Source organism: Epinephelus lanceolatus, chromosome 19 (assembly GCF_041903045.1).
Source record: "Epinephelus lanceolatus isolate andai-2023 chromosome 19, ASM4190304v1, whole genome shotgun sequence".
Classification (NCBI taxonomy): domain Eukaryota; kingdom Metazoa; phylum Chordata; class Actinopteri; order Perciformes; family Serranidae; genus Epinephelus; species Epinephelus lanceolatus.
Genome location: NC_135752.1, coordinates 8,442,413 through 8,503,360, shown reverse-complemented (window position 1 = coordinate 8,503,360; position 60,948 = coordinate 8,442,413). Strand labels below are relative to the sequence as shown.

Sequence of the window (60,948 nt, the reverse complement as noted above, 5' to 3'; positions counted from 1 at the left end):
CAGGTGAATGTGTTAAAGCCCAAGTGGTATAGACTTTTTCTGCTTTGTTGCTTCTGCTCTGTCTATTGATGGCCCACTAGCAGAGGTGGCACCAAGCCATTGTTTTGCAAGTCACAAGTAAATCTCAAGTCTTTGCACTTAAGTCCCAAGTCAAGACAGCGAGTCCGGAGTCAAGTCCCTGGTCAAGACTAACAAGCCCCAACTCCCAAGTCCTAAATTTTGAGTTAAACAAGTCATAATGTGTTCTTCACTGAATGTAATACTGTTTTAGCAACAGAGTAATAATATACTGAATTTAAAAATGTTGCATTTATTTGTTAAGGTAAGTTTGTTGGACATTGTTGTGTCTCCGTCTGTAACTTTTGATCTGCACATTTTACGTGAAAAGCATTAACATCAGACAATAAATAACATATCTTTTAATCTTTGGGCCCTGGAGGAAGGTATCAAGTATTTTCAAGTTAAAAGGCAAGAGTCATTAAAGTCCAAGTCGAGTTGCAAGTCTTTTTTGATTTTGTCAAGTCCAATTTAAAGTTGTCAAATTTGTAACTAGAGTCTTACTCAAGTCCAAGTCATGTGACTTGAGCCCACACCTCTGCCAACAATTATAATGAAATCACTTTACAGTTAGTGTTAAGCTTACAGTGATTCTAAATAACAATCAAGGAATACTCTCATGATGCCAAGATATTAGGTTAAAGTTTACTACAGAGTCTCCATTGATAAGCATATCATCATCTTCTAAAGATACATTAGTATTTTTAAGGCTACAGTGCAGTGAGACTTTTTTTACCCAAAGGGGGGCTCAGGGGGAAACTGTTTTAACCACAATGTCAGTTCCCTGTCAACACCTTTAATTATGTGGTTATTTATAGTCGGTTGTGTGTGTCTCTTGTGGTCTAACTAAGCCTATGGCCTGAACCACAGTCCTACATCACACCTGCAGAGGTCTGTAATAAGCACAGCAGAGTTTTACTGTCTGTGATAGTGCTGCTCAGGGATCCAGAGTCTCTGAGGTTGTCTGGTTATGTTAATAGTCTTATTAACCAGAATGGGCTTATATGTGAAGACGTTAGGGAACCAATCTGTTTAGTTAATGGGCAGGAATAAAAAAAAGCACAAGTTAAAGTGGCTGTGTTATTTGCTTCAACTGCTAACAGCTAAGGTGACTCTACAACATTAAGATGTGGTGGGGCTTGAAACAGCATCCAAACACATTAGCCTGTATCAGTTCATTTAGCTGTAAAAGGGTGGAGGCTGCTAAAATTTCTATTTCATTTGACATGTTGGAGCTCAGTCAGTGAAGACAAAAGAAAACTCAGATTGTAATGATTACCACATGCAGGCATATGTGTCAGACCCTGCACTCTGTGATTCCAGCAAAAATGTTTAGAGTGTGACCTCTGGTGGACAAACTGCTAACATGCAAGGCTGAATACAGAACCAGACATATGAAATACAAAATCTATGACAGCTTTTTGATTCATTTATTTATCGTTATATTTTATGCATGATATTGTAGTGTCCCAAGGGGTTGGCATGTAGGGACATGGTTTACAGGGTGATAGAGTCATAGACCTAAATCTCATGCTGATATGTTCCTGTGATGTTAATGAAGTTGTGTGTGAGTGTGTTCTGCAGTGTGTTCTGCTTTGTTCCCATAGTTTCACATGCATTTATTACTTGCAGAGGTGTTGGACCATAAGTTTGTCCAGGTGCACTGTCAAAGTAATAATAATAATAATAATAATAATAATAATAAGCTTTATTTTGGACACCCCTGATCAAAATTCCGTTTACTGTAAGTACTTAAGTAAGCAGAAGATCAACTGATTTCCAAAAAGCATGAAATTAAAGATGACACATTTCTTCAATATTTTGAGCAAGACTGTTTTTTAATTTCAACCTTTTCCATTTTCAAAATAACAAAAAAGGAAAAGGGCCTGAAGCAAAAGACTGGGCACCCTGCATGGTTAGTACTTAGTAGTGTCCCCTTTGGCAAGTATCACAGCTTCTAAATGGTTTTTGTATCCAGCTAAGAGTTTCAGTTCTTCTTGAAATGTTCCCAGTGTCACTGGCTGCAACACAAGCCCAAAGCATGATCGATGCACGCCGTGTTTAACAGTTGGACAGGTATTCTTTTCATGAAATTCTGCACCCTTTTTCTGTGTAGGTGTTGCTACACAGCAGAACAGTGCACCACCACTCCAGAATTTGCTGAATCTTCCTGCAGGTCTTTTGTAGTCAAACAGGGGTTTTGTTTACCTTTCTAGCAATCCTACAAGCAACTCTCTTGGAAAGTTTACCGGTTGTCAAGTCTTCCACTTGACCTCCACAGTTCCTGTTAACTGCCATTTCTTAATATGAACTACTACTATGAACAGAGGAAAGAGCTACCTGAAAACACTTTGCTATCTTCTTATAGTTTTCTTCTGCTTTTTTTGGCCATCAGTTATTTTAGTTTTCAGAGTGCTAGGCAGAGGAGCCCATGGCTGCTGATTGTTGGGACAAGGTTTCAGAATATTTAGAGACTCCGAAATTTGTATCACCTGGCCTTTCATAACAATTATTGTGAACAAGCTAGAGCCCTAACAAGCTAATTAAGGTCTGAGACCCTGGTAAAAGTTGTCTGAAAGCTCAAATATCTTTGGGTGCCCAAACTTTTGCATGGTGCTCCTTTCCTTTTTTCCTCACTCTAAAATTGTACAAAACAAAAATAATACTGTAATTTTGCTTAAAATGTTGAAAACCATGTTTCATCTTTAATTCCATGCATTTTGTAGATCAGCTCATCTTCTACTCACTTAACTATTAAAAGTAAACAAAATTTTGACCCGGGGTGCCCAAACTTTTGCATGCCACCATATATAGCACCTTCAAAACACAGTTACAAAGTGCTTCACAATAAAACCAGAACACATTTAAAAATATAAAGAGAAAAGGTACATAGTAAACAGGGTAGGATGCATTTAAGTGTCATAAAACACAAGTAAAATGACCAAAAAGCAGTTATAAGTAGCTTAAATGATGATACTTTGCGGCCCTGATCTTTATTAATTTGGACTTGAGAACAACAAGGAATGACACATGTGAGTAGGATTGCCGCAATATACCAGTTTCAAGGTATACCATGATATAAAAGTTGACAGTTATCATACCGTGTACATTTGCTTATCTACGATATTGAAAATAAATGCAATTGGATGTTGAATCACCCCTTTAGTTTAGTTATTTTCTAAGGGGAGACTTTTTACACATGCTTCCATTAACAAAATGGTTTGAAGTTTCAATTATAGTAATAAAACATTTGTTCAACCAACAATAAGCTCTCAGTTTTTATTCCTTTAAGGGTCATTCTTACTGATAATATAAATTCTGTAATACTGTGATACTGTGAAACCGCAATATTTTCTAAGACGATTATCATATTGTGAAAATCTCACACAGTTGCAACCATACATGTGAGTATCGCAGGGTGCAACAAGGGACATAGGGCAATAACAGATCAGATAAGTAACTTGGAGCAAAGTGTCTCAGGGCTTACTAAGTCAATAATAACACCTTAGAATCTATTCTAAAAGCAACAGGTAGCCAGTGTAAGGAAGCCAGGATCAGTGAAATGCGGTCATGTTTCTTCGTCCAAGTCAGCATCTTTAATTTATTTCCCTTTGAAATGAAAATGCAACAACTTACAATATTTTACTTTAAATTGAGGAGAGTCGTACAGAAAATGTCTTACAAATTTAAGAAGAGAAAGTTCTAGAATTTTTTATTAGTATGAGATGAGTAAATTACAACAAGACAGGACAAAAACATACAAAGTTCATTCTGTTGTGGTACTGGTTAATAGTACTATGTGCTATGAACGTACAGTATCAGCACTATTTTTTTAACCTGTGACTTGCAAAACAATGACTTGGTCCCACCTCTGCTCTGAGGTCATGATACTACACACTCCGTCCTGCAGAGGGCGGTGTGCATCATATAGCTAACGCTAGTTGCAATCTGCTATTAACTAAAAGAAGAAGATGAGCCGCAGTTGTTGTGATTTTGATAGGCAACCTTCGTATGGGGAGGAGATATCAGCTGGACAGGGCTCATATCGGAAACGTTTCTGTATACATCGTATCTTAAGGAACTAGGGAAATAAATGTTAATGTTCAACGCTACCAAACACCGAAACTCCTCGTTTAACGTTACTTTCCCCAGCTACTCAGAAGAGTAAGGGGTAGTGAATCAGCCTCCACACAGCCTGTGAGTATGAAATCTTCCGTTAGTTTAACTTCGTCATGTTGTTCCAGTTTGTGGGTTGTTGTTAACGTGCTAGCTTTGTTAGCTTGTGTTTGCTAAATTTGCTAGAGTGGCAGGTTGCCATGGGAAGCTAACGTTACCTGCCTTGACATTAACGTTAAGCTTTTATTGGTGTGAAGCAGGCTAACTAACTACACACAGCGAGCTAATACTTATATGGTTGCTTAGTTGGCATGGGTATCTTTACAGGGATTGTTAGCCTATAACGTATAGTACAAAATGTAGCTTGGTTGATAACCTTTTGGCTGTATTTGTGCTAGTTACGCTCTTCACGTCAGCTACGTAATTTACGATAATCCTCCCTCTCCTTGCCCACATCCGCACCCACTGGGCCCGTATTACTTAAACAGATACGTACAAATAGATAACGTTATCTATACATCTAAACTAATGAAGTGAATACTAAATGGTTTGGTATGGAATAACGTTACTAAATTTGTTGTGAATGTCACTGAATATGATAACACCAGCGATAAACTCCCCTAGCTCAGTTAACTGAACCCTCTCTTAGCTAAAGTGCCTGATGATGCGATAGGAGGGCCTACTTTGCGTTTATCTATAAATGGCAGAATACATTTAATTACGATGAGCAAATTACCTAAATTTTTATATCTTTTCTAGTCGATTCCCCTGTCACCACCACCCTTTTCTCCCAAAAATCAGAAAGCTGCTTTCAAATTTTATTTGTAATAATAGGATGCCAAGGATGCCATATGCATATATCCTCACATTTCTGTATCTACCTAACGACAGGAGTGGGTTACAAATACCAAATTTTCTGTGGTACTAAAGGACGGCCCTGTTACGTTTGGCAATGTCTTGGTTTTCCAAAGAGGTTGATTTTCCTTAGTTAGAAACTGAATTGTTATCTGCAGAAGGTTTAGCTCTGGGTAGCCTTTTATACTCAGCTCCCCTTAAGAAATAACAGAAAATTACAGTTAATCCTTTCGTCAAAACAAACAAACAAACAAACATAAAAAACATTATTGTTTGGCTTGAAGTACAGAAATATTTGTGTTACTCCCCCTCACTTCCATGTTTTTCATCAATATGGGGCAATGAACCCTGGCTAAAAAATGACATGGGCTTTAAAATATGGTCAGGTAAGGGCTTATGGAATGACAGGATCTTCATAAGGACAACAATTAATTGTCATTTGATGAGTTTAGGTTGAAATATGACTTGCCACAGGACCATTTTTCAAGTGTTCACAACTTAGAAGCTATGTTTTATCATGCTTAAGGAATTCTTTGCAAAAACCATCAGTGTCCACATTAGAAGCATTTTCTACACAGAATTGCTTTTGAAAAGGTCAGGCTACTAATTTATACAGTCTGTTGGTTGATTTCCATAAGGACAACACTAAAAGTAAGAGAATGAAATGGATTCAAGACTTACAAGAGGACATGTTAGAGAGTTAATGGGATACAATATATATATATATAGCTCAAACTCAAACTATCAATACTTGACTGAGATTACTACAATATAATTGGGTAATGAGACCATACATCACACAGCTGAAACTGAACAAATTTGATCAGAATATTGCTGACCAATGCTATAAGTACAATATACATCAAAGGACCTTGATTCACTGCTTATGGGAGTGTGTTCAGATAAAAAAATTCCTGGATGCCGGTGTGGCAGTTTGTGTCTCGGATGACCTCATCCCCAAAACCTTTAAGTCCTAGGCTGCTTGTTAGGCATCTTTCCAGACAGTTTTATCCTGCCTAGGAAAGAGAAAACAATGATTGAATTATGTTTGCTACAGGCAAGGCGCTCAGTTGCACTCTGTTGGAAGAACGTGAGTTGCCCCTGTCTTTTCCATTGGTTGAAAGATTTAACAGCTAGTTGGGCTCTTGAAAAACTCACCTATATAATGAGAAATAGGGCTTCTGAGTTTATTGATATTTGGGAAATGTTTTTAGAATTTGTAAAAAAAAAAAAAAAAAAAGGTGACATTGAAGATGCTTTGGAAATGTAAGGCTTAGATAAAGGATGCAAACCAATGTGAGGATAGCGTGCTGTACCCAGTCCAGTGCATTATTCATAATAATAATAATAATAATGATAATAATAATGTTATTTATTTCTTTTTATGTATGTAGTTTTTTATGATTATTAACTGAAAATTATTATTACTTCATATAGGCTATAATACCAAATGTGGGGCAGGGGGGTTCTTATGTATTTGTGTAACTTGTTAAATGTTTAAAATCAATAAATATTAATTTACCAAAAAATAAATAAATGTCACATTCTGATAAATCTAAAGTAAAAATTAAAAGATGAACGAGTAACTGAAATAGGTTGAATAATCATAGTTTATTTAAGATTAAAATATTCAATATAACCTTTCCGTTTGTGTCATTTATTTAATCCCATTTTACAATTGCTCATTTTCACATGTCCTGGTCCTGGGTGTGTTATTATCTATTTCCAATTTCCTCACACATTCTTCTCACTTTTTTCTTATCATTACTAAGATAAGGGGAGTTAAGTGTCTAAAGTACCTGGGCGATAACAGCTCCTGCACATAGGGTCACCCTTGAAATGTGACATCACTGAAAGATTTCTAAATCAACAAGGACTGGTTGTGTGCTGCTTGCTGCAATCTATTGTAGTTGAATAAGTAGCTCATGTGCGTGGAAAGCTGACTGCAGTCAGTCTTGGCAAACATCACATTTTTAAATCTTGTAGATCTCCTCAAACATATATTAGGAGAGGTGACATTACAAGGGTGGGCTGAAAAGTTTGTAAGTTGACCATGATGCAATGGTTGAATTTGGCCAAATGTGGTTTATTTTTCAACATAGTCTCCCATGCGGTCTACACACTTCTTCCGTCTGTGTTGCGGTGCTTGGTTCCCCTTGGTATAGAAGCTCTCACCCTGATGGTCAAAAAAGTCCTCAACAACAAATTTGTCCTCATCATCAGAAACAGAAAATATCATGGGTCAAAAACTGTGGCACCCACCAAGTGGAAAACTTTGACATGCCAAGTTCGTTGTACAGAATGTTCTCTACTCTTTCATGGGAGATGCTTACAGCATAAGCTATCTGATTAACAGTCAAACATCTGTCATCCATAACCTTGTGGTGAACACAATCAGTGTTTTCTTTGGTGGTGGCTGTGGCAGGACGTCTGGACATTGGGTCATCTTCAAGGCTCTCCCTACCCCTCTTGAATTCAGCAGCCCACTTTTGCTCAGTTGATAAAGCTGGAGCATCATCCCCTTATGTAGCAACCATGTCAGCATGAATGTCCTTGGGGGCTAACTCCTTTTTCTGCAGATATTTGACAACACCATAGTTCCAAATTTTGTCTGTGTTCATGAAATGTCTCTAGTACTGATATTCAAAGTCCTCAATTAGCTGTCAAATGTGGGTTTATCTAGAAGGAAACAATGCAGTTAGTATCAGGAAAGGTTGAATTCAATGCATGCCATTTCATTGCTCATTGTTTAGCCCATGAACTTTTCAGCCCACCCTCATAGCTTCTGGAGCTTTAACATGATTTGGAAAACATATAAGGACTGTGACTTTCCAGCGAAGTACGGGGTTTCTCTATTGACTTTCATGTAGTAGTAGAGTTGTCTTAGAGCCAGCATGTTGTCAGAGAAATTGCATCTCTAATCACATCTTTGTTGGCTTCAGCATTCAGCTGTGATGGTTGCTTATTACATGGTAGCTTTAGTGGATGCATATTTCTGCTTTTCAGTGTCAAGATAATATGGAGAATCAGAACTTTCTGAAGTATCTTGTCAGTGTCGGCCATCTAGCAGTTCAGGGGTGTAGTCAGTTCTTTCTTTTCAAGTAGTCTCAAAAAGCCAGACCTCGAGTCAATCCAGCTTGAAGGGTCACTTTTATTTTGTCCATTCTTTCGTTTTGAAACGAGTGGTTAAGCCCAGCAGGTTTGCATTACAGACTCTGCCTGGTAGGGCTGTTTTCTGGTGGTTTGTTGTTGCTGTACAAAGAATGCTAATGCATACTGTCCATGTACACCCAAATCAAATGGAAACATGCTGGTTGGCCTTTATTATGTAGCTGCAGGAAGACTCACCGCATAAGTGAATCACAAAGGGTTAACTCTGTAATCAGTAAAAGCAGGCCTATATGTAGGTTTGCACATTTAGTATTACAAGTTAATGACTCATTCTTTTCAATAGAGCAGGTTGAAACATACTGAAATATTAATTAAATGTGAGCTGATCAGAAATCAGGGAACTTCCTGGTGGGTGAAAGAATAAATAAGAGACAGGTTTGCCCTCAGGAAACTGTAGCAGAGGTGGAGAGGTATTCAGATCCTGGCATCTTGTCTCATAAACAAACTAGTGACTGTTGTATCCTAAACACTTGGCCTATTAACTAGGCCTACAGTATGTGGTATTTTTGTATGTGAAATAGCCCCTCTGCTATTTTTCCTAGGTGTTAATGTTTTATCTTATCAAAAATATACATTCATTTTTATAATGATAGGAGATGTTGTCTTATTTCAGGTGAAATGACCCACCTCCGCCATAAAACCCTTTAGGAAAGCTGAGAGCACAGCCGTGAAATAATAGAACTGAGTAATTGGAAGACGTGTGAGTAAATAAAATTATGTTTAATGTATGCTATCAACATTTTGGGAGCTGATGGGAATAATTGGCTATTAAGATTTTGACTTTTTAGAAACACGACTCCAAATGAATGATAATGTTGCTCTGTGTTTGCTGAATGTGTAAACAAATAATTTAGGATTAACATATTCACCGTAACAGCTTTCTGAGGTGATAATATTTTAGTGCTGTTTTTTCAGCATTTTCTGCTGCTCCCATGTGGCCAAGAATGTATTCAGATAGCTTTAACTTAAAATAGAAACATTTAATTAGTTCGCAGTCATCGTTTGGCATATTGTGGGACAGTGGCTCCCAACCGGTGGGTCGCAGTCCAAAAGTGGGTCTTCACTCCATTCTGAATGGACTGCAAGTGACTTGCAAACGTGTCAGGTCTATAAAGAACCCCTCAGTTTTGAGTACAGTGGATTTCCGGCATGTAGAGTGAGTGACTAATGGATATCTACTTGACAAAGACCGCAAACTAGCTGGATGACATGGCCAAACCCAAGTATGATGCTGATTGTGTCATTACACTGTGTGCTATGCTGGACCAGTTGGGAACCACTGACCTTCTAAAGGATTATTGCAATATGAGTTCAAGTCATGTTGCTTTACCTGACTATTGGATTTTTTTAATTTTCAGTGTGCAGGCACTGTCAGTGCTTTCCAACCGTCCATCAGTCCTCTGGAGTGGTTCTTGTAGTGGAGGGACAGGAGGAAAAACCCAGCAGGCTGAGAGACAACAGGGCAGGCAGGACTCAGGATGCCTCTGTTCTTCAAGAAGAGGAAGCCCAGCGACGACTCCAAGAAGAGACTGGAATATCAGCTGTGCCTGGTAAGAAGAGTGTGTTTACGTTAAAATGTCCATTCATCCATCCATTCCTACCTACCTACTTACCAACCAACCCTCCCTCCCTATCTCCCTCCCTCCCACCCACCCACCGAGCTAACTGCCAAGGCAAGACAGCTCCCAAAATCACAGGGACACAGAAACCCCTCCTCAAAAATAATTTTCGGAGGGTATGTTACAATGTGTACCAGCTACTGCTGGTGCTGAGGGTTGCATCAACAGCCTGCATGATAACAATGGGACAATCTGGAGCCATTTTTGTATTTTTAGGAGTATGAGGCTGTATTCTTTATTCATCAAAAATGCTTTGACTTTTGCACTATGTGTTTTTGCTGTCTAACCCAAACCCAAACCCAATCAATGTTGTTTCTTGTTCTTCAGTCTAAGGAGGCAGGTGCTGATGACATCCTGGACATCTCAGCCTGTGAGCTGTCAGAGGTGAGTACAGCTACTGCATTGATATTATATCAAATGTTTTTTTGTCTAAATTTTGAAAGCAAGGTTTAGTACAACTGAAGATATTGTTAAGTTACCTTAAAGGAACAGTTCAGCATTTTGGGATTTAATTCAGATCCTTTTTCCACTTTCTCATTTATTCCTGCTCTTTCTGAGAGCAAGATTGGAGGATAGTTAGTAGGGATGCACAGATTGTGAAATTCTGGGCAGATATCGATACCCATGTTTGAAATAGAAATTTGGTCAATAGCTGATACTGATGGGTTGTTTTTGTTGTTGTTTATTTTGTTTATGTTGTTATTTATTCACCCCTTTGTGACAGGGAAACAAAGAAATCTTCAAACAAGAATGACTGAACAGTTTTAAAGTCATTCAGCCGTTCATTCTGTTTTTGAATGAGCACAAATTCAGTCACTCAAATTCATGAAACAACCTTTAATGCAAGGGTCAGCAACCTTGGGCACCACCGTGCCACCACTGGCACACCGAAACTTAACTAAAAGCGCACTAGCAATAAGTATGTAAGAGAGTTTTTTGAAATGTGTAAGTGCAGGGTTTCATACATCTGCCACCATGTTTAGTTTTCTATTTTTGGATTTCAACACAGATTTGCTGTTCACAATGTAGCATTATCAGGGAGACAGTAGGTTGTATCCTCTGACGCCTTGATAGTGAGTTTACTGCGTGCTTTTGACTCTAAGGCGTCCAGGGGAAGACCTCTGTTTGTCCCAGACATGTTGTCTATGGTCCCCAGAAGACAGAATAGGTTTAGTCTGGAGCCCTGGTTTTAAGCCTGCATAAAATGAATTTGAAACAACAGAAGAACATCTTCCACTGCCATCAGTGAATGTCACTTTTTTGCTGATCAACAAGGTGGATACTGGCTGACACTTGTGCGCGGCTGATAAATTAGCGCATCCTGAACGGCTAGGGATAATTTATTTTAGTCAGAGAAGTGGTAGTTTATGACCCATGTCTAGCCAGTTGTGAGGGAGGGTTAACTGACGTGCGCTGTCTAATTCAGAGTGACACAATGACACAGGACAAACCCTCCAGTATTTATATCTGGGTGGTCTACCATAACCCTCCTGTTATGTCATTGGAAACTGAGTTTATGTCAATGGATGATTGAATGATTAAATATCAAAGTAGAAGCAAATTCTGCTTTGGTTATGAGCAAAAGCTACTTCATTTACATATGTTTCAGGATTGATAGTCACTTGGGTCATGCTCTTGTATGTGGATGTTGACTTCTATGTTTAAACCTATGTTCAAGTCCTGTTTAATCCGTTACTGCTTCATCTGCAGAGGCAACTGTTTGTAAAATTCTGTATTGATCAGTGTGTGGTTAGCACTGCAGATGATGACATCTGTGGTCTGTTCTTCCTCAGGTTCCCTCGAGTGCCTTTTCCATTTGTAAGGTCCTACAGAAAAAGGTAAGAATTACTACTATGTATGCAACACCTGTGTGTCAGCATTTGTGTGGGTCCCTGGCTGAACAGTCAGACATGTCCCTCTGCTGCTCTACTTTAGGTCTTTATCCTCCATAATAATGAACTGAGGTCATTGCTGCCCAAAGGATGTGACATCAGCACTCTTGCCGCTTTAAAGGTAATGCAAACCAGATACAAGCATGATGGGAAATTAAAGTGCCTGTTAAAACTGTATTACAGTGTTATGATTTTGAAACCAGTTGCCCACTTGAGACATTTGTGAAGATGGATAGTTTGGTCTGGATTGCAGTTCTCTTCCCAACTAAAAGCTGTGTGAGGCCAGGTTTTCTGTGGGAATATAAAGTCACAGAGCTAGTGCTTCTGTTTTATAAGCCCTTTTTACACAGAGATGGCACTATAGGGCTGCTACAAAGTCCCTTCTTTATGCCGCCTTTGCATTTTTACACAGAACCAAATGACAGCAGTATCATTCCGCTCCAGTATGTGATTTTTAGGCAGCATGCCAACATTGCAGAATCGACCTCTCGTGTGACATAAAAGATACATGTCGGCAACGCTTTATTAACAACAACAATACCAAAACATGGCAATAACAATCATTTACTGTCCCTGTTATATGGCAGCTGATCTCATCTTCTGCTTGGAGGACAAAGGGGCTTCCACATTGCTGCGCATTAACTTGCCGCCTCCAGTCATTTAAACGAGGGGAAGGCAGCAAAGAGGAAGCAGTTTTCAACATGGTGGTAGGGATATGAAGTGGTTGCCGCCCTTGCTCTGCCACGCTAAGTTCGCCGTTTTGAACTTGTGGCGGTTGCTGCCTGCCCGGCCGATCAATTAGCAGGCATCATGGAGGCAGAAGGAAGACGAGATGGAGGAGCCGATAATTTTGGTGTGTAAATACTCAGTTATGGTGTCAGTAACTTATAAGAACAACCAGTTAGGCGGTTGACACGATGGTTGATAGGGCGATTGACAGAGTTGTTACTGCATGACGTTGAGAAGGTAGTTTAAGGACCCCCCGTACCTCACTGTTATCCCAATTTGCAGACGTTTACGGCCTTTGTTCTTCTTGAAGTTAGCCATTAATTGCTAACAGCGGTGGATAGCTCACATAACACATCGTCAAAACGTCACACCCGTCATGCCCATGATCCTGTCATACTGGCTGTCCTGTTTGTACAGACACAGTTTTGGCGCTATTTCTACCTCCCATGGCGGCTTAAAGGCAAAACCACTCTGTCCCGGTGTAATGGCACGATATACCCGCCTTGAACAGGCAGTGTTAAAGGGGCTATAGTCAACATGTGAGCAAGCATCTAATCTGACACTGAAGAGAAGACCAGATTTTTATTTTTTTTATTCTAATCTCTCACCCCTTCGTCTTCACAAAAAAGCCTGACTGAATGTGTCTGCTTTCAAAGGTTTTAGATCTGCATGAGAACAAGCTCACTTCACTCCCAGAAGACATTGGGAAGCTGGCGTCACTGCAGGTAAAGCCATTTTTAACTTTACTCCTGATAAAGGGGAATGAGTGTGAGTGAATGCTATTCACCATCCATGTGTGTCTATTTTGTGTTCCATCAGATTCTGAATGTGGAGAAGAACCGTTTAAAGGCCCTGCCTGAGTCAATCGGGGATCTGCGGTTTCTGCAGACGCTCAATTTGAAGGGTATGATGCTTCATTTTTCCTCCCATGAGTGAGAGGACATGTACAAGTCAAACGGTATTGGTTATGTTTTTCTACATCACTGTGTATTTGTATAGGTAACTGCCTCGGTGAGCTGCCATCCTCAGTTGGTTCTTTATGCAGCCTGCGCACCCTGGATGTGAGTGACAACAAAATTGTCGAGCTCCCCAAAGCTCTGGTCTACGTCCGAACCTTAGAGGTGTGTGTCTGGGACTCAAACTGATAGAAATACAGGGCTAAAACTTAGATATGGTTTTAAACAAACTCTGTGTGTATGTGTACTGTGACAGAGCTTTACATTGGATGCTGCCACGATGTCATACCCACCTGCGTCTGTGTGTACAGAAGGCACAGAGAGCATCCAACGCTTCCTATGCACCGGTGAGGGTTACTTTATGGTACCCACTGTTCACACACACATACACACACTCACATGACTACCATGTAGATTTATCAATATGTATAGATATTTTTCTGCTTGGTAAAAAAACAAACAAAAAAAACATTTCTCCAAATTGTCAACAGAGTAGGACCAACATTGTAAAAATGAGGTTATCCAACAAGGTTTTAAATAGTGTTGCTGGCCAGCACCAACAAGGTTTAAATTAATTCAGTTGAATAATGTCAGATAACAAAATTTTAAACTCATTGATAAATCTGAAGGTGCAGCTACACAGGAGGGGGTTGTCTGTCTTCCATGTGTGTGACAGAACAGTTAGAACAGTACTTCTATTTTAAGCAGTCCCACTGTCTACACAGGCCACATAATGGTTCATTCTTCACTCACGTAAATGCACCGAAGCATTTTTAAGCTTTCAGCTATTTTTTCTTCAATTTTACAAGCGCACCGTAATTGGCTATTTTTGGAGTCTAAGGGCCTGTGTCCATGTAACATTTTTCTTCAGCAGGAAAATAGTAGTGGCGCGCTGGAAAACACTCCCAGCGCTTTAGTTACGACGTGCTACTCGTGGATATGTTTCTATGATAACAATATCTTGACATTAAGGAAACCTAGGTAGCTAACGTAATGATACATTAACAGAGGATTTATTACACAGTTAACAACAAGTTCACAACGTGTATGGTGATAAAAGTACAATACTCACTAGCAGCATTCAGTGTGCGGCCGATGTGCTTCTACACTTTTCTGTCTTTGCTGTAATAGTTTCTGTCTGACATAAGGATCTAAGGCTGTCTGAGTCACTGGCTTCGTTTAAGTCTCTCCTAAAACATACTTCTTTTGTAAAGCATATCCTGACTTTATCTGAGCTGTCTGTCTATTTTATTGCTATCTTATTGACTTTAATGACCTTTTATTATCTTGATTTTAAATTTGGCCTTATTTTATCTTTTACTAGTTGACATTTCATGACATGTTGACATTTTATGACATGTTATTTGTTTTATTCTTCTTGTGTTTTAGTTGTGTTTTTAGTTTTATTGTACAGCACTTTGTAACTGTGTTTTTGGTGCTATATAAATAGAGTTTATTATTATTATTATTGTTATAATATATAGTAACTAAAGGAGCGGTAGTGACATCACCGGTGCCTTTCTGAAAAGCAGCAACACACACACACACACACACACACAAACCTCAATTTTACGCTCCTGGCACACATTTACTTTAAGTCGTAGTTGGTCTCTACTTTGAAGTGTTTTGATAACATAGAGTTCTGTAGCACAGAAACTAAAGCTACACCAAACTGTGGCTTCTTACAGGGTTCAAAACTTTGTGCAACACAAACAAAACTTGATTCAAAGTGATATATGACAAAGTCCTTGTTGTTGTTGTGGAATTTCATTACTACAGAAGGACATGTCATTCTTCAGTGGAAGTAAGAGAATGAAAAAAAGGTTAAAAGGTATTCTTGTGTCAATAGACTCTCTAAGAGAATAATATTGGATGTCTTTGTTGACATGGTTTTCAGAGCTGGGAGAGGAGTACTGCCCACCATCACAGTATCTCCTGCCGGTGCTGGAGAATGATTGTGGCAAACAGAACTCTGACTGTTTGGATGGCTTGGAGGAGGCCTGGCAGGTACAGTAGGTGACAACACAACCATATACAGAAGCAGAAAGTCAGTTTTATGACCATGTAGTGCTGTTCACTTGGACCTTGTTCATTGCTGCCTATACTGCATTAACTGGTTACTGGAAGTCTCATTCAATCTTTCGTCACTTTCTGTTGCAGAACAGATTCAGTGACTACGAGAAGAGAAAGGTATGGGACTGCAGTGACACAGTCACTGTTTTGGTTCACTCTGATCTGTGTTGTTTACAGCAACAGCTCTGACAAATACACTGTGCACTACCTCCTCAGCACCAAACAGCACATAGACATAGTTAGAGACTAGCCGGTGAATATAGTGGAGTGGAGTGAAAATAATTTGTCCGTAGTCATTGTGTTATTTACCTTATTAGTTGGCTTTTAAATACATTTTTTAATATTAGTTTATATTTTACTGTCTGCATTTGCAAAGCTTAAAATTTGTCATTGTACACGTAGAGTACAGTAGGAGGACATGCTGACTTGTCCCTCTGTCCTTCAGGAGCAGAAGAACCAGGCGAAGCTGGACTTTGAGCGGCATCTGGAGGAGAAGAAAAATGAGCACGCCCAGCTTATACTCATGAACAACTCCCGCAAGGAAAATATCCTCAACTCAGTCCGACAGGTACACAATGTACTCACTCGCACCAGCGCTTGATAGATGTGCATTTTATCGATTGTTTGTATGTCTCTGTGTTGATGTAATTAGGGTTCTAACCCCGAAGGGGTAGAACCCTTCTAAGATTGTACCGGTTTATTATTATTATTATTATTATTATTATTATTATTATTGTTATTATTTTTTGTTGTCTGCCGCTTGAGCTCAAATTCCCGTGAGCTGGAATAAGCCAGAAACCTGAAACTTGGCCCAATGATTGGAAATGATGTGCATCAACTTTTATTAAAATATGAGCCCAGTCGGCCACATGGTGGCGCTGTAATTAAGGCTTAAAAATGACTTTTTTGGGAGGCCACGCCCCTCACACCATAAGTCTGATTGACTTGAAATTTGACACACAGGTCCAGCTCAATGTGCTCTACAAAAAAGCCTCTGGGACCACTAAGCTCTGTCTGACTAGATTTTTTGCTAATTTGCATAATTTGAAAAACAGTAAAGTGACATAAACTTTTACAATTTTGACTCCATCAACACCAAATTTGGTACACGGCTTTGGGGGATGACAAGACACATTTCTATTATAAATGAGCCAGATTGGTCAAAAAACATGGCCGCCACGGACCAATGAATCTTTGCTGTGGGCGGAGCTTAGAATTGATTGGCCATAACTCCCACACCCTTTGACCTATCATCACCAAACTTGGTGGGTAGGTCCACAATGAGACTTGGAAGCTGCCTACCAAAGCATTTTGAGCTCAGCCTATAGGGGGCGCTATAAATGCCACACATCTGTATCTCAAAGACCATTGGATGGAATTTCACCAAATTTGGTATGCATGCTCTAGGGGTGGCTATTAACTCATATCTTGAGTGCCATGTTGATAGGTGAAAGTGGGCGTGGCCTATTCGTCATTAACCGTCATAATTTGCGTTTTATTAATTTATGACCAGCTGGAAGGACCTAGGGACATGAAACATGGTACATGGACTATAAATGACATCCAAATACTGCTCAAAAAATTTGGTCCCAATCGGCCTTATGGGGGCGCTATAACATAGAGTGTAAAGCTTGAAAGGCTCTGCCCGCCGCACCACAAGTGCTATTGACTTGAAATTTTACACACACATCCTCCTGATAGTCCTCTACAAAAAAGCCTCTTGCACCATGAATGCCGCCCTTACAGAATTTTTGCTAATTTTAATAATGTTAAAAACAGTAAAATGAATAAGCTTTTGAATTATTTGTGCTATCAACACCAAACTTGGTATGAGGCATCGGGGGACCGAGACACTCATTTCTATTATAAATGAGCAAGATCGGACGAAAAACACGGCTGCCGTCAAGCAAAGTGTCCTTGGAAAGGGCGGGGCTTAGCGAATATCGGCTGTAAAATGTTAACCGTTTTTCCGATCGTCACAAAACTGGGTAAATATCATCAGAAGGGGACCAAGAACACACCCAAAAAAAGATTTTGAGATTGGCACATAGGGGGCGCCACCGCTATTCCCAGATATTCCCGTTTTTTTCCCAAACCGTTTTCTCCATTGAAAATGAATTACGGAATCTTCAAAAATCACAAAATTTCAAACGGTAACTACGGATTCATACTTTCAGCTAGAAACTCCATTCAAACTGGAAAATATTCAGCAATTCCTTGACTTTTTACATATGATTCAACTTTTCAATCCCATTCAAACTTTCCAAAATATTCAGCGTTTTCTGAAACTTGGTTATAATGGAAGTCAATGAGAAAATCCTTCAAACTCACTCATCTTCACCCACACTTCACGAACTCATACATTGACGTAGAAACTCCATTCCAACTCTGAAATGTTGACATTGCCATCGACTTTCAGTGACTGATTCATATTTTCCATATCTCTTTTAGTTTTTCTACACCAGCTGTTTAAAAATCATGAAATTTTCAGCCTTTCTCAGAATTTATAATGGGTGTGTATTGCGTAGAATGTTGAGAGTTAGAGTGGGTGATGTCATCGCTAGAGTGCACAGCACCTCTGAAATCATCAAGAAATTTTCTCTTAAACTCGCTGGTGCGGCCACATCGTTCACTCTACATACACAAATTGTACACCAAATTGTAGGAAAAGCCGTTCCAGTCGCAGAGGTGTGACCGCTGAAGAAAATGGATTTAGGGTTTTGGCTGCAGGTGGTCTAAAAGGACAACACGTCCAACCAACTGCCCCATTGACTCCCATGTTAAGTGAGAGCCCAAATTTCTGGAAGAAAGCAGACCATTCCACTTATGTCCATCATGGCTCTGGCCTCATTTTTCACACCACAGAAATGAAATTTACACCTTTGTGATCCGCATCCTGTCCTCTCGCTCACGGTGTGCTTTTTGTAGCTGTAGCACTTACGGTTTTTCATTAAACAGTTGGAGTTTGAGAGGAACTTTTGGCTCAGTTTCTGCCTTTTCTTGGTGTATTTAAATTTGACTGTGCCATTGCCAACTGGTGATTGGCTGAATCAACTCCAGCCGTTCGGCCAATCGTCTGTGTGTCACAGCACAGTCAAATTTGAATATTTCAGCAACCTGACTTCTTTGCAGTTAAAGCCTCATCATACAGAGGTAATTACATATGTGTCAGTCTGCCTGTCTGGGTCTGTCTGTCTCTGTCTTTCTGTGTCCATCTTGGACATTTTAGACTGCAGTCTTTTTTAGCTGTTAAGTTAAGCTGTTTTTTCTATCTGTAAGTGGACATACACACAGACAGACAAACAGACTCACACATACACAAACGCGCGACAGCACGTGAACATACACACATTCAGGCATGCACACACACACAGACACACAGTGATACATTTACTGCTATTAATAATTAGCGTATTGGTATGGGGATACTAGTTGGCAGCGAGCATCAGGCACACTCAAAATTTCATGTGAAATTTTCTAGTTCATTCATTCACTCATTCATTCATTCTTGAAAATGAAAATTTCACTCATGAAAATTTCAAATGCTCTGCAGAGATCAGATGAAGGCCACAGGATTTGTTTAAAGCCAATTTCCCAATTGCATATTTGAACCTAGCAACAGCTTTCTTTTTAATTTCACTCTCAGGTCCATGCCTTGATTTACCAGCGATAACCCAATTTTTAAAAGCTTCTCTGGCTTGCTGGTGGAGTTCATCCACATACTCATTCCAGCCTGGCCTGAAGCTGTACTTCTTTGCTTTTCTCTGAATGAGTGGTTTACTAGCCTCATTCAGACCCTGCACAATTCTGTCATATAGTACACATAGCTCTTCTTTGTGATTTGGCATACCACAGTTGAAATTATCACACATTATAGCATCATATGGAATTTCAATGTTACCTATGGTCTTCTCAGTCAAGTCATGATAATGTAGCAGGTCGTTCTCTGAGAGTTTAGCCCACTCAATTTTCCCACCATGATTAACCTGATTATCATCCGTGGTCATTGTAGGTAGGTTTTCTACATTGAGCATAATGGAGACAGGCATGTGGTCCATTGTTGCAAACACATACAAAATCTCAACTTTATCCACACATTCATGGGCATCAGTTGTGCTTACACAATGATCTAGCCAGGATGTTGTATTCCAAGCCTCACTGACATATGTATAGCTATCTGTTGGCAAATGAATCTTACTTGTTAACAAGAGCTTATTATCATGACAAAATTCAACTAGGTATCGGCCAAACACGGACTTCCTATCAGAGATATCTGCATTCAAATCACCCATTACATAAATACGGGTACATTCATTTTCCTCAATAAAAGAGCCAATAAAAGCAAGCTTTTGAAGATATTCGTCCTCGTTACTGGAAAATTCATTAGGTGTGTAAACATTCAAAATGATAAGAACATTACCATTATAAGAAACTTTTATTGCAACACACCAGTCTACTCTCAATCTAATCACACTGATCAGAGGGTCATATTTTTTATGCCACATAATGGCCACACCTCCAGGTATTCTGCCTTGAACCAACCCCAAGCTCAAATCTGTGGTTGACTCCCCCACCCCATGGAGGTTACTATGAACAGAGTTAAGCTTGTCCAGGTCCTGTTTAGCAAGAAAAGTTTCTTGTAGACAAAGAATGTCAGTTTCCTCAAGGAGTTTGTCAACAACAAGTCGCCGTGCCTTATCCGCTGCATTGTGTCCTAGACGCAGGCCGCGTGTGTTATATGACACAATTCTCATGAGAAGTAGACAAATCTTATGCATGTCACCCAAGTAAGCAGCGATGGACGAAATGATTACTGCATGTCATTTACCCAAGCTTTCTCTTTACATCATGTTTCTCTCCACTCTCCTTTCTGCTTACATGTATAACTCCTTGTATGTTCACACAGTTGATCCTGGGTTCCAACTCCAATGTAGTTACTCAGTCTTGTTAATCATTAATGATATGGTGCAGATTTTAAGTTTAATACTATTATGGCCAGGACAGTCTGACAGACTGACAAACAGACATTGCAGGTCTCTCTCACTCTGTGAGTTTTGCTAATATTTGATGACTTCCCATCCTACAACATAAGTGAAACAAACATGATGTCAGGACATTTTTTACCCTTGAAGAGGGCGGCACATGTAGGCCTATTTTAGATTTAGTAAAATGCCACAGATTAGCCTATGTTTTTGGAACTTCACCTGGTTGAACAATATGGTAAATAGGCCTACTATCATTTTGATTTCATTTGATTTGGAAACATAAAACATTACATAACATTTTTATAGACTAGTGGTTGTTCAGGTGGGGTTAAGAAAGATAAACACAAAAAGCAATGTTGTAGGAATTGAGCAGAGAGAAAACAATGACATAGAGTACTGGGCCTATCCTATTTGTACCTAGCTAATGCATCTGGGTCTCGTTTCAATTTGGTTTTTCCGTAATTTGGTTTTGAAAGAGAAAACGGGAAAACGGAAGCACTTCCGTTACACGGACCCTCACTACCACATAATACCACTTCATGCAAATGAAGCTATTATGTCATGTTTGAATAAAAAAGCCTGCATGTGCACATGTTGCTATAGTTATGTGACTTTTGAGGTCACGTGAATATATTTAGAATGGTTTGATAATTTGCCACTTAGACCATGGGGAGGAGACCAGCTGAGTAAACTGATCTGTGGATGAGAAACTTGCAACTGAAGAAGTTACCCCCACCCCCCGGCCTAGACACTGGGGAAGGTAGGGAATCTTGAGGTGACCGGATGAGGGAACTTCTGGGTTGAAGATCCAGATTAAGACAGTCTGTATCTTGATGGAGGTGGTGCAGGGGTGGAGGTGGGCTGGGAGTTTTGCTGAAATGACAGCTGGATGACAGCAGAGAGAGAAATTTGACAGCTAATGACGGATTGGTAGAGAACAGGGAGAGGCTGGCAGACTGTGACTTGTTGAAATATGTGAAGAAGGGTGGAGCAAGAGGATAGTGGGAAAACAGAGAAGTGGCTTTGAGGTATACTTAAGGTAAACATTAAAATACCTATTGAAACTTTGAAATACGCATCAATAGGTAAAATTTCAATTTATGTTTTGATGTTCAAATGGAGTCTCTATGTGAAAGTATACCACAAATGTTATTAGCATGTAGGCTAGCTGAAAACCCGATTTCAAGAAATGTGTGACTTGGAAAGAGTATGTATTGCTTGGAGCTTTCAGGGACAGAGTGGGGAACGTCTTGCACTACGGCAGATGAGGGTCACGGTGGGTGGTGAGGGTCACGGTGGCTGGTTTGGGGCGGAACAGGTTAGAACCCGCAGATTGCCGCTCGCGGCTATATTCTTGTCCAAAATAATCCTCCGAGACCTTCTGTGCTGCCGGGGTAGATGTGTGTGTGTGAAGCATCCATGTTTTAACAGACATGGATGTAAATTGTAAGAGAAACTTGACTGGTGCACGGAGGCATACAACCGTGGGGCAGTAATTCTAGTTTTTCAGTGTGTTTCTTTGTTGATTTCTGCTGCATTAATGTCTGTAATCTGTCTGTTTAGGAGCAAGAGCGTCTGGAGCTGGGGGTCAGCCAGCAGCAGAGGGCTCAGGAGGCTGAGAGGCTGCTGGTGCTGGAGAAAGTCAGACAAGCTGAAGACAACATCAGCAGTCGCATCAGCAACATGCTGATGGACAAAAACAGGTAGGACTTGAAGGAAGTGGCTGTGTAGTGTATTCTTTGTTTAGTTGTGTAAAGTTGCTGTATGAATCTGTGTCATATTGTAGATGCTTCGTACACACAGATGAGTCTCTGCTAATTACACAATGTGTATTTTGATCTCTCCAGGCAGAAAAAAAGTGCAGAGTTTCTTCAAGCCCTGGAGGAGGAACGGTGAGTGGACAGACCACTGATCCATAATCTACTCATCTATTATGATATAATGCTCTCCAACACATAGCAGCACTCATCCAATTGTTTTCCACTTACCAGACTGGGCCTATTTATAGAGCACTTTAGTGCACCAAGTAAGATGCACAAAGTGCTTTCCAGGGGGAAGGAAAATAAAAACACATGACAGAACACAGGAGACCTTAAGAACATCACCATAAAGAAGCAAAACATTGACACTGCATAGTCACGAAAAATAAATTAGGCAATAAGAAAATATATTCTGTAAAATGGACATGTTCAGATTTCTCCCAGTCTGTTTTGATAAATTATCACTTATGTTCATCCGCATATGTTTTTGGTCACTGTGATCATTCCTCCTGGAAGACTAGTGCCTGCAGGTGTAAGTCATTATCTAACATTATGTCTGTCTCATAGTCTTCTCATGGAGATACACCTTCCTCTAGATCATAACTGTCGTTGTTTTAATAGTTGTCAGATGGATTTTACATGTTTACAAAGTTTAAAAAGGGCATTGGGCCCAATCCCATTTCTTAGCTTTACTTCTACCCCTCGTTCCAAAGTACCCTTTGCCCCTTAGAGTTAGAAGGGGTAGTGGTTGAAATCTTCCCCTATTAAATTAAATTCAGGGAGTCCAGAAAGTTCATGGAAGACAGCCTATAAATAACTTTGTTATCTATACTTAAGTGTTATTCACACAACTTGTAGATTAATTGCAATAAAGCAATTGTACTTTGTATTAATTGAATTTGTCTTATAATTCACACATTTTTTTTATGTAAAAAGTCAGAGCATCACTGAAAAATGTTCTCCTTCAGGATCCGTATGGAGCATTTGACTGCCATCACTCAGGAAGAAGCCAGTTCACTGAGGAAGAAGGAGGTGGCAGGTGAGGAGCTTGGCTGATATGTACTTAACCTAAACAGTGTTCTGTTGGTAGAGTCATGGCTGGAGTGGCTCTGTTAATCACAAACCATGGACCCCAAAAATGTACTTCATTGTGCCAGAGACTGTTACTTTAATCAAGCAGGCAAAAAAATAATGAAAATATTTCAAAGTATTTAATTAATTTACATATTTACAATGAATATATGGAGCACACCATCAACCAAAGACCTTAAAGCAAATTATATCAGTGTTAAACATTCTGGTTCTCTTGATGAAATAAGAGAGGTCTGTCTGGCCATCCAACACTTTGGTCCAGAGCAAGATATTGTGCCAAGTATTTCTGGATTGCAAAGAAATATACTGTAAAAATTCATGGTCTCCAGATGATGATTCCTGATTATTGTGAATCCCCCACCTTTTGATTTTTCACTATTATCTGGACAAAATGTGCTCAAGAAAAGTTTACCATAGGGTTGGGCCAGTGTAAAAAATGTCTAACTGGTTTGATATTAAGCCAAACACCAGAATGGACCAGTATACCTAATTTTACTACTAAGTGTCACCCTTGACTCAGTAGCTGCTCCTGAGTGCAGCCATGACTTTCCTCCTGCGGTGTTTACATGTTGCCTTATCTATGTTTTTCTGGTTTTCCCCTTTCTTTCGCTTCAAATCCAAAATGTAGCAGTGTTGGCACAGTTTAAGTTTTCTTTCAACTATTCTGCCATGGTTCATCTTGTTGCCCCAAAAAACACATGAACATTCTAGTAAACAAACACAACACCGTTTGCATGTTCCCACTTCCCACCTCCACTGAATTTTTATCTCCTTCATGTTATTGACCTCCCTTTGGTGTAAATTACGCATGGCTCGTTAGTTTGTTATAAGAAACATGATATGTGAACCAAGTTGACATATCGCTTATTACAATAAGGTGGATTTGACGCTGTCAGCACAGGTCGCTGATGTAGGCTCCTTTTCAATTTGCCAGAAAGACTCATAATGAGAAATGCCAGTTCAGCTGTTTTGCACTAAATCAAACCTGTTTAAGCTTGTACACCAGACTGGACAAGCAAAACTGGAAATCAACCAACTCTTGTTTACTATGTACCTTCATGCTCCCCAGATGTTGTACCATTTCAGTTTTGGGCAGCTTTTCTCTGTTGTCACCATCGGGATGTAATGTCAACCCTGCACATGAGATATCGCATAGGCTGATTATCATGAAAAGTACTGATCACATTCATTCTCTGTAGTGTAGTATCTCACACACTCACAACACACTTTCTTTTCCTCTAAACCCTGCCCCCTCTCTTTCCTCTCTGTGTGTTTTAGTGGCCATGCAGAAGATGCTGTCGGACAGCTGTGCTATGAGTCTCCTCCAGGAGGCCAGTGACTTTCGCAGAAAGAACCTGGTGTCTGAGGCCTACAGAAGGTTAAACACACACACACACACACACACACACACACACACACACCAGATCTAAGCAGACAGATGTGAACATTGCAAACTAGAGTGGCCCTAACAAACCAAACCTTAGAGAAACACGTTGTAAACTCAAGCATATGGTTTCTCTTCCATTGTCTCATAACAGTTTAGAGAATTTGGACAGGAAGTTTGATAAGATGCTGTCCCTCCAAGTTTTGGACAAGTCAAAAGCCATTGCCCACATCTTGCAGGAGGTATGTGAATAACGTAGCTGTCACAAGTGTCATGAGAGCCAGGTGGAGAAATCTTAACTGTGTGAATCAAAATCATACCTTTTGAGCAACCATCTGATTGCTCTCTACAGGAGGAGATGCAGAAAGCAGCGTTCCAGGCCCTGCAGCTGCAGAAAGATGCTGTACATGGCTACATCCGCAACCAGGTCTGTGTGGACAGGTGGAGATGGGTGGGTTGGGGGTCAAATATGTCACTCCTTTCTGGGTTAAAATGGAGCTCACCATAACACAAAAAGAATAAGTAAACACCTTCAACAAGCTCTCATAGTTTGCATCACAGATTAGCTTTTGTTCAAAATCATATTTTACATTATATTTTTATATGAAACACCCCAATGCTTGGTATAAAAAATTATTGAAATTAAACAGTAACTGACCTTCTGTGCTATCTATACACTGGTGAGCTGTTCCAGTTTACACACTGAGGTTATTTAGAGAGTAGCGGTGGACATGTTTTCTTTGAAGTGGCTGTGATGATGAATATTATTATGTTACCAACTGATCTAATAACTAAATGTAATGTGGAAGGTGTGGCTCATAGTGATGAACCAACAAAGAATTATCACCAGATCCTGCAGTTCCCCTCAGCTGTAACGGCCCAAACTTAAATGTTTTGTTTGCGTCTCACAGCTCTCATCATCTTTGTTATATATTATATTTTCGAAAAATGTTGGTGGAGACCAAAAACAGAGCTAAAAGGAGAGTGCATATTGGACTTACATTCATCAGGTAGACACAAAAACGACTTTAAACAAAGTGTTGCTGTGTGTGTAAATAACTTAACTGTTAAGCTAAGTTCACACTATACAACCTACTGTCTTGTAATCAGGGGTCTTAAAGACATGGTTTTCACACTACATGACTGACCGGCGACAGGGGCTCACATGCTACAAGATCTCTCACCAGGAGGAATCCCCAACAAGTATGTTGTGATGTGAGGAAGCACCACAGCATCGCTCTCTGTCCCACGGTCACTAACTGAAAGTCCCTGACAGGTCCAGATATGTAGCATGCTGGATATCAGGGGAGCCTCTGCAATACATCGATGAACTTTCAACAGTTAGCACATGGTGCTACCGATTTGTCTCTGATCTGGGCTTTTGTGGAGGAGCTCCATAAACTGTTGGTGAAAATCAGGGCTAAAATTGGTTAGTGTGAACTAGGCTGTGTAGGATTAAGGGGGGGATATATTGGCAAAAATTGAATATAATATTTATAACTATCCATTCATCTGTGTATAATCACTAAAAAACCTGAAACTAAGTATCTTTGTGCTTTCATGAACCACTTATATCTACAAACGGAGCAGGCTCTGTTACTCAGAGTCCACCATGTTGATTCTACAGTAGCTCAGAAAGGACAAACCAAACACTGGGTCTAGATAGGGTCATTTGCATTTTGTGTCAGCATCAACTACTGTGGTTCTCCTACATGTTTGGCACATGGGAGTCACAGTTGGTTGCAGTCTGCAAACTCAACACTAGATGTCACTAAATCCTACACACTAGACCTTTAAAAAGGGATGTATGTCTGTGTTGTGTTCACAGCTAGTTTTGCTGCCCCCAGGTGGCCCAAAAATCTGTTAGGTTAAGGAAAATCAGCAAACCTCATTTGGAGATGTAAGTGTTCACACACTAGTGCTAGTCACTGGCTTTTAGGTGAGCAGAAAATTCCCTGGTAAAGATGAATATAAAGATTGTAGACACTGGGCATTATTATCATTTCTTTTTCCTGTTTTATTCTTTTTTCCTTTCTCTTACATCACCCGCAGCCCGCCCATAGCTAGCTCATTTATACTCATACTCGTTAAGTGATTTAAAAAAATGTTTTGGTCACCAATCGGGTACCCACAAAACCCTGTGTAATATTATCTACAAACAGAAAATCATTTCATCCAGGTTTTCATCCTGACTTTTTGTTCAGCAGCATGTCCCTTCTCCCTGCTAGCTTCATGTTTGCTTCTCCACTGTCCCCAGATCAAGCTCATAGAGGGTGAATTATTGCAGCTGACTAGATTGGAGGTTAAAAGACGCAATCTGGATGCTGAGAACCTGCAGGTGGGTGTCACCGCCTTCTTTCACCGCCTTCCTACATTCACTTGATTATTTTTCTTCTTCCTGTTGATTACTGTATCATTCCTTTTGGCCGTTTTCATGTCATTGCTTCATTGCAACAATTTATCATTGTACAAACTGAGGTTCAAGAAAATAATCAGAAGGAAAGGGATATTAAATACATGCTTTCAATTAAGTGATAATGATTGTTATAATAATTATGTCAGAGCAATGCTGGTGTTTTGGGGGCTGTACTCATGTCGTGTCTTTAACTGCCTGGAAAACGCGAGGTCGAGCGCTGGGCAATACCTTTGTGCCATTTTTGTGTTAGCTTTCAAGAGCACAGCGGTAGGTTGCGTCTTAGGTTGCTAAGTGACCTTAACAAGTACTGTATCGAAGCCTGTTTACCTGAAATTTGAGTGCAGAGCTGATATTCTTCCAGGCGCTGTTTGTAGCAGGCCTACTGTGTGTGGGCATATCGTCTGTGAGACAGATGTAAAGCTCTGGCAGCTCTGCACCAAAATGATCCACTTTTCCAGATTTACCACAGACTGGTATTTACAGAAAAAGGGAATGATATCTGTCGACAGTGATTTGTTTTTTCTTGTTACATGACATGAGGTGCATGCTTCTGCGTTCCAAAAGTTGAACTCGGTTTATCTCATGGCACAGACGTTGCGTGAGAGGCACTCAGGAATGCGTGCACACCGCAACGGTGTTGCTCTGCTGTTTGAGCGCTCCCTGCCGCACATTCTCATTGAAAACAAATAATTTTAGCGCGCAAAAAAGGCAGCATGTGTACAGCCCCTTAGTGTTCCCACAGTGTTTACTGAGGAGTGTATATTGTCACTTTACGCACTTCCTGTGTGTGTGTGTGTGTGTGTGTGTGTGTGTGTGTGTGTGCGCGCGCAGGAGGTTCTGGTGGAGCAGCGCACAGCTCTCAGTGATTTGTTGCAGCAGCTGCTGAAGCAGAGGGACCAGAGAGAGCAGGAGCTGCGGCAGGTTTTGGTGAGGAAACAGCTGCTTTGACCAAGCAATGTCTCAAGCGTTCTTCTGTTACATTATCAAAATGATGCAACTGTGGATGCAGAGATTGCTCACATTTGCCTTCTGTTAAGCCCCCTGTAGACTGTGAGATTTTAGCAATCTTGTAAGTTTAGTGCAAACTACACTGTGCGACTTGGATCTAATAAACTTGGGTACAACATCAAGTTTGATGTATGCAGACTGCATGATGACAGCTTCTTCTGAATTGCAGGTTAAGTTGTACTATGCAATAGCTTTCCATACTGCGTGTGCAAGCATGCTGCAGGAGTTATTACTTCTCCAGCTGTGAAGCACAACAAAGAGGGTCACATAATCAAATAACCTAAAGGTTTGTGGACTCTGCTGCTATTTCCCTCCATGCCTTGCCTTCTTTACGTGATCATGGTAAGAGCTGGAGGACACATCATACAGGCAAGGCTTCTGCTGCCACAACTCTGCAAGGTTTTCCTCCTTGCTGAAATCCCTCACGTTTCTTTTAGCGTGTTTTGCCTCCATGACAAGCTGCTATCCATCTGTTTGTTTGCGTTAATTACCAGTGTGTCATTTCATGCTGCATTTCAATTGGTTGGTTAGTAGATGTGGGTCCTAACAGCAGTCACAAAGTGAGATGGTCATCCTAAATTTCTGACACTGTCAGAATTTAAATTTACAGCCATCCTTGAACCTCTTACTGTGCGACGTAGGACCAACGTTTTAGAGCCACGACCAAAGATATCGCTAAGTTTCTTTCACGGTGGTCATCTTTCGTCTGGGACAGCCCAAAATCGCACAGTGTATACTGGGCTTTAGGCTCTGCACATACCTGGTATTAATATGCGCCTTAGGTGATCTGATCACAAGTGGATAGTGTTAAATAAACAACCACCAAGTCGCATTGTTACATTGTTATTCAATCACTCAAACCACTTGCTGAGGTGACCTGGGACGTATTTGACCACAAATCATTTGTAGTGTGCACCCAGCAAGCACTACGTTATCAATGGAGGACATGGGGGTTGTTTTGGTGACAGCACACTAACAGGAGTAGGTTTGGCTGCATGACCCACCAACTAACTACATAACTCACCCACTGTAATATACATGTCAGTCCATGATCAGCCCCCTTCCCTGGAAGCCCTGAAGAAAATGCTAAATATGCATTAAGCTAATTGTGAAGTATTGGATTTAAAGATAGGTGGTTAAAGTTAGGTAAAGGTAATGGGAAAGGTTACATCTCGTTTCTTACAAGGTGATTCACGTCTTCATATATAATGAATTACAAAGTAGATTATTGCTATGTTTGGCCCTATTTTTTTAATACAACATGGTGTTATAGCAGGGTTCAGATAACTGTTGGGTTGGTGGGTGTGTCTTGTACTTGTGGTGGGCATGGTTTGTAGGGGCGTGTCATGTACGCTACAAACAGAATGTGTCTGCAGCTTTGCATGTCTCCACTAACGCGCCATAACTTGCACATTTTACAAGGTAGATGAAGTGTTGCATGACCGTCCATTGTTTTGCTGTATGGAAAGAGACCTGTTAAATTTTGCTGACAGTAATGGCTCGAGGTCTACCAAGACAACCATTAATCTAACTAGCAAGACTGTGAAAGTAATAACTGTTCGTGGAGCCCTTTGACCTTCTTGCCCAGGTGACATAAGCAGTAACAAAATCTAAACACAAGTGGTCAGCTGGAGATGTATTATAGATACAGGAGTGTACAGTGACATGTCTCAGTTGTTCACCTGTGTTAGGATCACCAAAATGCATGTTAATACCAAGTGTTAACAGGCTATCGGTCATTGACACACATCATAACGTCTTTTCTCATCCTGGGGTTGAGTAGTTAGATGAGACCAATGAGCACTTTGTGTTTTCCAGGTGGAGATGGAGCAAAAGTCAGAGTCCAACCAACAGAACTACTGGATGATCCAGTACCAGAGGCTGTTGGATGCTAAGCCGCTGTCACTGCGTATGCAGGTGCAGTACAGAGCAAGGCAAACACACAGAAACATCTGAAGCCCAAACTGTGCTGCTGTTAAACTGTAATCTTCATGCAGGAAGCCGGTGTGGAGAAAGAGCTGGTCAACCTGTTATGCAAACTCTCAGCTCAGCATTACCTGCCCATCCTGGCCCATAATCGAGTGACAGCTGAGGCCCTTCGCCACATGAACTCCTCTGACCTCAAGAAGGTTTGTCTGCAACATCATTACTAACACATTATCATCGGTTGCCACTTTCATATTGGAGATGATTCAACACATTCTGTAACACTCTGTTTTGATATCAGCTTTCTTCTCTGTCAACACAAAGCCACCACTGTACAACACTGTGAGTTACTGCCCCAGCATCTGTACAGTAGTCTCGCCACCAGACAATCAGAGATCTCCGCCTTCTGATAGTCTGGGGACACTCCTTTCTAAAGTGTGTTTAACACACCGGAGAAAACGGCCAGCAACAAAGCAACACCTCTCGCATTTTTGAAAAGGACATGCCCTCCCGGAAATGTGCGCTGCCCCTTTTCTCGTCCGCAAGGAAACAAACACACAGAGAGCTTGAAAATAGATGCCAAGAGATTTAACTCCGTTTTATCAAACATGTGCTCAGTCCACAAGATTGTGGAAATGAAGGACTTACAGCGACTTTGTTTAAAACTTTTAACGCAGTCAGACTATGTTTACGAGCACAAGAGTTCAGCGAGCCACCGAAGGACCACCCTGCGGATTTACGAATGGTTCTGCAACGTAGGGAGTTTTTTTAAACTCTGAAATTGTATTTGACCATCTAAAACACAAAATCAGGGAGAAAGACATCAGTCTTTAGTTAAGCAAAGCGTCTAAAGACTGACTTGTGAATCTGTCTGTACAGAGTCACACTGACATCCTCAACTAAGAAAGCACAAAAAAAGATCAGTACTCATTAACGATTATGATTCAGAATCCCCAGTTAGGGCTTGTCATGTCCTTCATGAAACTGTTGTAAATGTGCAAAACTATCCTGATAATTGGACTGATTTTTTTATTTTCACTTCATCATTCAGTTGGACATTGTGGTCATTCTAGCCACTCTCTTGGTAAGAGGGGAGTATTTTGCCACTAACATTCAGCAGTGAGTGAGCTGTCCTGTTAACATAATTCCCAGTCAGCAGAAGCTGGGGTGGTGGTGTCAGGAACAGTTAACTTAAGGCTAACCTAAATCAATTAGCCATCCCTTTAGCAGTCAAAAATGATTTTTAAAGCAGCTATTTTCAATATTTTATCATAAAAATGGATGAAATGACAAATCACTGTGTATATAGAAAGAGGTTCCTGGTAGTCACATAATAATCACATGACTCAGCAGTTCCCTTCAGCTCTACAGAGCTTTGTAGTGACTTTCAGCTCATTGTTTTGGTTTCCTGGCTGCAACTTTACTGTTCTGGTTCAATGCCACCATTTTAAGCATCGCTGAAGCAGCTCAGCTTTTTCAGTGAAAAGCTCTAAAAACTCACTGTGCATAACCTGCCCAGATCACACAGAAAGTGTTATTGTTGCCAGGTAACTACCCCATCATCTCCTAACCTTGATGTGTAATCAGTCTATTGTTTATTTTGGTTAGCTAAAACTACCCACCTATTTTTACAGTAATCAGTATCTAGTTCCTAAAATGGACGGGCAGAGGGTACTTGCTCTATCTGTGGTTGAGGGTGAGAGGCTTTCAGCAAATAGTTTGTTGGACACAGAGAAACAGAGATCTGTGTAGATACATGAGACCCTAAAAAAGAGGGTGGATCACGAAGAGTACCTCGAGTTTCTCCTACATTGTTTACTAAGTGTAAACGTGTTGTTGTGGCTAGAGAAGGCCTGCCTTTCAAATCACCTGATTTGACAATGGGGAAAAACAACAGAGATGGCGTGGGGCACTTTTCCGCTCTGAGTTTAAGTTTTTTCAACCCAAAAAGTTCAGAGTGCACCATCAAAATAGCCTAGAGCGCAGAAACAGTGAGCAAAATGCTTCATTCTCATTTAAAAACGCTTTCTGTTTGATCAGGGCCTCATAAGTGAGCTAGTGAATGTAGTTGAACATTAAGCAGCTGAAGAGGCAGATATTTTTCTAAAAAGTTGGTGGAGACCGAAGTCAGAGTTAATAGAGAGCAAATATTGGACTTGAATTAATCAGCTGGACACAAACATGACTCTAAATGAATGATCATGTCTGCTGAATATGTTAATAACTGTAACTGCTGGCTAATTAAGTTATCCATATCAGCTAAATGGACAGTTCATAATCAAATATATATATTTTTCCATTTACTTGTAGTGCTGTTCATCAGTCTAGATGGTTTTGGTGTGAGTGGCCGAGTGTTGGGGATGTCGGTCTTCTCTTCAGTAATGGAACTAGATGGCACTTGGCTTGTTGTGCTCATAGTGCCAAAAACAAAAAAACAAAAACAAAAAAATTAATCGAGAAACTCAGCAGCATGTCTCTTTACAGAAGTCATGACCAGTTACTCAAGATAATCCACATAGCTTGTTGTGAACAGTTTCATGAAGGAACTATTTTCTTTCAACTGAACTACACCCGCCAACTGTATCACTGTGCAGAAGGAAATGTGCATCTACCCATGGACGAGAGGCTCATCTTCATGACAGCGTGAGATGTAAACATTAATGGCATCCTCCTCGGCTGAGCTGTAATGTATGCAAGCTCAGTAGTGCTAGGAGAGATAGTGGTAGATGCACACCTTCTTGTGCATGGTGATACGGTTGGTTAAGTGTAGTTTAGTAGAGAAGAAATGGTTTCTTCATGAAACTGCTCACTACAAGGTCTTTGGATTATCTTGAGTAACCAGGTCATGATTTCTGGAGACATTGCTGTTAAGTTTCTCTAATGTATTTGTTTAAGCCCTTTGAGCGCCACAAGCTGAGTGCCATCTAGTTCCATTATACACTCAACTCACATTAAAACAATCTAGAATAAACAGCACTACAGGAGAAAAAGGAAAAATGTGTTTCTGATTTTTTAAGGTGATGGTATGTCAGTGCTGTGTTTACAGCTTGTTGTGCTGACCCAAGGTACTAAAAAGAAATGAATGTGGGTTTAACACGTAGAGTAATCAGCATTATTCATTTCTCTGTTTTCAGCTTGGCATCAATGAAATAGGAATCCAGAAAGCTCTTCTTAACTGGGCTCGGAATCAACAACCTGAAGGTACATTACACACATCCTGTATGTCATACAATTCATCTGCACATGATGTGTGAGTTTTCAAAGCCAAAAAAAATCTTCTCTGCCCACTCTGGTCACAAAAAAAACAACAACACAAAAATGTGATATATGAAGTCTCAACAATCATAATAACATTCAGCATACCAAACACATACTGCATCAACAGAGAGGAAAACTTGAGGGCAGAAGAGTTGCACTGCATTGCATTAGACTGTACAGGTGTACCTAATAAAGTGGACACTGTGTAGATCAGAGGGTGTGGTAATTAATTAATATGCTGTCAGCCAATTGCATCACTGGTCTCACTGTGCTGAAACAACTGAACTACTCATAGTGACAACAGCAACTCAAAAAATGAACTGGCTTGGTGTCATTTTATTTATTTTAACACATGAACACTGTGGACAGCTGTGTGTAATGACACTGCGCTCCAGCACAGCTCTTCCCAAACCAGAGACTGTGTCCTGCTGCCTACAGGTGGCTGCAGGGATTTCATGTACTGAAGGAGAAATGTATATTTCAGCCTATTTTAAAGGATGGAAAATGATGTGTTTGACAAACTCAATAAAAAGCCAACCTGTTTCTGTTCACTCGCAATCTCTTTCTCCAACAGGAGCCTATAAGAGTGTCCAGCAGGACGAGGAGGAAGAAGTTGTCCCCTCAGCTCCAACTCCTTCTTCCCCTCCATCGTTTCCCAGCACCTCAACCATCCACATGCCCAGCCCACCACTCACCCCAGGAACCCCTGTCACCCCCTCAGCCCCCAGCCCTGTGGAGGGATCAGGGAGCTCAGAGTGTGTGGTCTGCATGGAGAAGGGGGTAAGAAAAGCTCACAGCAAAACCAGGAAGTAATACCTTTGATCTCAGTAACACTGAATACTACACTTCTTATTTTTGCACTGCACATTTGTTTGGCGTTTTTATGCCTCCACACAAGTGATAGCCATGACCGGAGGCATTATGTTTTCAGGTTGTCCATCCCATCCTTGTGAACATGCTATCTCAAAAAACACTTCAAGGGAATTTCTTCAAATATGGCACAAATGTCCACTTGGACTCAACAATGAACTGGTTAGTTTGTGGTCACTGTGACCTTGTCTGTCTCATTCTCGTGAATTGCAATATCTCTAGAACACCTTGAGAGAATTTCCTCAAAGTTGGCACAAAAGTTGACTTAAACTTGAGGATGAACTGATTTAGATTTTGCTGGTCAAGGGCCAAAGGTCAAGGTCACTGTGACCTTTTCTGCCTCATTCTTATGAACGTGATATCTGAAGAACAGCTTGAGGGAATTACTTAAAATTTGACACAAACATTTAGAAACAAAAAGTCGACATTATACTGTATACATTACATTGTATGTGTATAGTACACTTATCATTAACTTTTTCAGTTGAAGACACTTTTAGATAAAACGCCACTGAACACCACTATGAATGAAAGCGAAACCTTAGATGATGATAGGTCACAATTGTGATTGGCCCGTTAAGCTTTAACCAATGCCAGAATGTGCCTTTATGATTGCATGGCCAGACTGATCTGCAGAGCGAAATAGAATATGAGCTCACGAGATCAGGATGGTTTCACCAGGCTAGTTCAGTAGTGGTTCAGTAGTGTTTTTTCTAAAAAAGTCTTTCAGCATTCTCTTCATTTTCTCTTCTCTCCAGCATGAATTAGCTTCAGCTTCTAGTTAGTTCTGAGTGACAGAAGTGGGGGATACTTGGACCAGAAGAATTATTTACACTCGCACCAGTGCTCCCAATTATATTTTGAGGTCGCACAAATGAAATTTTGGTCGCATATGCGACCAAAACGGTCGCAATTTTGAACCCTGTAATTATGACAAAACTTCACACAAATGTCTAGTGATGACATTTTATATCCAAAAGGTCAAAGGTCAACTTTTACTGTGACATCATGATATTCTGCAAAAACACTTTTCTGGCCATTACTTAACATCATATCTCAGGAACAGAAGGGGAGACCTTTGGTCAAATACTGAATTTGTGACTCCTTATCTTGGGTGTCCACCTTGAAACTGTGCTGATTGTATAGATCGCCTGTGCTGTTGGGGGAGGTGTGTGTGAAGCATCCATGTTTTCACAGACATGGAAGTAAACTGTAAGGGAAACTTGACTGGTGCGCGGAGGCACACGGCCACGAGGCGGTAATAGAGGATTGTAGAGGACGTAAAATGAGGATCATTAATGTGTCTAAAATTTCGATTTACTGTGCAGTGAACTATTGAGTGTCTGTTATAAAGGAAGTAGTGGATGATTGAACGAGGGTGGGATTCCAGACACAGCTACTGATTCCATGGCAACATTGTACTCTCTGGTTACATTCCTCAAAGTGCATTTATCCTCTTGTGCTTTTGTGTTTTTGGTTTTGGAAGGCCCAAAAAAAAGATACTACCCTCCAATCTCTCTAAATGCAGAGGATCACTGTTAACCATTAATCCGTAACATACATACACACACACTTTTCCAGTCAACTGACAGTGTCTCATCTCTCTCTCTCCAGTCCCAGGTCATCTTCCTGCCCTGTGGTCATGTGTGCTGTTGTCAGTTGTGCAGCGAGGCTCTGCAAAACTGCCCTCTGTGTCGTGGCAGCATATCCCAGCGCGTCCGCCTCTATCACAGCTAGGACCAGCTGCATTGTGCTACTCCTTCATCGACTGCATCTCTCTGTATTTATGCATGATCATAAAGTTGCTGTGAGCTGACTATGTCATTTAAGAAAAGCTTTGAGCAGGTTGTCAAAGAGCTGAGCCACTTTCCTCTATTAACCAAACTTTGTGATGTACATGCAGAAACAAGCCTGGATAGGATTATTTTAATGGTGTTTAGTTTTTTTGTTGTCACTGGCATCCGAGCCTGTTTTATTTTCTCATTCTTATGATATTTTATTTTTTTCTATTGTATATTAGAGCCAAGTGGACTATACAGTACCACTCACTGGTTAAAGACGACTGTTCTTTGCCTTTTTATAGTTTCTCAATTGATGTGTGCCTTTATCTGGAAATCTCTGTTTTTAAACGATACCACTTGTCTGTGTTGGTAACCAAAGTAACACCTGTCCAGCATTTCTGTAAGTTATCTAAAACATAATCTATTGATTGTTATTGCTTTTTTTTTGCTATCACTGCCGGTGCGTCCCCAATGCAACCCTCATCTTGTCACTCTTCAATCTATGACACAATCTGTCCTGCCCTCACTGCCACGGGCTTTTGTCCCCTCTCACCCAGCTCCCCCTGTGCCTGCTGCAATCATGTATCTGCTGTTAATATGGAGGAATTATATCTGTGCACATTAGATCATTTGTGGGGAAACTCATTTCTGCCCAGGTTAAAAAATGAGCTGCAGAGCCCTGTTAACACTTCCAGTCCCTGTCACTCTCTATATTATATCACTGTAATTCTAGTGCTATTTTTTCTAACTACACGGCCCCATATTTGCTGTGTGGTAATGTAGAACACATAGAACTGTATAAATGTACACCATTTAAGCAAAATGAGAATAATGAAGATCCCAAAGGGGAACGTTTTATGTTTAGTTTTGTTTTAATTGTGAGTGCTATTCATCCTGTACAGTTAATAATATTTTCTGTGGCTCTAGAGAAGCTTTTTAAAGTCAATAACCTTCTCTCAGCTTGAGCTTGGAGACTACAGATGTTTAATAGGAAGCATGCATTGCAAAGAGGGGGTATGGAAATTGAAAGATGTGTTTGCCCAACTAATTAAAGACACTTTTGAGTTGCATCATGGGAAATGTAGCAATGTTGGAGCTTGCCCCACACTTGAGGACTAAAAGTCAGGATTTCTCAGCCTCAGCTTCTTTGATGTTGAACCTTTTCTTAAATATCTGTAACACTATTACCCCAGCTTATAGAAAGTGCAATACTAGAAGGAGGCCATTAAACTAGATATTAACATTCTTTAAAGGGTATTTTCCAACCTGGGCGCTATTTTTATTTTTTGAAATTGGTCCAGTATTGAGTGAGAAAGCAGAGAAATTGGCTGCAGTGTAATCCCTGGGGGCATTCGAGCTCTGTCTTTTTATGTCTACTGAAAGTAGTGAAAGTGTCTGACAACTTTCAGAAAGGATTTCCACAACAGTTGACCTCTTTGTTAAAGAGTAAGACCCGTTTTGTTTAACCAGAAACAGCCCTGAGATCACCAAACAAACCAGACTCTTCTTAAATAAATAGCAATTTAAGAATGCATTGAACCAGCATATTTTCACATCTAACTGGGCGATTTAAGAGTCAACAGCTTAACAAGCAGTTGAGTGGAGGCAAATTGATGGTGATCAGTTGCCTGCGGAGATTACAATCCAGCCAGTTTCACTGCAGCTATCTGCAGCGGTCTCGCTTAATACTTTGAAAAAAATCTGATTTGTCTTGGACCTCACTTCAGTCTCAGTCCCGCTTGTCTGACATATCTTGTCTGATCCCACTCTTATTTGAATTGCTATGTATTCGGGCTGCACAATAAGAGGAAAATATGCCATGTGCAATCATGCTGAATATCGTGATATTACTTGCGAAACATATTCAAGTCTACTCAGCTCTGCCTTTTTGCTGCTTTCAGTATACTGCTGAAATACAAAAACTTGCTTTGTGAATTGAAAAATGAAAGGAAATTACTTGCAGCAGTCTTTCATTGAACAAATTGAACATTAAAAACAAAAGGCACCAACAAGCTTACTACTGATCCTCTCTGTAAACTAACTTTAAAAAAATCCCTGAGTGTAATAACGCAGTCTTTCACGACATGATTATTGTTGAAGTTGACCTCACAAAATACACAATATATTGTGCAGCCCTACTATACTGTGTATGGTGCATTTGTATGCACTGACAACACCTTACCTGTCTGTTACTAACAACATATCACCTGTGTGTAACTAATAACACATCACCTGTTTGTAACTACCAACACATTACCTGTGTGTAGCCATCACTAATGCTATTATACTCAAGTGCTCTTAACTTCAACATCCCAGCATGTTTCAGGAAATATCTTAACTTATTGTGTATGACTGTTAAATGTAGTGTGTAAGAGACTTCACCTCTTTATAAATCAAACATTTTATGTCAGCAGACAGTGTGCTGTAAAGTCTATGTGTGTTTTCCTGTACTCACATTGTGATCAATGTAAAAGCTTTGTGTTGCTGAAGAGATGCACTGCTCCTACACAGGCAGCAACTCATGGAAATGTACTGAAATACAATATACAAACTGAGTCATGTTCTTGAGTGTCGACACAAATGTATATTTTATGTAGTTGGACACCTGCTGTCATTTGACATCTTATACTTGCTTACATAGTAAGTAATCTTGGAACCTGCCTATGTTTTCTTGGAGGTGGTTTAAGTGACTGTTAAAGCTCTGAACCACAATTCACATTAGAAGTGAAACATTTGCAAGAACCTTTGTGAGCGTATAATGTGGTAAAGCCATTTTTTTAATTAGTCTGCAGGAAGATGTAGTATAAACACAGTGGTCAGATCCTTTGCTTAAGTAAAACACCAATACTATTATAGAAAAATGTACAATTTTAACCATAATGCATTTTTACTGCTGTAGCTGGTCATGGTGGAGATAGTTTTAACTACTGATAAACAATGTAGTCCAGTGGTTCCAAACCTAGGGGTGAGGCCCCCAAAGGGTTACAGGATAAATGTGAGGGGTCGTGAGATCATATATGAGGGCCAGAAAGAAGAGGAAACAAGAAGGAGAAAGTTCTGCGACAAAGTTGCATTCATTTTTTTGGACTTTAATGTAGTAACTTATAACTATAGCTATCAGATAAATGTAGTGGGGTAAAAACCAGTCTTTCCCTCTGAGGTTTAAAATTGTAAACATGAAAATACTCAAGTACTTCAGAAGTGTACCTACTTCGAGGGTAACTGTGGTATTTGTCAACCTGGACCCTATTTTCTCATGTTTTTGTGTCCAAGTGACTAATAGCAACAACAGTTTTTGATTTGAGTCCAGCATTGAGTGAGACCACTGCAGCTAGCAGTAGCCACTTAGGGCAGTTGTGCATAGTCATTTATACCGAAGTGACCCTTTCAATAGTTTTCTTCAGTAGTTGTACCAGTTACTTGTAGCCTACTGAACTGCTTCGTATGTCACATTATTGACTCAGTCAAATTCGTGATTTGGACCAAAATAAAAAGTTGATATGTCATAATTTGACTTGAGTAAGTATGTTTTTCATTTAATAGTAACATTCCTAACATTTCATCTTGTTTTTGTTTGTTTTTTTCTGGTGGAAATGGGCTTCTGTAAACCTAACTTAACCCTTTGACACCTGGAGTGACATCACTTTCCTTGTGCTTCAAACCTTTAAGCCCTGAGTAAATTGGTGCGATTTCTTTCAAAAACATGAGAAAAAGGGCAGTGTGCAACTTGTTAAGAAATGTCCCACAAATTGAAAACAAAAATAGATTTAGAGAATTATTATTAGAATACTAGGAGGGGAAAAGAAAAAAATAGATTTGTGATTATTATTATTATTATTATTACATTTTAAGATTATGCTACAGCATTATTTTTGAAACACTCTTTTCAAGTCACTTCCTTGTTTAATTAATTTATTTTTTGATTGAATTGAATTTCTTACTAATTTTCTCCTTTTACTAATTTATTGCTAATTTTTTGGGTCATATCTTCTTCTGTTGCTCATTGCTTTCTTCCCATGTTTTTTTAAAAAAAAAACAAGACAAGGGTTTTCAAGGGTTAATGGCTAGTTTGAGAATAATTGTAAAATACATGCAGCATTTGGTTAAAGCTTACAGCATTAAAGACTGCATGTGACGCGTTCACTAATAAAACAAACAAATTAGACATGAGTTTATTGACCAGTTTTGTCAGTGAGCATTTTGATACTAGACAGTACCCACGTATCTAGTTTGGACCAATGGAGCCCAAAGAAAAGCTATAAAACACGACAGAAACCCGTGACCTATTTTCAACGCTATTTTCAAGCATGAAAAGGAATGATTTCTGATTTTCCTTGGGCGGACATGAATGCAGCATCAGAACACGAGCCAATCACAACGTGAACCTAGCTTGCCGTAAAGTGTAGCGTTGATGTTCAGAATGAGAAGCTGTAACGTCACCTAGTGGAATTATTTGTTAGTTTTATTAAAGTTTAAGGCTATTGTTGACGAAGACAGTTGCGGTAAGTATCTCGTTTTCTTAGTATTTGGTGAAATATGTGATTGAGGAGAAAAATGAATATGAACAAAAATAATTTACCACATTTTCCAGGCAACTGACTTGCTAGCAGCTAGCAGCACAGTGATGTAATGCCAAGTACCTTCATGTAACATTATAGAGAGATGGGATGTAACGTAACTAATGTCTTCAATTAAGGTACGAAACTGCGTTTTAAGAGAGTATTACATTACCAAGACTTCAATTGAGATGTTTTATATTTAAGTAATTAAGACACATTGCTACTGCACAAGGTTACCTTCATTGTCTGGCGCAAGAAAAATAATTCTTTGATTAAATGAATTGCTGCGTGAAAGACAAACATGTCACAATAAATAATAAAGTAATCTGCTTATATTGAGCACAGTAAAAACAGATTGATTGTACCTGGCTCACTATATGGACGCACTGGCTGAAAGTGAACGTCATTCCATTACATGATGAAGTGATTACATGCAAAGAAACACACTACCACAATCATATGACACAAGTATAATTACAAAAATACCAAAAAAGAAATAGTGGCCATACAAATCACATCACACAGCACAATGCGTTCCCATCATTTTGCCATATCCTGTTACTGTTTGTTGAGCCTTATTACTATAAAACATCATTAGAGACATGCCAGGTTGTTTAGTAATAGTGTTCTTGGTAATTGTTGGAAATAACTGAGTATGCACTGTGGACTTCTTCATAGGCTGCTCCATGTATGTAAGATTGATGTAATTATTAATTTGTCTGCACTGACACTTGCATTCTCTGCTTGTATGTGGGACTTAATGCTCTTTATGTGTTTTTGTTCATTTGATCATTTGTGTGTTTGTTTACACCTTTCTAGTATTCTTTTTATTTTCCAGGTCCATGCTCTTCTACAATAACAGTTTATTTTGTGACTTTGTTTGTCACAGTCATCATGTCAAAGCCCACTCTGCTTGTCCTGTACGGGAGTCAGACTGGTACGGCCCAGGACACGGCCCAGAGGATTGCGCGGCAGGCGCAGAGAAGACAGCTGCAGGTTCAAGTGTTGCCTCTGGATAACTACAACGTGGTGAGTGCGGTGTTAGCAAGGAGAGGGGATTGTTATGGTTCTGATCATTTTTAGTTCCAACACAAGATCTGGGGATTGAACTAGGTTCCCTGTAGTGGTGGGTGATATTTGTTTGGGGATGTCAAAGCCTACATAAATCACACGAGAACATTGTGTCATCATGTGTTTCCTCTCATCAAACAGGCCAACTTGATCTCAGAGTCTCTGGTTGTTTTCGTATGCGCCACAACTGGTCAAGGAGACCCTCCTGACAATATGAAGGTAATACTACAGATAGAAAATGTAAAGAACACAACAAAAAGGCATGCACTAGGAGGAACAATAGTTTCAGTACATTTTTTGGGTGATCTGTCCCTATTTAACAGTTTTCAAAATCTGTTTGAAAAACCATAGGATGCATGTGAATATGGATGTGATCAATGTGTATGTTTTCATATTAAAATCTTATATCAATAATTTTATTTAGATTTTCTTATTTTATACCAGACCCATTAGATTTGTCAAAATACAGACTAATACACTGAAATAAGAAAACCCCTGTCTTTCTGCCTATGTCTTCTTTCTCCAAAGAACTTCTGGAGGTTTGTCTTTAAGAAGTCTTTGCCTGTTGGCTCACTGAGTCGATTGGATTGTGCCATACTGGGCCTGGGGGACTCCTCCTATCCTAAGTCAGTCCTTTTCAGAGTTACACCTCTCACAGACAGTTCACATTCTAAATGACTCATGGTCTTAATAAAAGCATCAACTGCTTTCACCCGTAGGTTCAATTTTGTGGCTAAGAAGCTTTATAAGCGCCTTCTGCAGCTGGGGGCCAGTATGCTGCTGCCTGTTGGGCTGGCAGATGACCAACATGACTTGGGGTAAGAAAAATGTGTCTGAGGAGCTGATGAATCATTAACTGGGAGGAAAAATAAAGCTCAGAATAAATTTTTATTCCAGGTATTTTTATCATGTTTGTCTACAGCATTTTAACATGATTTTACTCATCAGATAGACATTTTACAGTTTTTTTCCCCACATTTGCACCTGTGCACTGTAGTGTACACCAGTCAGCCAAAACATAAAAACCACTGGTGGGTTATGTGATTAGCATTGAGCATTTTGTTACAATGCAATGTTCTGCTGGGAAAACTTTAGTCCTGGCATTCATGTGGATGCCCCTTGACAAGCACCACCCATCCAAACAACGTTGCAGGTTGTGTACTGTGGATTGGGATCTGGGGACTTTGGATTCCAAGTCGACACCTTGAGCTCTTTGTAATGTTCCTCGGGTCATTCCTTGACAGTTTATATGGTGTGACATAGTGCACTGTCCAGCTAGGGAGGCCACTGCCATCAGGGAGTGCCGTTGCTGTGAGGGGGCAATGCTGTTTGGGTGGGTGGAGCACGTCAGGTGGCATCCACATGAATGCCAGGACCAAAGTTTTTCCAGAAGAACTTTGAATTGTTATGAGATGATCAGTGTTTTTCACTTCACCTGTCAGTGGTTTTAATGTTTTGTGTGATCGGTATATGTTTTTCACTTTGTTAAAAAGTGCTGTATTATGTTCTCTTAGCTGAGCATTTAGGCAGTAATTCTTTAAAGAGTGCTACACTGAGCAATAGTGGGCTCAAGTTATGATAATACTAACACAATATTAATACAAGCAAAACTAGTTTCATAACTGCAAGTTATAATAAGCCATTGTTAAGACTTTGCCCCAAAAAGCTCACTTAAAATAGGAATTAGATATGGAAAGAAAATTAGTTCATACAACAGATTAATTCCAGGAGGTAACTTGTAAAATATTTCTCCATCTGCATTTTTTGTTTTGTATCTCAAAACTACAGCACTGATAACATTTTGTGCTAAGTCGAGAGAGAACTGAGAATGCGATTTTGTTTTTGGTGCAGATTCAGAGCCAGCAGTGTCACCATGTAGACATTTATTAAGCTTTGTATATTTGAACTCATCACAATATTTATTTGCAGTTTGATTCCTTGGTCCAAGAAATCTGTTTCTATCTGTGATGTCACACTCACCATTTTGCTGCTCTCAATTTCTATTTCTAACACAACTAATGTTTTTCATTTTGTAATTAATCAAATTGCTTTGTCTTTGACAGTAGCTCAACAGTGATCGCAAAAAAACGGCAAAAAGATTTAAGACTTCCTGCAGGTTTCACATTAAAAGAGAACGTTGACGCTCCTTAGAGAGTGTTGAGTTCTGCTTGAGAGAAAAAGACTGTGTTAAAGTCTGGAAAAAAAATAAGTGAACTAAAACAGTACCTAAAATTCAGAGTTGTGTTACTGATGAAAATGTAAGTATTGTAGTATAGTATGTATTCAGAATTGATCAATTTATCAACAAAGTAGAGCACGTCTGAAAAGGTGTGGAGAAAAAAGGGAATGACATGCAACAAATGCTCTTAGCTGGAATTGAACCAGAGACGTGTTTGTGTTTACTTCACCCAAAATATTTTTGAACCAGGTCAGATGCTGCGATTGACCCATGGCTCACATCATTTTGGGAGAAAGTGTTTGCCCTGTACCCATCTTTGGCCAATGTGATTCCACTGAGAGAGGATCAACCGTGAGTATTCTCCTGATTTGACACAGCATTTATTCTGTGGTCGCATATTTTGATTATGAGTTTGCGTCCTAAAAGCCTATTATTAACTCCTCTTTGGGTTTAGTGCTGAATCCTAGTCACATTGATTTTTTTTTTTTGCTGTCTTCATGTGGCAGGCTTCCTCCAACGTACACCTTCCACTTTCTGGATGATGTAAAGGAGAAGACAGAGGACAGGCTGAGGATTCCCACAGAGCAAACTGTCCCCTGCCAGTCTCATCCCTTTCCTGCCAGACTAGTGTTCAACAGGAGAATAACAGACATGTCACACTTTCAGGATGTGAGGCACATAGAGTTTGATATCACTGGATCCAACATTAAGTAAGTAATCTTGAGCCCCTTTCTCACAATCTGATGGCAATTAAACATGTCAGTCTCGTATCTGAATAAGTGCCCTGATCACTTTCATGTAAACGTCAGACCTGAAACTTTTTCTGTATCACTTTAAACATGACATGAGTCTGAACTCAATGTTTTCACATTAATGTAAAGGCTTGCATCGGCACAAGGTTAAAAATGCAGAGAGAGAAATGCCTTCCAAGATCACTGTAATGAATGTATCATCTCAAAATTAATCTCTTATGCACAAAGAAAATAAAAGTTTAATAAATTATGATGTACTGTGACTTAATTTTAAGTTGATGAGGTAATTCTTCCTTTAGCTCAGTCTATGTAAATGATTGTCCCCTCACAGTGCGAACAGGGTCAAAGAGCTTAAAAAACACACAGAAATGATCTGACCAGCACTCTTTCTATGTATATTTTAATTTGTATTTTTGCCAAAATAAATGAATACATGAATAGCCAGCATGCCAGGATTTCAACTTAAAGCCCTGTCGTATAGTATTTGTGCTCTGTTGGATGATATAAAACAGTTAACACTACAACTGGACCGCAGTTGTGCAGTTCTGTGATGAACTGTGGGATACACCAGGGTTGGAAATCAACTTTTTTGTCCACTTGTCACTGTGGATGGTGGATTCCAAAATCTTCCAGCTACGCAATAGATTACCCTTGTTTTTTGACTGGTGAGTGAAGCAAATGTAGTAGCCACTTGCACGTTTTACCAGCAACTGGCTGATGGCTGCTGCTAATTTCCAACCCAGGAATACACTCTTTTTCTCTGCATTTGAATGCAAAATGAAAGTGGTGAGCCTTCTGGACATTAGTTATCTTATTGCTTTGCAGGTTTGCTGCTGGTGATGTGGTGATGATGCATCCATGTAACTTACCAGAGGATGTACAGCAATTCTGTCAACTGTTGAGATTAGATCCAGAGGCCAGGTTCACTGTCAGGGCCACAGACAACACTGCAGGTAGGTGTGTGTGTGTGTGTGTGTGTGTGTGTTTACACTGTGTACATTATACATGATTTTTAGTTCACAACAAAGACATCTATTAAGCTAATGTCATTTTATTTCATAACTCTTCTTAAAGTTCCATTTTATTTCATAATTCCATTTCTATTGACAATGAATCAATCTCTGCCTCCTCATCTTTTAGTCAATCACATGTTGCCCAATAAGCTCACTAATTGCCAGATAGCTAGCAGCCTCACTGTAGCAAGCAAGCTCATCCCCAGTTATCAGTTTTAGCTAACATTAAAGGGGCTCAATGTGAAATTCAGACCACATGAGTTGTCGCGACATGGTTCTCAACATGGAGGTAGCAGAGCTGGCAGCGAGTAGCTAACGGTGCTAACCTGATAAACAGTACTAAACAACGGCAACAGTGGTGACAGAGGTAATGGTGTTCCCCGGGGGTAACAGGAGGATAGGTGCTATGGTTCCATCACTTCCATGTCAATGTTGTCACAATATCAGCGGTAACAGTGGGATAGTGGGATACATACATGCATTAACGCGTGTGTGGCTGGACTGGCTTGCCACACCAAACCAGGGAGAAGCTCAGTTTACAACACACACACAGGGAATGTGACTTCATTCTCTGCTCAGGACCATTACTCCACTATATCTTCAGTCTTTACATGGCGATATAGGTTTGCGGCCATATTAATGCTCTGAATGTTGCATACAAAACCTTTAACTTCCATTCAGAGTTGTGTTTGTGTCCACCTGAAGGTTTTAAGTCCAGTATTTACTCTGTTTTTGTCTCCTGAGGGATGTATCTGGCCCTTTAGCTGCTAAATGTTTCACTGTGTTCACCAGATTGTCTTTATCTGTGTCAATGTTCTGTTTAGTGCTTGACTATTCTAGTGTACAGTGGGTTTATTATAGCTTTTTTCCCCCTGAAAACTGCTTCTTGCCGAAGTAGCAGAGTGTGGTGAGACTCAACCAAACAGTAAAGTTGCTCCCAAAACCAAAACAATGAACTGAAAGATGCTGAAAGGAACTGCAGAGTTGGTCGGTAATTCTCTGTGGGTTTTTGTCATTATGAGTGACACCTTTCATTTTAAACAGCATCATTTGAGTCACTGTTAATATAAAAAACTGATAAGTGCAACTGTAAAGCTGAATTGCTCCTTTAAAAGCATTAATGGCCTAGCCTTTATAGTCTCTTGATGCTGAAATGACCAAAAATGTCTTGTCATCTCAGTTCCAGCCAGGCTTCCTCAGCCCTGCACCGTGCGCCACCTGGTGGAGAACTACCTAGACATTGCTGCTGTGCCTCGCCGCTCCTTCTTTGAGCTGCTGTCCACCTTTGCCACCAATGAGTTGGAGCAGGAAAAGCTGCTTGAGTTCAGCTCAGCGGCAGGCCAGGATGAGCTGCACAGCTACTGCAACCGGCCCCGACGCACTGCACTGGAGGTGAAGGCTCAGGGTTAGAGTCAGAGCCGGGCTGTGAGCCAGAAATTCAGTCTTGTCAAGGAAAATTAATATTATACTCTGCCAATTAAAACTTTGCTCTTGATATAGCTTTTTATTTATTGTAAAGCCACTCTGGGTTTTATGGGGGATTGTGTTATTTCAGCATCCTTTAAATTATTTTGATAGCGTGTGATTTTGTTTGTAGAGAAATTAGGCAATGCTGCTGAAAATAGGTATGGTCAGTGTTGTCTTTAGCACATTTGTCTCAGTCAGATCAGTGCAGTGTGCCTCAGAGTCAGACCTGTTCATATAATACTACACATGGAGGCTTTAAACTTGATAACATGTCCTCTGACCTGCTTTGTGAGTGTGCTGTGCTCTTGTTGCTGCAGGTCTTGACAGATTTCCCCCACACAACAGCAGAACTCAAAGTAGACTATCTCCTAGATCTATTCCCTGAGATCCAGCCTCGCTCATTCTCCATCGCCTCCTCTCTCAAGGTAACTCATCCTTGACATGAAAATTATTGAACTGCAGTGAAAATATATGCTGTGTTTCAGCTGCATGCCTTGTGATATCTTGACTTATTCCAGAAAAGCCTTCTCTCCACACAGACTCATCCAGACAGGCTTCAGATCCTGGTAGCTGTGGTTAGTTACAAAACCAAACTGTATAAACCACGAAGAGGCCTTTGCTCCACCTGGTTAGCCTCCCTGGACCCCGCACAAGGTCTCTCACCACACTTTACATGTGCCTACATCACAGCTGTAGAAAACGTAATTCTGATTGGCTGGAGGTTGTGTGTAAATATCAGACATACAGACACTGGGTTCCTTTTTGTCTGTTAGCATAAAGTTTTTCTCACTTGTTGAAACGGCGCACCACTTTGGACCTCATGCAAGAATCGCTGCTAGAAACAGATTCGTTCATCAGTGGCACATACCAGTGATTTAAGAGAATTTGTGGCATTCACAGATTTTCACGTACTTAGGAGTTTTCTCTTGGAACAAAATTCTACATATATGCATTTATACATATATACATGATTACCACTACAACACTACAAAACAACCGTTGCTGTGTCTTAATTGATAAGAACAAATGAAAGGCAATTGCTACTAAAGGTTAGGTTAAAAACTGTACAACAACAGTCATGTCCCCTCTGTGCAGCTCTCTGCTTTTAACACAAAACATACTTATTGCACACACACTCATTTACTGCACTCGCTCACTCACTCACTCACTCACATTCTGCACATACTATTTACTGCAGTTGCTTAATTATTTTTTGAACATACTGTCTTACTTACTGCTTGCACACTCATTTAATGCACACACTATTATTTACTACCCGCACACTCATTTACTGCACACGCTCACTTATTTACTACACTCACTCCCTCACTTACTCATTCATTTACTGCACACACAATCATGTACTGCATACACTTCTTTATTGAATTAGCTTCTAACTAATCAAAACTAATCATCTCTTCTTAGCAGTTTTTTTTTATTCAAAGTTCAGCTACTGTCAACACTTCCTGCAGATGTTTCATGTTAAAAGCTCACCAGGGAAGTCAAGGATCTTACTCTTTAAGCCACTGGGATGTATTTCACTGTTGATGGCTTAGCCCAAAAAAACAAACCGCAAAGTAGAACAGACTGCACAGTATTTCTTTTTAACAGAGAGGCTATGAACAGCAGAGTGGTGATATGACTGTAGAATAGATGGAAATATACATTATACAGAATTTATCAGGATGACAGGTAGACATGGAGATTAACTGCATCAGCATCAACAAGATTAGAAAACAAGGAGACAAATGTCAAATTAGATATGAAGACCCATGGTGTGCTCTGCAACTGAGGAAAATAAATGCTGCTATTTGAGAACTTATTGAATTAAAATTTTTGGAAAGCAGCCGTGTCTGAACTAAATGCTGTCATCCTCAGCGAGTCCTATTGTTTATAAAACATACTTAATAACTTGGAGAGTAAGTTCCTCCTGATACAAAACAGTGATTGTAATCATTTTGTTTGTGTGTCATACTAAACGGTGTTACAGAGGAGGTGTATGTGCCTCTGTGGGTGAAGAAGGGAACGATGAAGTTCCCTAAAGAGAAGGACACCCCTGTGATCATGGTCGGGCCTGGAGCAGGAGTGGCACCCTTCAGGTCGGCTTTACAGGAGAGGATCCCTGAGGGAAAAAACAGTGAGATCTTTACCTCTCTGACTTTGTTTCTCTTACTCTCTAGATGAATGATCCCACTTACTGACATGACGCACCTCCTGCTTGTCTTCCTACTGTTTAGCCAATGTCCTGTTCTTCGGCTGTCGCTCTGAGACCAAAGACTTCTACTTCAGGTCAGAGTGGGAGGAGATGATGAAGGATGGACATCTGACCCTTTTCACTGCCTTCTCACGAGACCAGGTCAGACACAGTCAATACCCACGTTAATCATCACAGGACAGGACAGAAAAGCTAACAGTAACTCAAAAACAACACAAGAATTACCAATGACCTACAAATGACTTGATTATAGCATCAAATTATAATGACATAAGTTTAAATAGCAGAAAAATGAAATAATCCTGGTGAATAGATGTGATCTGTGTGTTGTTGTCAGCCTATTCACCCATTCACCCCCCACCAGTGAACATTGATGTCTGTCTGTAGACCATGTACAGTGTCTTTTTTATGTTACCACTGGGGGGCACCAAACTCAGACATTATCTGATTCTACTGTGTAATGTCTTCATGTATTGAAAGAAAGTTTATAATCCATTTTGCCCTCTCTCTTTGTCAGATAAATGACAATGATACTGTATTTTCCTCTGTGTGCATGTGTACTTATCATGTATATACTTTGTTTAATATACTATAATATACATAAGATACAGTATATGTCTTGATGACACTTCAGATTCTCAACTCTCTATACTTTGAGTAAATGCAGTTGCTGTATAAACTGCAAAATTCCTGCTGAAAAGACGAAGTATCAGAAGAAGAAAATTCAAATATCATCATTAACCTTCAGATGCTTTACAATTAAAATAATAATGATAAGAATTATTATTATATTTATTATAGAATTGTTTGGTGATGTTTGTTTTTCCCTTTGTAAAATAAATTCAAATTGTCACAAATAAAAACTGTGTAATGTTAAATTTCAACCATGTTTAAAAAAAGAAAAAATCAGCTCAGGGTAAAGCCAGAACCATTTTCAACCTTTCCTTCAATACCTAGCATTCACTGTGAACACTGCACTCAACCCCCCATGCACTGACTCCACGTAGCTAAATTCCCCAGCATTCCTGGAACTTTGGCTGTGCATCTATCCTTTGTGGCTAATAATGAAACTGAGTATTTCTGTATTTCAGGAGGAGAAGGTGTATGTGCAGCACCGTGTGAGAGAGAACGCTGAGCTCCTGTGGGATCTGATAGCCAACAGAAGTGGCTGCTTTTACATTGCTGGGTGAGTCACAGGCAACAAAACTAAACCTCTTCTTTGTTCACAGCTGGGTATTTAGGATAGCTTTGCTGTTTTTCAAATCTGTCTTAAAGCAATAGTGTGGTGCCCATTTAAGCATTGCATAATTTTTCCTGTTCATATTGATCACTTCCTGAAGAGCTTCCAATGAAAAAGATGGTGAACAAAATCCTCAGTCGTCATGCCATGCAAAAATAGACTCCAGAGTTTATCAGAAGTTAATATGAGTCTTCAGCAGCCTGAATTAGACAAATTAAGTTGATATCTTTCAGAGTTAGGCTGATAACTAAGATTCTGATCCTGCAGAGATACCAGGCCTGCTTGGAGCTACATAAGGAAAACAGCATTTGACATTTTATTTTCACTTGGCAATTAGGATTGTTGAACAATAACACCTTACCCAAATAAGAGAGAGAATGCTGCTCCCCATGTTTCTCCCCTCTATACTAATGTTGTCCAGGCAACAGATTTCATGAGGCTGGCTTACTTCTCACCACGGCATGTGATGAATAAAAAGTGCACCCTCTGTGTCCAAATGACAATTTCCTAATGATTTTTGTCAGTCACACAGGCCCTCATATCATTCTTTTCTTAAGCGTTACATGTTTCTTCCTGTAATGCTACCTGCCTCAGCAGCAGCAACAGTGCTGCTGTGAAAGGGACAGTCTGATATTATTCTATATTTTTCTTTATTGTTATTTTTTTATAAAACAACTAAAACCAGGGAAATCCCTTTACTGTGACAGCTTTATAAGTCGATCTCTCAGTGCTCTCTGTCTTCTCTCCCCTGTATATGGCTCTCAGCTCCAAGCTCATTGGTTAATACTGAAAAAATGTCTCACAAAAATATTTTCATTTTTAAAAAAGGTTCAGTAATTTTTTAAAGAAGAGTTTGTCACTTGTTACAAATACATTGGTATTTGGCTTGATGAGTCCCTCTCTTTTAAACCTCAGGTTGATAATCTTCTTGAAAAGCTGAGGCTGAAGTTAGGGTTTTATGTCAGAAACAAGTCCTGTTTCTCATTTGAGAGTAGGAAAAGACTGGGTGCTGCTATGTTTTTACAAGTTCTGGATCATCTGTACATGAATGCATCTGCACATTGTTTGCACATGTTAGATACTGCATCATAGTGCACTGAGATTTGTTACAAATTGTAAAGCCCTCACTCATAACTATACGCTTTATTCCAGGGCTGGTTGGCCATCTTGGACATTTCATAGGTTCAGTCACTGATATTTGTTCATTTATAAAGCCATACTGGGTAAACTCCCTCCATACATTTTTACTTTGATTGAACAGAGATCTGACTGTAGCTTTAGTCTGAGACTTAGTTTTGTCTTCTGTTCCTAGTGCACGGACTGAGCTGGGAAAGAAAGCTTTTATGTGCTCTGCTCCCCTCACTTAAATATTATTATTAATTGAATAACCTTCAAAAAGAGTTGAAACTACATGAATTGGTCTCTCTGCCTGATTTTAAAGCTCTCATAAGTAGAAGGATGAATGAATTGGTTAGTTCTTGTCATTGTGCGTAGATGATCTAATATCTCTCCATGTTACTGTATCTTTTAAGTTTTTTATTGTATTGTTGTTTGACTGTAACTGTTTTGTGTGCTGTTGTCTTGGCCAGGTCTCCCCTGTAAGAGATCGTTGACCTCAATGGGACTTACCAGGTTAAATATGGGTTAAATAAATAAAATAAATAAATCCTAAAAACAGCGGGTCACTGTAGTTTGTAGCAGACAGTACACAAACAGGAGGTGATAGTATATTAGTTTGGGACTATTTTCAGTGGTGGATTAATCTACATTTGGTGTTCTAGTGCGTATTTGAGGCAGCAGGACAGTGTATGTGGGACTGAGTCAAAATAAACTCTAGTGTGTGTGTTCATGGAAATGAAGGAACATGTCACCCAGCTTGACAGCGTGGCTCACTGATGTGTTTTAAACAATGATGGAGCGCTGTGGCACAGAGGAACAAGATAAATCAGGCTCTCACAATACCTGTTAATAGATACATTCACTGTTGGTTTGGCCCTGCACATGAGATTTATTTACAAAAGGAAAATTATAGAATATCACCAGAGTAATTTTGCTTTACTGACATTTTAGAGACCTCTCATATGTTTCTTGTTAATGGGCTTCTTGAGACCACATGTCCAGACTCAAATATGTTAAAGACTCACTTTGTCACACAGGCCTCAGAATCCTCAGGAGGGATGTGGAACAAAAATAAATCTACCACTTTTTATATTTGATGCTGGCATGTAGTTGGACTTCCCTGTTTGTTGTGTTAAAAAGTAGCTGCGAATATACAGTTCTGACCTTGTTTCTTTTCTTCTGTGCAGTAATGCTAAAGAGATGCCAACCAGTGTGTGTGACGCTCTGAAAGAGGTGTTCCAGCAGGAGGGAGGTGTGTCCACCGAGGACGCCGAGCAGATGCTGGCAACCATGGAGAAGACGGGCCAATTCCAGAGTGAGACCTGGTCCTGATCACGACCTCTACCCACTGCTCCTCAGGGTTCACATTGAAACTGCTGCTGCTAACGTGTTGACTGCATGATACAATCCCCACTGACATATCAAAGTGGAGTCATCCATTAGTCAATATCAGCATACTCAAGCATGGAAGTTCATTATTGCTTTGTGACAAAACAACCTCAGCTCAAAGGCCCACTTACTCGCTTTTTTGGAGCTTTCAACCACATGTAGCAGGCTTTATTTAGCTATGGAGCTGGCTCAGGTGTCATCACATGACTCAAATTTAATTCTTAGGTCAACAAGTGTTTGTATTGAGGTGCTGTAGTTATAATCACAGCCTGTGTTCGCTGCGTTCAGATCATAGCCTGTATGAAATAAGCCACCGTGACGTCACCCATTGGATTGTGGACTCCTGCTTGGAAGCCAGGAGTTTGGCATTTTGGCCTTCGCCGTCTTGGAATTATGGAGCCATGAGTGACCATATTTGGACGAGAGGGTGAAGATAACCTTAATGCTAGCTGTAGCTTGCTTAACATGGTGCATTTACAGATAATGTTAATTGTGATAATGAAAATTTTCACTGGTGAAGAACAAATTCAAAATCATAAAAAAATAAAATAAAAATAATGGACCAACAAAACTGAACATTTGACTCCTTAAAGGGTCTTTTATAGGCAACCAAAAGGTTACAATCAACTAACAAGAACTAAAACCACACTGAAACAGGGACAGCCATGGCTGCAATTCCAGAGTGAGACCTGAAAAAACTGAATTCACTTCTGTGCAGTGTGAAAACCCATCATTGTATTGTTACAGTGTAAGTACAATATGTAAATGAAGTGTGATAAACTTCCCTCCATCTTACCAGCGGCCAGATCTGCTCATCTCTTAGCTCAAATATGCCAGATGACACAGTTTTCACTGGCTATAGGGCTGTTGCTCAGCCTAAAGATTATACTTCCTCATTTTTGTGTGCCGGCCGCCACAGACACAAAGGGTATAGAGGTGGATCCAGTGAGATAGAGACGCCCCCCTCTCTCTTTGCTTCTCTCAAACTCAGTCCAAATTAAGATCAAATGGTAAAACTAGGCTGATTCTGTTACTGTATTGTCTATTTTTCGCCTAAAATGTTTTCAAAGTGCACTGTTAGGCTGTAATACGATAGTTTTTGAAGAGGAAGTGGGCGCCATACAGTTTCCTGTATTGTAAAAATGTAGACTGAAAAAACTGAGTTCAAACAGGAAAAGTTAGGCAGTGCTGATCAAATATAAACCAAGATTCTGTTGCTGTGCTGCCTATTTCTCACCTCAAATGTTTTCATAAACATATTTTACTGCCCTGTTTATCTGTCATTTGAGATTGTTTGTTGCCAGTTGGCCACCATCACCCGCCAGTGGGAGCATTTATTGGTCCTGTGCAGGGCAGCAAAAGCAAATTCCCTTTACTCTGTTTTCTCTGGTCATGTAGCACCAATCTCAGAAGTATTTGCATCTTTCTACAGCATTGACAAGTTTTATGAAAAAAAAAAAAAATCTCTCCAGCAGGAAAATACTTCTTTAAGGTCATTTATATCCTTAAAGGTACACTATGCAGGAAACAACGATTATTGTATATAAACAGTATTGCCAGTGAAAGTGAAAGCCAATCCCAGATTTTTTTCCTGCACATTGTGATTATACTGAATAGCATGTTTGGCTGGGGTAGTGTTACCTAAGCCAGATGACACCTGCAGCAAAAAGTGATGTCTGCAGTGTAGGCATCTCATCCGTGTGTTTCCCTGACCATTCCACTGTATGAGACAGGTGGTCAGAGGGTGGAAAACAAACCCGTATAATAAATGATTTGCAAAACAGCCGTCATGAACCATGGTTTTTATGGTCTGGTGCAGTGCCCCCATTCTTCAGTACAGCCCTTGGTGCGAGATGACTCTGCCACAGTAGATCGTACAGTGTCTTTCAAGGTCAGTGGACGGCCAGAGGACATTATTGTTGAATACCAGAGACCATCTTTGAACAGAGACAGGGATAACCGTCTCTTCTCTTTATACCACCTCCAGCTAGTAAGTGAACCTCTAAGCTGAGATTATTTTGTCATGTACAGCATCAACATAGTTTTGTTCATGGTAGAGTTCAGGTGATACAGGAGCATGTTTCACTCCTGTGAAGTGTACTGTTTCAATACTCTGTCAGAGTTTGAGTCAAATGAAGAATACCACATGACTGATGACGTCTGAAGCTTCAAACATCTGGTGCTACAGAAAGTGCTTCATTCAGTTTTGCAGCTAAACTTTGTGATCAGAAGGATAAGAAAAGAGGAGAATAATTAATTAATATGGCAGTGTACACCAGAAAGACACATTTGCAAGTATGATTCCAACTGATACCGAGTGAAAAATACAGTTAAAACATATGAGCCCACACTGGACTGAACTACAACAATAAGGTGCATTAATTATTTGTATGTAGCAGGCTTTTTGGATAATACATTAATTATCTAGTGTAACACTGCACAGAGTCATCTACATTTAAAGCAGCACTTCAGAACATAAATATTACACATGCAGGCTTGTTGAATATATGAATTTTAAGACTAAAACCATTAAAAACATAAAGGTGTCTTAGTGCTTCAGCTTCAGTCTTTATGGGTGGCTGAGAGCCTGTTTAAACCTGATATTAACTTGTGTTCAGATTTTGTACTGCCTACGTCACTTACTCTAGAAGGTCATAGGGCCCATGCACAATTATTAGGTCTGCACTCTTGCTAGCTGCTTGCTATTCCCATAAGAAATTGTGTCAGTACAGCCGGAGATATCACTGTCTACAGATTAGCATGCCTCCTTCCGTAGGGCAAAATGGTGGAAGCCGGTCACACAACACTTCATCCAACTAGTCACAAAATGACCAAGTTATAGACTGTTTCAGACTTGACATTATAAAACTTCCAAATTCCCTTTTTATTTCCTGTTAGGATGTTTTTGCTGTGTATGTGAATGACATCAGGTCACAGGAAGTAAACGTGGCCTGAAGCTGTTGCCTAGCAATGCAACTCCAGGGAAATGGTCTATATAGTGTTGGAGTGTTGTCACCAAGACAACCACCACATTCTGCATTGATAGCACCGTCCTTGCTGGGGATGCATCAGGATGCATTAGTGTTTACACAACAAAAGATACCTGCTCAAATGCATCCAAGACCACCTCGACAAGTAGTTTGAGTGATCTGACCACAGTGCGTCTTGGTGGTTGTTTACACTTAGCGCTGTCCACATGAGATCACCCAAACACATGTTAATACTAGCTGTAAACCGGGAAAAAACTAATTTCTCAAAGAAAAACAAAATCCCACAGCTTCAGTAGGCTTCATCAGCCCTCATCAGCCCATCACATGGACAAAGTACAGCTTAAAATATTGCCTTATTTAACTGACTGATAATCAATAAGCGGTATCAGACATGCTGTAGTTATACAGATTTTAAAGTCTGTTTGCTGGCTCAATAATATCAGTTACACAGCAGTGTCGATGTAACACTAGCTAACATTAGCATATAGGAACAAGTACGTCTCCATTGTAGCAGCCAAACCCTTTCGTGTGTTGAATATAGCAAGGATAAGTTGTACTGCTTATAAATTCAACTTCTTATTTGTATGAGGCAGATTGGGTTCTGCTTTTAGAAGTTACACAGTCTCACTTTAAAGGTTCATAATAAAGCCAATAATAATCTGTTTCCAGCAGCTGTAATTGACATTACAGTGGGTGCAGTTCCAGCAGGCTTTACCACTCCATTTATTTTAATGATGCCATTCTAGAAACTCTGAAAAAAATCACTTAGAACTGCACTCTTGACACTGTTCTGATTGACTCTAAAACCCATTTGATTCTTCTAAGATCCATTAATGTGTCCAAAGGCGCATTTCTGAAAGCCAGCACAGGCAGGAAGTGAGACTGTTTCCATTTCATGTGTGCATTATGAATGAAGCAGCAGAGTAGCACTAATAACTGCAGAAATGCAAGTGGATGAGAAAACTTTCTAAGCAGCAAGGAGGTCCTGGGACTGTTGGGGTAAGGACAAGTAGTCTAGTAACAATCGCAATGCATCGTTTTAGCCTGTTTTGATGGAGGACGTCCCACAACACCTTGCAACATCAACTGAAAAAAAAAACTACTTTTACACAGATAATACATCATAAATTACACCTTGCCTAGAAGTTAAGTTTTGATGAGGAAATGTGAAATTCTAAGTCGTAGCCTCTCAATAGACTCAAGAGCCCAGAGAAAAGGATTAGTCCATCCTGTCCAGATCATGAGCTTGCCAGCTTAAGATAGCTCTACTATCTGCCTAAAGAATTGAACTCTCAAAGTTTTTTTTCACTTCATTAATAACAGTGCCTTTAATTGGGTGGTAATCTTAAAAGCAGCAAATGTGGAAAATGTTATTTTGACCCTTACAAAGCCATATAAATAGCTCATTTTTAGTGGATGCTATATTGTGTAATTAAAGATTTTTGCATAAAATTAAAGTATAACCTGACCTGACAAGAGGGACATTTCATCATTACTTGATAATTGGTATTATTAATTACACTATGTGAGCACAGTTTGTCTGTGTCAGTGGCTTACTATGACTGACAAGCAGAAAATGCAACTGTAAAATGTTGGTAACAATTTGAACACTGAGTACTGGAGTGGGTGAAACTTGAGGAAGCTGTAAACTTGACAGGTTGACATGCAGTAAGATGGACCAATGGTGCAGCAGTACACAGTGTGAGATATAACTGTGATTGTTTAATGTTTTTATATGCCACAATAAAACACTTTAACCTGAAACCTACATGAGGTTGCTGTGACTGTTCACTGTTTGTTTTTTGTCCTTTTAATTTTAGTTGCAGCTGAAAATGATCAATAATCTGATCAGGATCAATTTGTAAGTCATATTAAAGTTCAAATGTCTCCAAATAGAAATAAAAAGTATAACAGCCATAAACCAGGGACAAATCCTTGGGGGTTTGGACAAATTAGCCAACTGTCTGTTCAAGGACTAAAACCAGTGCATGCATTAATAACATCAGTACAAACCAACAAGGTAATGTCATCAAAAGGCACAGGCATGTCACAAAGTAGACATGTCTGCGCCAGTTTCTGAGTGGCATCTTCTGGCCAACCTCCTCTCTAAATGGATATTCATAATGCATTCACAGACACACTCAATGATGGAATCTTATTGCTTTTCTGAGTAGTGGGCTACTTACTGTAAGCACAATAAACTTACCTACATTTTCATCACTGCTTTCTGTATAACAAACAGAAATTAGAGCTTTGGTTCTCTGCTCGAAACGATTGGGCCTGACCCGACCTGCAAGGTTGCGGCTGGGCTGTAATTTTTCAAATTTCCCAATTCCCTTCGGCTGGAATCGAGTCAGGTTCACACAATTTCCAATTTCATTTTATTTTATCTTTTTATTATACAGACTGTATAGTCTGTGTACTGTCATGAATAATGTGTGAACTGTGTTGCCATCAACCCATCCCGACTCCTGCCTCTCATTAATGAGGAGAAATGTAAACAATCTTGGTTTTATATGTAAAATGACAGTCCTGCACATTTAGTAGGAGGCGGTGCATGTTGGAGATTGTGTCACGAATGTCTGTTACTGCACTGAAAAGACTTAAGTTGCTTCTATAGTAGGGGTGGGGGGAAAAATCGATATAGCACAGTATCGCGATATTTTGCGTGGTGATACTGTATCAATACACAGACGTCAAGTATCAATCAAATACACATTTAAATCCCACTTTTGGTACTAGAATAATAAAAATCAATTGCTTTTCAGCTCCACTAGATGGTGCTGTTGTTTTTTTCCTGGTGAGGTCAGCAGAGGTGTCAGTCAGCATTAGGCAGGAAGTTCATCAAAACAAAGATGGAAGCACTAAATAAAGAAATTAGAGACGCGCGGTCTGCGTTTAAATCAAATGTCTTGACTTATCTTGGATTTTTCAACATAGAAGGAAAGGAGGACTTGGATATGACTCATGCGATTTGCAAGCAGTATCATTTGAGAATAAAATACTCTGGGAATACTACGAATGAGGGCTCGCCTCACACGCCACCATCCATAGTGTTAGCTGCTGACGGCCAAGCTAATGCTAAACCCGCTCCGCCGAAAAATCAATCAACACTGGACACGCTTAGCTTGACAACCTACCATCCAACTCTGAGATAGCTACGAAAATAACACAGTCCACCAACTTCATGTGCAAAGATCTGTGTCTGTACAGCAGTGTTGAAAACAAAGGATTGTTAGATGCTAAGAACACTACATCCCAGGTATGTGACTCCGTCCCGACGTGTTTTCACTGACACAGTCGTACCAAAGCTCTCCAGAGAAGTGAAGCATAAAGTTTAGGAATCTTTGAGTACAGCAGGAAGGGTGGCATTAACTTGTGATGCCTGAACGTCAAGGTCAGTGGATTCATGTGACTATAACGGCACATTATCTCACAGAGGACTGGCGACTGCTGTCTCATATTCACCAAACTAGAGCAGTACACTAAAGTCACACCAGAGCAAACATTGCAGATCTCCTACAAAATGCAGCACAAAGAATGGGGGATTGTTGTAACAGACAATGGTTCTAACATGGGATTGATCATTCAAGTAGTGCAATACCTGCATGTGAATTGTTTAGTTCACGTGTTTAATCTGGCCTCACAGAGGGCTATAAATCTGCCAACAGTCCAGTTTGTCAGGTGTAGGCAGCATTTCTGACAGTGTTGGTCAGTCTGTCTGCTTTGCATCACATTTTTCTGCTTTAAAAAAATAAAGTCAGATGAACAGACTTAACTTAATCTTATGAGGTAAAACTGATGTTGACAGAGTTTTCCTGTGGGGAAACAATTTGAGGTTGGAAAAAAGGTAATAAAACACAATATATCTCAATATATTTGATCCCAATACTCAGCATATTGCAGTATTATCATACCGTGACTTAAATATTATGATAATATCCTATTGTGGGTCCTCTGGTGATTCCCACTCCTACTTCTTATATTAACAAAGAGCAAAGTACAAAACAATCAGGGAGCAGCTTGTCATTATTCCAATGTCAGATACATTTAATCAACATTTATGTAATTACAAATATCAGATCTGATTCAGTATCAGCAGTACCCATTAAGGGACTCAGATTTGGATGACAGTCAAGAAAAGAGTTGATTGAGCCATCTGTGTTTAAAACCAGTAAAATACAGCCACAAAGTCTGTGTTACTACATTGATCTGCATGTTTTTAATAAGCTGTAAAAAATGTCCATAAAACATCTTGGTAACATTGGAAATGTGTGTGCAAAACTATAGACTGAAGAAGTTCTGCTTCTGAAGTGCTTCCAGTGGACACTGGAGCTGAGTTCCAACATGGGTAATAAATAAAGCGATAACAAAGTCTGGAAGAGTGATGCTGTAGTTTGTAGTCTTGTGATGACACAGCAGTACGATAATGACTTCTTCACTTCCAAACACAGTGCATTAGTTTATTCTGGCAGGCTGTGTATATCCACACAGCTAAAGATGAAGTTGGACCTTCAGTGCTGCTGGACCACACACTGAGACAGGAAGCGCATGCTAGAATCTTGAATAGGAGATGGACCAAATATTCATAAGATATTAGTGTACTGTGACCTGGTGGCCCAGAAAAGATGATTCACCAACATGCACAGAGCAGAAGACCAATGCATCTCACTGCACATCATTTCCAAACAGATCATACATGAATTTCTGACTAGAAAAGCATCATTAGAAATACTGTGTGCACACGGCAACCCCTCTTCCTGTCCCCCTGGAGAAGAAAACAGTCCACTATCTGAGAGCCAGTGTGTAGACCTGGTAGATCTCCTTTGGGAAGTTCACTTGTTGCTCCTCGTGGATGATACGGAGGCCTGCTCTGGCCACCAGACTGTGAACTATTTCCAGGTCGCGGCAGACACTACTGTCCACCTCATCGGGGACCACGCCCTCATATGACACATTGTCCTTGATGACGATGAGGCCATTGGGCCGCAGCGCTTTCTGGCAAC

At 40.0% G+C, this 60,948-nt stretch overlaps 3 protein-coding genes across 4 annotated transcripts in view; 2 read left to right on the top strand and 1 right to left on the bottom strand.

Annotated features, from left to right (window-relative positions):
* The first annotated feature begins 4,044 nt into the window (after positions 1-4,044).
* On the top strand, positions 4,045-36,042 carry lrsam1 (leucine rich repeat and sterile alpha motif containing 1). 2 transcript variants are annotated; one of them, XM_078161859.1, is made up of 26 exons: positions 4,145-4,254; positions 8,813-8,899; positions 9,558-9,749; positions 10,146-10,202; positions 11,612-11,656; positions 11,754-11,831; positions 13,096-13,164; positions 13,259-13,343; positions 13,439-13,560; positions 13,652-13,742; positions 15,293-15,402; positions 15,556-15,585; positions 15,914-16,036; positions 22,017-22,156; positions 22,301-22,345; positions 23,182-23,252; positions 24,584-24,683; positions 24,844-24,931; positions 25,042-25,116; positions 26,947-27,027; positions 27,937-28,032; positions 29,932-30,030; positions 30,111-30,242; positions 33,174-33,240; positions 33,872-34,077; positions 35,782-36,042. In XM_078161859.1, exons 3-26 carry the CDS (start codon positions 9,678-9,680, stop codon positions 35,902-35,904), a joined length of 2,205 nt encoding a protein of 734 aa, XP_078017985.1. In that variant the 5' UTR covers positions 4,145-4,254; positions 8,813-8,899; positions 9,558-9,677; the 3' UTR covers positions 35,905-36,042. The 2 variants fall into 2 exon arrangements, with proteins under 2 accessions (XP_033502170.1, XP_078017985.1); XM_033646279.2 differs by lacking the exon at positions 8,813-8,899 and having other exon boundaries at positions 4,045-4,254.
* Positions 36,043-40,319: 4,277 nt separating this feature from the next.
* On the top strand, positions 40,320-53,949 carry ndor1 (NADPH dependent diflavin oxidoreductase 1). Its single transcript, XM_033647317.2, has 15 exons — positions 40,320-40,450; positions 41,397-41,536; positions 41,720-41,797; positions 42,107-42,204; positions 42,298-42,396; positions 44,007-44,108; positions 44,264-44,467; positions 45,335-45,462; positions 46,703-46,914; positions 47,307-47,414; positions 47,529-47,643; positions 48,980-49,126; positions 49,227-49,345; positions 50,296-50,390; positions 52,751-53,949. The coding sequence occupies exons 2-15, from the start codon at positions 41,402-41,404 to the stop codon at positions 52,893-52,895; spliced, it is 1,785 nt and encodes a 594-aa protein (XP_033503208.1). The 5' UTR covers positions 40,320-40,450; positions 41,397-41,401; the 3' UTR covers positions 52,896-53,949.
* A 6,016-nt stretch (positions 53,950-59,965) lies between these two features.
* The window catches only part of ntmt1 (N-terminal Xaa-Pro-Lys N-methyltransferase 1), a 6,925-nt gene continuing 5,942 nt past the window's right edge, over positions 59,966-60,948 (bottom strand). Inside the window, exon 4 of the mRNA XM_033646322.2 lies at positions 59,966-60,948. This exon is cut by the window's right edge and continues 39 nt beyond it. Coding sequence (XP_033502213.1) covers positions 60,731-60,948 — 218 coding nt within the window. The 3' untranslated portion in view covers positions 59,966-60,730.

Excerpts from the sequence above, each read along its gene's own strand:
- lrsam1 (XM_033646279.2), top strand. The coding sequence starts at position 9,678 with ATGCCTCTGTTCTTCAAGAAGAGGAAGCCCAGCGACGACTCCAAGAAG. Across the intron at positions 22,157-22,300 it reads ATGCTGATGGACAAAAACAG|GCAGAAAAAAAGTGCAGAGT; the intron begins GTAGGACTTGAA and ends TGATCTCTCCAG. Across the intron at positions 24,932-25,041 it reads TTGCCCACATCTTGCAGGAG|GAGGAGATGCAGAAAGCAGC; the intron begins GTATGTGAATAA and ends TGCTCTCTACAG.
- ndor1 (XM_033647317.2), top strand. The coding sequence starts at position 41,402 with ATGTCAAAGCCCACTCTGCTTGTCCTGTACGGGAGTCAGACTGGTACG. Across the intron at positions 41,798-42,106 it reads ACCCTCCTGACAATATGAAG|AACTTCTGGAGGTTTGTCTT; the intron begins GTAATACTACAG and ends CTTTCTCCAAAG. Across the intron at positions 42,205-42,297 it reads GGGGACTCCTCCTATCCTAA|GTTCAATTTTGTGGCTAAGA; the intron begins GTCAGTCCTTTT and ends TTTCACCCGTAG.